At 38.9% G+C, this 72,089-nt stretch overlaps 4 protein-coding genes across 5 annotated transcripts in view; 1 reads left to right on the forward strand and 3 right to left on the reverse strand.

The window, feature by feature from the left end:
* Nucleotides 1-11,278, reverse strand: part of LOC147853928 (E3 SUMO-protein ligase SIZ2-like) — a 13,130-nt gene extending 1,852 nt beyond the window's left edge. Inside the window, exons 1-16 of one of the 2 annotated variants that reach the window (XM_087332664.1) lie at nt 10,840-11,278; nt 9,353-9,433; nt 9,202-9,265; nt 9,013-9,097; nt 7,966-8,128; nt 7,649-7,776; nt 7,447-7,521; nt 5,171-5,252; nt 4,986-5,061; nt 4,828-4,901; nt 4,581-4,688; nt 4,332-4,490; nt 4,104-4,208; nt 3,905-3,985; nt 2,603-3,818; nt 2,439-2,521 (exon numbers count right to left, since the gene is read on the reverse strand). In XM_087332664.1, the coding sequence (XP_087188790.1) occupies nt 2,439-2,521; nt 2,603-3,818; nt 3,905-3,985; nt 4,104-4,208; nt 4,332-4,490; nt 4,581-4,688; nt 4,828-4,901; nt 4,986-5,061; nt 5,171-5,252; nt 7,447-7,521; nt 7,649-7,776; nt 7,966-8,128; nt 9,013-9,097; nt 9,202-9,265; nt 9,353-9,433; nt 10,840-10,866 (2,607 nt within the window). In that variant the 5' untranslated portion in view covers nt 10,867-11,278. Of the gene's footprint in view, nt 1-2,438; nt 2,522-2,596; nt 3,819-3,904; nt 3,986-4,103; nt 4,209-4,331; nt 4,491-4,580; nt 4,689-4,827; nt 4,902-4,985; nt 5,062-5,170; nt 5,253-7,446; nt 7,522-7,648; nt 7,777-7,965; nt 8,129-9,012; nt 9,098-9,201; nt 9,266-9,352; nt 9,434-10,839 lie in introns of both variants that reach the window. The other variant, XM_087332663.1, reaches the window with a different exon arrangement.
* Nucleotides 11,279-29,129: 17,851 nt separating this feature from the next.
* On the reverse strand, nt 29,130-37,833 carry LOC147853929 (Mitochondrial inner membrane translocase complex, subunit Tim44-related protein). Its single transcript, XM_087332689.1, has 11 exons — nt 37,727-37,833; nt 36,282-36,472; nt 35,240-35,320; nt 35,060-35,142; nt 34,436-34,487; nt 31,979-32,071; nt 30,916-30,984; nt 30,680-30,778; nt 30,479-30,547; nt 30,293-30,349; nt 29,130-29,585 (listed from the first exon to the last, which is right to left on the reverse strand). Exons 1-11 carry the CDS (start codon nt 37,773-37,775, stop codon nt 29,499-29,501), a joined length of 930 nt encoding a protein of 309 aa, XP_087188815.1. The 5' UTR covers nt 37,776-37,833; the 3' UTR covers nt 29,130-29,498.
* Nucleotides 37,834-42,848: 5,015 nt separating this feature from the next.
* Nucleotides 42,849-54,253, reverse strand: LOC147853930 (uncharacterized). Its single transcript, XM_087332215.1, has 20 exons — nt 53,822-54,253; nt 48,456-48,512; nt 47,832-47,859; nt 47,608-47,730; nt 47,417-47,528; nt 47,215-47,252; nt 47,025-47,078; nt 46,627-46,695; nt 46,028-46,144; nt 45,876-45,944; nt 45,419-45,498; nt 45,230-45,316; nt 44,860-45,139; nt 44,688-44,780; nt 44,434-44,607; nt 44,229-44,341; nt 43,998-44,142; nt 43,587-43,720; nt 43,307-43,492; nt 42,849-43,226 (listed from the first exon to the last, which is right to left on the reverse strand). Exons 1-20 carry the CDS (start codon nt 53,953-53,955, stop codon nt 43,184-43,186), a joined length of 2,136 nt encoding a protein of 711 aa, XP_087188341.1. The 5' UTR covers nt 53,956-54,253; the 3' UTR covers nt 42,849-43,183.
* Nucleotides 54,254-63,622: 9,369 nt separating this feature from the next.
* Nucleotides 63,623-67,251, forward strand: ABA4 (abscisic acid (aba)-deficient 4). Its single transcript, XM_087332543.1, has 7 exons — nt 63,623-63,744; nt 65,052-65,262; nt 65,705-65,817; nt 66,007-66,135; nt 66,228-66,316; nt 66,468-66,573; nt 66,704-67,251. The coding sequence occupies exons 1-7, from the start codon at nt 63,715-63,717 to the stop codon at nt 66,770-66,772; spliced, it is 747 nt and encodes a 248-aa protein (XP_087188669.1). The 5' UTR covers nt 63,623-63,714; the 3' UTR covers nt 66,773-67,251.
* Nucleotides 67,252-72,089: the final 4,838 nt, after the last annotated feature.

The following is a 72,089-nucleotide window of genomic DNA, read 5'->3' on the forward strand; positions in this document are numbered from 1 at the left end:
TCCCTAATCATTACATCAAATAAGAACTGATTTATCCATGTTAATCTTCAAATCTGAAGACACAGTAAAGAGTTCCCACATGTTTATTGCTTTAGAAATGTTGGTACGTGATATGCCCAAAAACAGAAATGTGCCATATGGTAATGCCTGCACAAAGTATGGATCTGGATCTCTTGATGGTAATGAGATTCATATCACTCTCCTCCCATCACCATATCATGTAACATTCTTAAACACAGGATATACTACAATGGCAAACAGAAGGGGATTCATCGGGCAACCGTATCCTAATGATTTATGAATTGAGATGGTTCAGTAGCTCCTCCATTGATCATGACATGTGAGATTGATACTTTTCCACAAAGTATATGTTAATCTTGACATCCGCTCACGAAAACACATTTGAGTTATTAAGTCATTTACAAACAGCCACTTCCTTTTTTGGGTTCAAGTTCTATCATGACTGCCTCTCTCTTCTTTGTGATAAGCCCATATTGGGCTTTATTTCTGCAATCACTTTGCCATTATCTTTGCAAAAAGGTTAAAAAATTCCCCCATCAATAAAACAGGACGCCATTCAGAAAACGAGGTAGGAGATGGAGTTTTAGGTAAGCGCTTTATTAAACCAACTTTCCATGTGTGAAGCATATGACCCAAACTCCAAATTTGCTGAAATAAACATGTGAGAGGTGTCTTCTACTCTTAAAGAACTCATTTATTAAGCCATCCCACCCAAGGCTTTTATGATTAGAGAGGTGTAATATGGCTGCCTCCCCATCATTCTCTATAATATCCACAGCGAGCATTTCTGCAATTTCCATGGACACATGCTTTCTCACTCTGACTGTAAAGGAACTTCGCTCTTGACCCACACTGTTGTCACCAATAGGCTCAAAAATAAAATAGATTCATAAACTAGACACAATGATATGAGGTTCCATATACATGACTCCATCTACTTCTCCTTGCACCATATTATAGCTTGCATGTGCTTGATGGAGAGCATGGAACAAGAACTTTGTTCATTTTATATTCATAGCCTGGCTTGTAATTCATGGATTGAAATTCCTGTAGGGAAGGCGATAAAATAGCTTGAGCTTCCAGTAGAGCATGGAAAAAGAATATTCTTCATTTTATATTCACAAGCTTGCTGGTAATTCCTCAATTGAAATTTGTGTAGGTAAGTGAATAAAATGGCCTGAGCTTCTGGTTGAGCATGGAAAGGGAAGTAGATAAAATGGGTTGAGCTTCCAAGAAGCATTGCATTACATATTTTCCTAATATGAGTCAAGGTGCCTAATTTGTCGGGAAGCATCCCTTGGCCACAAAGCCAGCATTGCTATATCTTTCCATAATATGAATCAAGTTACCTAATTTCTGTCTTCTATGAGAGGCATTTTGGATTCATCAACATTTCTAAAAGGATATGTATCACCTATATCTTTATAAGGCCATCATTTGTATCCTTTACCCTAGAACCCAAAGATAACAGAGTGAGAGTATTTAGCTGTTTCAAAAGTAAAGCTGGAGTACTTTTGCAATGTCTCCAGAAGATTCATCCACGTTTCTACAAGGATACATATCCCATATACATTTACAAGGCCAACATGTGTATCTTTATTCTAGAGCCATAAGATACTAGTAGCATGAAGAGACTTTCATTTCTGTTGAAGAGCCTTGCACTGACTTCTTTAACTTTTTTTCTTATAAAGATGAGGTAGTTTCATGCCTTTGTTTAAGGGGTCAATCAGAAAATCAAAAATCATTTAATAGACCTCGAACAAGACCATTTCAGTCATCAATAAATGTTCGTAGACAATTTCGTAATTAGTGGACATGCACAATAGGCCATGATCAGCCAGTCAAGGTTGGCTTCATAACATAAATGTTGTAGCACAGACTCGTGTTCATGCTGGGGGTTCATGAAATTCAAGATTTAGTCCCTTATTTCCTAATATACATGATAAAAAGAAGAATATAAGCAACCATTAAGGTCAGAGATTATCGCCGACAATGGAAATGCCTAGATTTACTTAAATACAAAGAGGCTACCCTTTCCATTTTAAATTCTTACAGCCTCTTTATATCAGATTTTGGGGGTTCATGAAATCAAGATTTAGTCCTTTTATGTCCTAATATACATGATAAAAAGCAGAATATAAGCAACCATCAAGGTCAGAGATTATTGCTGTTCACTGGCAATGCCTAGATTTACTTAAGAACAACAAAGCTATCCATTCCATTTTAAATTCCTACAGCCCCTTTATATCAGATTTTACACTTGCATCAATTAAACTGTGTACCTAACACCACCAAACAGTCCCATTTGTAAAAAGATTGCCAAACATAGTGGACGAGTTTCAGAATTACTTATTAAATTAATCAGAATCCATATTAGCTGAAAAATAGTTCGTTGAGTAGTTAGCAAGTTGACTCACTGTAGTTTGGTTAATTGTACTTTGTATGCAGATATCTCCATCAGTCCTAGTCACATGATTTCCAAAGTCCAATAGCACTGGATCTGCATAAAAACCCAAATTTGATTCATGAACCGTACATCTAAGAAAATTTTATTGATTTAAGAATTTTATCTCACCTGAACCAATGACAGGATCTAAAGGCACTCTTTGATGAGATAATTTATGTGGAGGTGCCACATCACAAAGTGATCCATTTCCACCTAAACTCAAAGAGAACCATTCTTGTAAGCTATCATCAGGAACCACCAGGGGCTCACGTGTGGCTGGCTTGTCTGCATATCTCGCTGGTTGTTGAGGTAGAAATATTCGTAAAGATGAATCACTTGAAGCTGGTCCCCCTGTATCCTCTCCGTATTGAGTTTGGCAATCAACACCCATAAAATTCTGAGTTTCCAAATTACACTCATCATATGGCATACCATTGTGTACCCCTGTCTGTTCGTTAGAGGCAACATATAGGGATTCATGCGATTGAGCAGATCCTAGATGTGGCATGTGGTAATTTTGTCTTGTGATAGGGACAGCAGGCAAAGGACTAAATAACTCAAAGGAAACATTGTGTGTTTCTATAGGCCAGAAAGCTCCTGAATCTGGGGGATGATAAGAATTCCCTTTGCTTGTGCTGAAGAAGTCTAAAGGCATACTTGTGTTTCCCAAGAAATTACTAAATTCAGTTGAAGGAATTGCTCCTGAAGCAGGTTGAAGACCAAATCCTCCCTCAAAAGCACTGCTTCCATTTACATTCACATCTGGCATGAAACCTGTTCTAGATTCCATATTGTACTCATTTAGATTATCCTCCTCTGTATCACTCAGGATAATTATATCTAGAAATTTTGGCTGGTCTGGATCACTGGAAACCAGCGCATTAGACCAACCAGTTTCTGACAATTCTGCAGGCATTGAACTAACTTCTACTTCATTTCTTCTCAACTCAATGGGAGGTTCAGCAGGTTCCTGATTCACACTAGAATCCTCATTGCTACCTGTGGCTGTACTGTTCTGAGACACTGCACAATTCTGTATAATTTCTTGTCTATAAATGATATTATTATCAATTATTTCATTGCCAGCATCCATTGCAACCCCACTGACATTCCAAGTCTCATCACGACTCCTCTTCAACCCCATCTTGAATGACGCCATTTCATTAGACAAACCTTCTTCTACTTTCACTGCAGATAAAATTTCTGGACAGCCTGTGAGCTTGTTCGTTGAGGTTATTACACCATCAGGTGAACGCCAAAACTCAGGATTCAAATCTCCTTCTAGTTTAGGACGCCAATACCCATCAGGCTTCATTTCAATTTCTGTTACATCCTCTCCATAGCCTTTCAACTGTATAAATTTACCTCATTCAGACATAGATGACAAAACAGAGGATTCTGAAGGACAAAATAAAATTGACCTTATGTTTTACTTACAGCTTGGGCAATACGGTTGAAAACAGGATCAATAATAAGATCATTCAAAGTGTAATTCTTCAAGCAAATAGGACACTGCCACTGAAACAGAATTTTAATTGAATTTATGAGAATCGACATTTCAATGATGAAAATCTGGCATATTGCTGATAATCACTATTGAGGTTTAAGAGGCAACAAGTGAAGCATAAAGCATTACCTTGCGGGCTCTCTGGTTAAGCTCCACAAAAGTACGCAGATCAAAACAACCCATATGCATGCAAGGCTTGAATCTCCCTGCCATCTTCATTCTGGAACCACTCATCTACATTTGGAAGTAAATGAGTTTTACTGTTGGTGTATATACAAAAATAATTTAACAGCATTTTATATTCATTCTTATGGAAATTCTGAACTAAAATTTGGTAGATACTAGAGTAAAACTTACAGGACATCGAAGATTCACAATGACACTCTCTGATACAATTTCGATATCACTATCACTATCATCATCAGTAGCAGGACATCCAACCACACAACGGCGCACACGTGAAAGGGCTAGATCAAAAGATTCTCCTTGTTCTTCACTTGGAATGGAGCTAAAAACCTGTAGATCGTTTCATAGTTGAAATTTGTCCAAAATAAAGTTAGCATACATTCAAAAATATCCCAATAAAGTATTTATGTCAGATCTCACCTGGTCAACTGTCAACCGCTGAATAACTCTAACTCCTAAGCAAAAACTCCGTGCATCATAGGCAGAGAAAGAGATTCTATTTATACCTTCTCGTATGTAATCAGTTATCTGCAACACCATGTTTTAACTCTTCAGTCGAGTCTGGATTATGTCAGAGCTTAGAACCTAACAACTATAATAGAGGGAGAGAACTCTTTATACATACTCTTATAATCTACCAAAACTCAGAAAAGTAGCCAAACCTTACCACAGGTCCATCATCACGCCCATTCAAGCCTAGTTTTTGCTGACCTGGCCTATTAGTTACTCGAACAGAATCACCTATAACATACACCTACGGATTCAGAACCATATAAAATTCCTTCACTGTTCTTGTACTGTAATTGACATCAATACAATAATCACCATTTACTCGCAAATCAGCCTTAAGAGGCCAGTGCATTCGGAATGCAACTTCATCACCAAGAAGCACACACCAAACCTGCAGTAAATAGCAAGTATATGAGGACACAAAAAGCTTAATTGTGGCCTTTACAAGGAGAGATCATATAGAAAAAAATCTAAATCGCCATTTTAAGTGCACATATCACCTGGAGATCACAGCCTGGATTCTTCAAACGTTCTCGTTCAAAACGATTAAGCATGAATGTTGCTTCCAAATTCTGCATTATACTGCTCAAGAGCCAAAACAATATTTCATATAAAACAAACGATCTCTCATGACACATCATCAGCAAAAAACCATCACAACTTTGCCATGCTACAATTCAATAAAGGGTTACAAGTAGGGTCTCAACCACAACAATCAAAAAGGGTCATGAAATTTTGGTCAAAAGAAGTTTGTTGTGCACATCAGCCACATCCATCTGAACCATGGGGCCATCACCCTTTTATCAATAAATCGGAGCCATTATCACCAAAGATTGATTGTGCTATCCTCTCTTTGGAGACCTCTTGGATAGGCCCATGTTGGAGAAATTTGGAAGACAGAAATTTCAGTGCCTCTGAGCTCACTGCATTAAGCGCTAAGCTAGCAGGAATATCTGATACCTTATCTTGTTATATTTATTTTGATTTGCTATTCTCTAAGATGAGACAAAATTTTAACATGCAATCAATTGTTTGCCACTGCTGTTTTTTAAGTGGAAGATACCACTGTTTCAACCAAGGGTTTGGTCCACTCCACAAGGTAATAGAATACAAAGAAGACCAATGATGCTTGGAAATGTTCTTGCTAGAAATCAAGAGACATAGAAAGAAGTTATTGAAGGAAAAAATAACCATGAAACCTCATCGACAAAGAGCCATTCAACTTTCTTTATATCCATCACTCTCGTACTAAGTCAATCAAGAACTAAACGAGTAAAGTCTAGACCAAAACATTCAGTAGATGCAGCCCATGTTGAAAATCTTTTGAAGGCAGAAGTTTCAATCCATCTACGTTCAGAATCTTACATGCTTAGAAAGCAAGAATAACCAGTACTATCAGCAGTTTTACTAATTTAATTATAATTATTTCAGCCTCTTTTTCTCAAAGCTGTGAAGTTTCAGAGATCATTTGAAGGCAGAAGTTTCTTTTTCTCAAAGATATGAAGTTTCAGTGTCGTCCACATTGATGTTTTTCAAAGGCAGAAGTTTCAGACCATCTAAGCTCAGAATGTTAAGTTCTTAGGTAGTGACAAAATCTGGTACCATAGGCAGTTTTACAAATTTAATTATATCTATGTTGGTTTGTTTTTCTCAAAGATATGACAACATTTTAAGATGTGGTCTCCCACTCAGTCTCATTGGCTATTTTGACCTCTTAAAAGGCATTAATGTAACTATTTTTCGTGCCTTCTTTCTTTTAGTAGCTCTATTCTATTCCATGTACAGATGAGGAATCATAAGAAATCATAGTAAGGTTTTTGGGGTCTCGCAGGTCACTGTAGCACCTTCAGAAACATTAATACATTCTTTTCTTCTTCACAAAAATGATTCAAACTCTTGACTGATCTTAGTAAATGCAATATTAAAAATTGCTTTTATGAACGCAAAGCGTACTTCACATAGTGATAGATGGCCATGTGGAGGTCAAAACATGAATTTTGTGCCTAAACCACTTAATCCTTGTGTTTGAGCATAATATTCCATTGTGTGCAAAAATTGTTTTCATAAGTTTTGTTGAGTTTTTCACGTTCAACTGTAATTGGTTAATGTTGTGGTATAAGAATGGTACCAACATCAAAACTGCAAATTATACTCCCTAGGATCAACCATTTAAGAGTGGACACTACTTTAACTAGATTTAAAAATGGAAGATTTGGTGTACGGAACGTAGCTTGCTCTTCTTTCTGCTCACAAAAAGTGCCTCTTAGCTGAATAGTCAAAGAAATTATTGCATTAGCATAATCTCAAATGAATGTTCTATCAAGACTCGGTATGTGAAGGATTGCTGCCGCTCCTCAACATTTCTTGGTCTCCCCTCTATGATATGGAATCCAATCAGAGTGATAGGTCAAATGGGAATTGTTCCATAGGATATTTAAATACATGTATGAAGAGTATACACTGGGAGGTTGATTCTTGGAGCTGGGGGATTGCTAGTGAATCAAAACACCCATTATCTTAGCTATCTGATTAGTACATCCATTAACTTCAAGTTAGAGTTTCAGCTCCTAAGGAGGAAGACAGCACAATAGATCAATTAGTGACATTAACATATCAAGCCCCTTACATATTATAAACCTCTTCCCTCTTGTTTGAGCCACCAACTTATTCCTTTCCCTTCACATAAACACCCCTCTCAGATAATTACCCGAAGTAAGAACAGTGTTGACTGCAAGTGGGAAAATTTTCGACTCTAAGACGGAATCATACAACTTACCCCCCTTCTGCAGCATAAAGGAAAGAGGCTGTAGTCTTGGTTGGCAATAGTGGATGAGAAACTGAGAGACAAAACCTGCAGAAAAGATGCCGTAAGTTTCCATACTAAACAAAAAGATAAAGATAAATGAGTGAATTTGCCATCAAAATTATAAAATTACAGCCAGCATAATCAATGGATTATATTTGATCTGAACGCTTACGGATCTCCGTTCTTCACACGGCATATTTCACAGAAAAAATGGGTCGGGATTTGAGGCTTCATCCCCTCCTTCTCTGGAACGATTACACAATAAACATGTTGCCACACCAAACAGCTGGGATCTTCGCACTGCAACAAAAAATAGAACACAGTATAAATCGTCAACCAAGAAATTAAGAAGCCTAATCATGTTCCTATACAAAAACATGGTGTTAACGCCCCATTTGGCAGATCCTCATATTGCATTAAAATTTCAATCCCTAGAGTAAAACATAAATCAAAGATTGCAAACAAGCAAGGTGAAAAGAGAGAGTGCACCTGTATCATATTATTTGAGCCAACTGAATTGCCACATGGGCAACGAGTAGATTCAAGATGTTTTTTCACATCCTCCAGTTCACATAATTGAGGCTGATTACAAGAACCATGTCTTGCACTTCCAATGTTTGTAGCCAAATCTGGGGCACCAAATTGACGCACCCTGAAAGTTAAACAGCATGACATAACATTTACGGCCCCCATGAGAAAGAGAAACAACGGGGAATATAAAGTAGCAAAAAAGCAGACAACTCGTTACTTTCATTTAGAAACCAGATATGATTTCTTATTCTGAAATTCCTTAAATTGTAAATCACAAAACAGATGATAATGGTTCAGGATCAAATCTCCATTTCTACCATCTTCTATCATACGTCAAGGATCTTCACATATAGTCTTGCACACCTCATGCAATAATTCAGTATATGCAGCAACTTGGACAAATATTTATAATGGTAAAGAAAATGTTCTCCTATGGAGCAACTTGAACAAATGTCTTTCAGATTTCTCCTAAGTTCCAGTCTAATGGGTCTGTGGAAAAGATGAAAGCAAGTCTAATCGCTGAAGAAATGGGCAGCGGAAGGGAGAGGGTTTTGAGGTAACATTTTCTTTGACTGCAAGACTCAAGCCATCCTAACAATATCTGCATACCAGATGGATGCAATATATATGTGAAAAGTTATATATGTATATAATGTGTATATACATATATAGGTATATAGGTATATGTATATATACATAGGTGTATGTGTATATACATATATAGGTATATATGTATATGCATATATATACATAGATGTATGTGTATATACTTATATATGTGTATATGTGTATATGTGTATATGTGTATATGTGTATATGTGTATATGTGTATATGTGTATATGTGTAAATAGGTATCTGTGTATATATTGATTACAACCATAGAGAGGGAATCTTTCCTCATGATCTCCGAGTCTCTAAACTTCTCTTAGAATTCTGAGATCCAGCACTTTCAAGCCACCAAGAGCATCCAAAATCAACGAATAATAGATAATGGAGTAACAAACCTGTATATCTCATCTATAACCTTAGCAACCTTCTCACGATTCAAAGTGTGTCTTGAAGACCAGTTTTCAAGCTTCAAACCTGCCACTACATTACATTCAACATGCAAAAGAGAATAAGTAGAAGATATTGGAAACTACAGAAATGGAATACCAAAAACACACAGAACTAAAGCAATGAAGAAAGAGTACCCATGGGATTGAGTTGCTGGCTCTCTTGGAGAAGGATTACTGCCATTATTTTGTCTATTAGTGCCTGCTTGTGCAAATAATTGTTATCACCGATTAAATTATCAATTGGAAACTCAAATATCTTCCACATAATTAAATCAAATTCATGCACCTGCTTTTTTCCCTGCTTTGCTGCACCAATGCGTGAAAGCACATCTTTCAACTCCTTTATACGAAATGTTTCCAATTTTTTCTGCCAAGAATAAATTACATGTACAAAGAACAAAATCATGATATGTCTTCTTTGTAGAGACGACTACGCAGGTTCAAAGAAATAACACTTCATTGTGAGATTCCATTAAGGTAGATTGACAGATGAGCTAACATGCCAAGCATATTGTAAACTTTGTACATTTAGCCTGCGCTGTGCAGTTAGAAAATAAATGATGTTTCACATTCTGAGCATGATAATATGGGAGTGCCTACCAAAGTGATAAATCAATACATACTGCATTTTTTTCAATATTGCAAATCTACGCATAGCCAGAATGTAAAGCTAACATGCACGTTCAGTAGCTAAATGATGCTTAGAGGCCATGTGTCAACACATACGGAATCCTTATCTAAGTAATGAATCAAGAGTCACTATTTTTCCTTTTTGCAGGTTTAGGCATATAGCTGGCATGAAAGCCTAACAGAATTTTTCTATACTGCAAATCTAAGCAAAGCCAAATATAAACCTATCTTGCACATCCTGTAGATCCATGATGCAAAATCTACCTGAGAATTGAAAATCTACTTTGAAAAATTAAGCACAGTCAGCATGCAAATTTACCTTGGACTGTATATCCAGTAGATCCATGATCCTTAAGGACAGATTTCCATACATCACAGATGTCTACTTACGTAATGAATCAATAGTCAAAATGAAGTTTTTGTCTATTTTTGGAAACCTACCTGAATTCATTGTTAGAGAAAAAACTTTTCTTGCCTATTTTGAACATTTAAGTAATACTAGCATGGTACTCTACCTTGCAATGTGCATCAAGGAGATCCTGCTTGACAGACCACTTCGACGTAGGACTATTGAAGAAATTAAGTCATAGTCACATTATAGTTTTTTTTCTATTTTGCAAATTTAAGCATATCTAGCACAGAAATCTCACATTTCTTCTATTTTGAAGATTTATGCATAGATGACATGGAAACATACCTGGACTTGCAAATTTAAGAATACCTAGCATGGAATCCTACCATGCATTGTCAATGAAATGAATTTATAGTCACATCCTAGGTCTTTTTCTATACTGAAAATATAAGGATAGCTTGCATGTAAACCTCAACATTTCTCCTATTTTGCATACTAAGCATAGCTGGCATGGAAACCTACTTGTACTGGTCATTTTTCTCCTATTCCGCAAATTTTAGCATCGCTTGCATAGAAGTCTCATTTGTTCTTCTATATTGCAGATTTAAGGCATGAAAACCTACCTGAATTCAGCATTTTCAATCTATTTCACAAATTTAAGAATAGCCATCATGGAACCGCAATGTTTCTCTGTTTCCTAGATTTAAGGATATTTGGCATGGAAAACTACCTGAATCCATCATTTACTCATATACTTTGCAAAGTTAACCATAGTTGGCATGGAAACCTACCTTGCACTGCGCAGCCAGAACGTCCATGATGTTGGGAGGACACGTTTCAATACAGAAAAAGTGTACTTCGAAGTGAAGAACTCATAGTCACAGTTGAATTGTGGTTCTTCTTTGGATTTCCTCTTTAAACCAAAACTGGGAGATGGACGCTGTTGACACAGAGAAGGGAATGCGATTTGAATACAGAAAAAGAACCTAAACGATTGAATCGTGCTCCTTCTACGAAATTCTTCCTCGAAATTCTTCCTCGAAACAAGTAAAAAAAAAGGAGGGACGGGGTCTTCAATCGATGCTGTGCAGACAGGCAGAGGAAAGGGAGTGGTGGAGATGGATCGGTGCAGACGGCGCAGATGAAACGGCCATGCGGGAGACGGGGAGCAGAAGAAAGCTTCTTGCGAAGAATCAGTGGCGACAGAGAGAGGGCGGAGGAGGAGCACAGGACCGGATGACTAGTTGGACTGAAGGCTTTCTAGAGAGAGGATGTGAATGGGAATTTGATGGGCTAAGAAGAGAGAGGATGTGAATGGTACTTACTTTGAGGATGGGGGGGTAAATATGCTACAAAATCAGAAATAGGCATATGGCAAAGGGAATCACGGCCATGGACGGTGCAAGGCGTGTTTCCCACGGCACGTGCAATCTACACCGTTAGATCTACACCTTTAAAGAAATGCTCGTTTGGTAGCCTAGCTTATTTCCGCAGCTCGACTCTCTCACTATAGTAGTAGCCCGACTCAAATCCGTAGCCCAACCAACTTAGGGCAATAACCCAACCGACTCAAGACAGTAGCCTGACCATCTCAAAGCAATAAACCAACCATCTCAAAGTAGTAGCCGACTATCACAAAGTAGCAACCCAACTCAAATTGAATCATATTTGTGTTGAGTTTCAAAAAATTGTCCAAAAAACAAATTTGACATCAAAATCCTTGAGTTTTAGAGTTATAAAATTTTCACCAATAAAATTAAAACACACGCAAATCATCTTCCCAATGTACTCCAAAAACCTAAAAATGAAAATTGAATCCATACAAAAGTAGAGATCATCTGAACTCTTGTGTTGAGGTTGGCCAATTGTGGTAATGTTGGTCGAGCTACTCATTAATGAGTCATGCTACTGCCTATGATAGGGCTACTCATTAATGAGTAGGGTTATTGCCTAGAGTTGGGCCACTCATTAATGAGTATGGCTATTGCTTAGAGTCAAGCTACTCATTTTCATGTCATTATTTCAAAATACCTTTTGACACCGTTGGCACCATATATACAATTAGACGCCATATAACCAAAAATATTTATACTTCCATTAGTTAAGAAAAAATACATAGGATAATATACAACTCATATGTTACAAGCCACTTTGCATGGCTACAAGAAAACAACATGTATAAATGAAGCAACAAAGCCTTAGCACCGAATTACTCGACAGGATCCCCACAACATGAGCCTCACATAACCCACATTCAGCAAAGACACCCTCCAATCTCTTCACAATTCAGCACCCGTCTCTATGTTTGGTAACCTTGGAGGAAACAGCCACCGAAGTGGCTGATAAATCCACTTTGCATTGGCATCCACCACTTGTAGCATCAAAGAACCTCTCCATTTAAGAAGGAAGCGGTATCTAGTTTATTCACTCACATTAGAGGGCCCCTAAAGGCTCTCAAACTTTCCTTGTAGCATAGAAATCAGATTAAACCAAATCATCATTAAACTCTTAACTGATGGGGTTCACTTCCTGGTAAACGACTCCTTGCACCTAGATACCCACACTTGCCAAACAATAAGGCCAGCCACTAAAAACCAAATATCTACATATCATTCATGTATGTAGAATGAACCTCCTTGAGCTGCAGGTTGTACAGTTCCATTCACCACCTTTAAGAGAAGGAATATTTCCATTCCACCCATGAAACCATGAAGTCGATTCAATAGCTAACCAAGCAACTGTTGCACTTGATCTTAAGCTCCTCGTCCAGACTTCTTGGGCTCACGGGCAACTCCGCAAACAATGTGTGATGTCCTCCAAACTCGTTCCACATGCCTTGCAATTACTCATGCCACCCCTTTTCCCCAACCACTCTCCGGTTGGAACAGCCTGATGGGTGATTAACCAAAAAAACACCTTGACTGTTAGAACCAAGAGAAAAGATAGAGTGACAGAATAAAGATATAAAGAGATCACAAGAAGAGAGGAATGAATGTATTAAAGTAGAATGAGAATGGATACAAGATAGGCGATGACAGTTTAAGACTTTTGTCCGTCGGAATAGTAACCGACGGACAGGAGCGCAAAAATATAGAATATAGTAAAAACGCAATGCATGTAAAACGGTTCACGCAGGAAGCGTGAACGGCTAAAAGACCTTGTCTGTGTATATAAAGGGCAGAAATCCTCTGATAGAGGTAGCGTGTAAATTTTGGTGCATAGAGCGGATCTTAATAGAGTTTTATCTTCTCTGATATCTTGTGCATAGCAATGGTTAATCTATTGTGTGTCTGTGATTCTTGGTGGCGTATTGCAATCATTGTAATCGTAAGAAGCGTAGGCGTAAGTGCGAGTGTTGTGACTAGTGCACTAACTAGGGAGTTCGATTGTAGCCGTCTCTCTTATACACTACTAGGATACGGAGAGTTATCCCATTACGTATTACGGTACGATGGTACCATTCGTGGCCACGCAGTCACCTTGAGGTCTAGGTCGAAGGATTGACTGAAGATTGTGTTCCTAATCGGTAACACTTTTGGCACGCTTGGTGATTTGTGTCTTCTCACAGACGAACAACGACGAATGGATGTTTAGCCGCAGACGTCCCAAAGAACCAACACGACAAGACTGACCAATCACAAGGTCCATCACACGCTAGGCAGAGGAACGCGCATGGCAAAAACCTCGCCTCAGTGACCTCAGTGACCTCAGTGATACCTGTCGGGACCACAAAGACGACTTTCCGCTGACCAAATACCTCGGCGACACAAGCACCGTGGTCCTTCCCTACCCTCCGTAGTGTCCAGCATGGTCTTCTAGTATCCTCGCTTCAACGGCGAAACCGACGCCGCAACCCACATTCGCCTGTTCCTAAATGTCTGGAATGCAAATCACATGGCGCAGAGCCTTCCCGAGGAAGTTGCGCACTAGTCCAAAATGACAGAGTTCGAATTAACTCTGGATGGGAGAGCGGCGTTTTGGCATTCGCAGATGGATTTGCTAGCAATCAAGACATTCGACCAGCTGCAGTCAACCTTTTGCGTTTCTTTCATCGGAAGGTGTGGCAACGCGAAATCCTCGGGCAGTTTTATACAATTAAAAAAATTGTTGGCCGAGACTGTAGCGGATTTCAGTTTAGGCTTCCAAAATCTACGACGGAAATTAGAACGGGGCCCGACGAAGGACGAGGCTCAAGAGACATTCCTGGCAGCTCTACGACGACCGATACGGAGGACGCTCAACAACAGTAGCGTGAAAGGAGAAACGACTGACATGGTCATAGAACGAGCGCTACAACTCGAGTTGGACGACGAGGAAGAAAGGTTTTCCATGTCCTCCTTATGGCAAGCGTTACCTCAGGACGAGGAATGCCACTTCCGCCAGGCAATCCAGTGCACGATTTGCTTGAATTCTGGGCATTTCGTAATCGAATGCAACATGCGAATCCACTGCCCAATCTGTCACTCGAAAGCACACACGGTTGAGCAGTGTGAATACAATATGTTGAACAAAGCCATGCCCACAATACGAAGCGTGGAAACACAGCGCCCCCCTCGTCATAATGAGCTAAGGCGGCAAGACTAGCGACCTCGGTATATGGATCGGAACCCACGTGATGACCGGCACTACTGGAATCGCCGAAATAACAACAATTCCGAGGAAGACGAGCCAGAGGATGAAGACGACTGTGGCAACCACAAAAACACTAAAGGGGGCCGACGCTACGAGAATTACTGTCCGACGAACAAACGGGGCGGCTTCAATGGGCCTCGAGGAAAACATCGTCAGTATCGGGACCAATGGCGGTACGACGAAAGTTCGGACGATGACTAGCACTAGGAACCGCATCGGGACCAACAACAACCACCGCGTACGCTCCGAAGAATGAACCAGGACCGGGAGGAGCAAGTCACACCTGGGGATCGCCACACACCAGTAGTTGCCGAGAAAGGCGAATCTAGCATCCATTGTTTTGTTTGCCAACAACGCGGACATTATGCCACGCAATGCCGATTACGCAAGGGCAAGGGGCCCGCCGTCAATACGATTACGGCGGAAGTGCAGCAAGTCACGACACGACAACAAACAAAAAATGTTCATTGGGCCGCGCAAGCTGAGATACGTCAGACGGCCCAAGCATGGGTTGAAAAAGCAAACGCGGCAAATACGGAACGCATGCGGAAGGAGTCCGCAAACACGATGGAGCTGTCAGAGGAAGATGTAATATCTCCGGATTGCATATGGCAAGCATTGACAGGCTGTGAGATAATGTTAACCATGGAGAAGCTACTTCAACTAGTCCCACGGTTCCGCCAGGCCGTGAAGGATCGTATAACAGGCAGGCCTGGGATAAGCGTCTCCGCAAATTTTACGAACATCAGCGTCAAACCAACAGTGGTGGATCACCACAATCCGACTATTAAGTTGATACTACACGGTCAGGAAATCCCAAGATGCGTAATTGACGGCGACTCTGGCATCAATGTAATTAGCGCGAAGACATGATCACAGAGCTCAAGTTCGCCATAGCCAGCAGTCCTCACCCATCAGCCACGAGCCTCACCATCCGACTATGCCGATACCTATTTCTGTCGCCTTGCGTCGATGGCTCATGGAGAAACGCTTGGATGGATACATTAGAGTCGTCGAGGCACCTCCCCACCCTTACGCACTGGACATCGGTCGGAAGCTCAATATCGACACGGTCACCAACACATCCATCTGGAAAAAGCTTGACCTGTCATCACTAGGAGAAAGGCCTTTCGAAATCCCTCCTGCGGAAACTTTGCAGAGGTATTTCGGGCCATACTCGGCGTCCGCCAAGGCATGCAGAACGAAGGAAATCCCCGACCCCTTTTTCCGCGAAATAGCCAAGTTTCTGTTGGAGGTCGGATGCGTACATGTAAACGTGTATGGGATGCCCAAGCAGAAGGCAGGTATCATCATTCATACCTTTGAAGGGCACACGGTCAATTGGGGGCTCATTACGGGACGAGCGTTGTAGGAAGGCTTGCATGCATATCAAGGAGGCAAAAAGCTAAGGCCTATCATACAACAGTATCTGACGATATTATTCCCACCCCGAGGACTGTCGGCACCGTAGCCCAGCAGACCCACACCGCCGCCACGATCCGCGAAGAGAAGGTTAACGGAGTTGGCCACCACAGAGTGGGAAGATGAGCCCCAATTAGCTTAGACAAACACACAAACAACGTAGGAAGAATGGGCGGAGCGGAGCGAGGAAGCTACGTAGAAGCCAGAAGCCGAGCCAAGTCAAGGAAGCTCGAGGCTGAAACGACGGAGGTTGGGCATGAAAGATGGGCGCGGGTTAGTTAAAGACACACTCGCAACCACAGAGACGACGACCGTGGTCGACAGCTCCATAGTTACGGAGCCCAACACGACCTTCGAAGTAATCCGGGAACCACGACCGATCATTATGGCCCAGTCACAGCGGGGGAAAGGCGTATTTACAGCGAAAAGTGAGGTCCTGACATATCCGGATATTCCGAACACGGCCCATGAGTTCGACGCACTATTATAGTTCGGAACCACCTTTGAACTCATGGAATTTTTGGCAACACAACAAATAAAAGTCTCACAACGTATGGTCGAGGAGCACGCGGAGCGCCAAATGATCGAGCGTGCGCTAACACAAAAGACGGAAAGAGATGATGAGGACCAGTTAGCCCGAGTCGGCAAACAACAGAACGCCATTATATGCCGAATGGGGATGGAACTACCCCCATTAAACACGGCCCTTGTCGAAGTTCATAGGGAACTAGCGAAGGTTAGTATGGGCGCCAAGGATATGGCGATTAAAAATAAAAATGTTTGGAAGACTGTTAAACTGACCCAAGCCGAGCTACAAAAGGCCAATGCACACATCGTGGAGTTGAAACGTAACGCAACTATGGTGCAGCAGACAACGCAACCAACAACCAACGCCGCCAAGGCCCTGAGAGAAGAAATTGAAGCCCAGACCGCCATTACCTCGAAAGCAAAACGGATCGTGCAACTAGCGGAATCGGAGATTGACCATCTCCGCTCCGAACTTCGCCAGTCCTCAGACAGAGAAAAGGACATCTGGGCCAACGGCTGAAAGGCAGTGAAGACCCTGGAAGAGAAACTCGTAGCAGAGGCAGCATAGCACAACCGCACGAAAGAAGAAAACGCCAAACTACGGGAGGAAGCGAAAAAATCGGAAGCAACGATTACGGGACTTCGGGTGTTATTAGACAAGAAGAAAGCATGGTTCGACGAGCAGCTGGTAGGCGAACAGGAGAGGAGGCATCAACTCGAAATCCGCTTGAACAATGAAATGGGAAAGCTAGAAGAATTACATTCGAAGGAATCTCAACTATGGGTAGTCATGTGGAGCACTTATGATGAAGCGGTGGCGGTTAGTAAATAAGAAATCGACAACCTCAAGAAAACCGTAGAAGAAGCCCGCAACCGTTGCCAAACAATAACCGACAACGTGCGCATACTTCTTCAAACAAATCGGGAGAGGTTTACAACGCAATTAAAAGCGGCGCTAGACAAAGGTTGGATGGCGTGGGCCGCACAAGCGGCGGAATTGCATACATACCGGGCGAACTGGGAGAACCGAAGGAAAGACGGCTGAGGGTTCTACAAGGTCAATGAGGAAAGCATTGCGGTAGTATGCGAGGACCTAGTACAGGACTATCGCACGCTAGCGGACCAACACTCCTAGGAACTCGCGCAACTACTAGAAGATTTTGGCGAAAGTCAGGAGGACCTGTTTCACCAGATCATGCAAGCCGGCAGCATGCGAACAAACGAGGAACCCATTGCTATACCAACTCCAGATACTACCGAACAAGAGGAACCTCAACCCATGTCACCAGAAATAATCGCCACGGTGGACAGCACGGAACGACAATCAAAGCCCCCTGCGATACCAGAAAGTGAAACCGTCAACCAAGAGGAACCCCAGCCTCATTCACTAGAGCGTACGACTACGGTCGACACCACGGAGGAGGTTACGGACGAGACGGAACCTCGACCTACCGCAAGCCTGCCGGTGGCCGAACCAACCACAATAGCACAAGATGAGCCAGCAGAGCCCGGACCGCCCACACAAGAAGCCAACGACACCATGGGAAGCCCTACCGAGCAAGTAGTGGTGGAACCACACAACAACGAGCCTACGGACACCACGCCATCCCCGGACCCAAACACCGAAGCATAACCAAACATCAGGGCCATTTTGGAGGAAGATTAAAGGGGTGGGTCCGACGTGCCAGGGCACTGTCCCACAAGCGTGCCAGGTGTTGTCCGTCGGAATGGTAACTGACGGACAAGAGCGCAGAAATATAGAATATAGTAAAAACGTAACGCATGTAAAACGGTTCACGCGGGAAGCGTGAACAGCTAAAAGACCTTGTCCTATGTATATAAAGGGAATAAATCCTTTGATAGAGGTAGCGTGTAAATTTTGGTGCATAGAGCGTACCTTAGTAGAGTTTTATCTTCTCTGATATCCTGTGCATAATTGTGGTCAATCTACTATGTGTGATTCTTGGTGGTGTATTGTAATCGTTGTAATCATAAGAAGCGTAGGCGTAAGTGCGAGTGTTGTGACTAGGGAGTTCGGTTGTAGCCGTCTCTCTTATACGCTACTAGGATACAGAGAGTTATCCCATTACGTATTACGGTACGACGATACCATTCATGGCCACGCAGTCACCTTGAGGTCTAGGTCGAAGGATTGATTGAAGACCGTGTTCCTAATCGGTAACAAAGACTGGTGTTGATTCGAATTGATTTGAGAATACATGTATGCCCCTATTTACAGGTTCCTATAGAATAGCCTAGAGATTTCTATAATGTTCTAGACCTAGAATATTCTAAGATGTTCTAGGATATTCTAGAATGTTCTAGAATATTCCAAAGTATTTACAATAATCAATGTATTAACATGATCATAGTCTATCTTAATGGTTGGGTTCTTGATTATGTATTACGAGGTCTTGGGTTCAAGCCCAAATGAAGCCATGATGTTTATGTATTCATGACACAACACTGGGTCATTTAGAACAGGTAATATGTTGTATTCCTTTATTGAAAAATACATGAGATGTCAAGATTTACAATTTTTTAACAAACTTTCAAGAATGTATCACTCATGCGCACATGACTTTTAAAAACATCAATAAAAACACAAGTAATATTATGGTGTGCATGTATGCCTTTGTGCCACTCTTTTAGCACACCCTTTTTAGGATGCATGTACCTAAGCCGACCCACCCTTTTAGCATACCCTTTTAAGCTAAGCCAACCCAAATGGGTACCTTTGTATAAACTATAAATTGAGTAAGAAGTAAGAAGCTAATTAGACTGGTTTTGATCTCTTATGTGCATTTCACATATTGGTGGAGATGCGGGGTACCAGTCCCCCACGTCCAAGCATCCACCTCTTCCCCCTCACCTTAGGTTGCCCACTAACTTCTTGTCCCATGAGTTTCTCCGATCCCCCTCCTACACGATAGCCCTCTTGCCCCCCACCTCAGCCAAGTCTAGGTTGTGCTCAGTCCACAGGAGAGATTGATCTTCGCTGCCATATGATCTTTCCTCGATTCCCCTCCGACACAATAGCCCTCATGTCCCCCACCTCAACAAAGTCCAGGTGGCCCTCAGTCCACATGAGTGATTGATCTCTATTCGCCGATTGCTAGCTCGTTTTCCGTCACTAGCCCCGTCCAACTATCAAGGCCAACAGTTCCACGGGAATGTCCTCAACCTCATTGCAACTCAACTATGTGTCCGTAGATGTTTACATCCCCACGCCATCTTCACCGAACGCCTCAACAAGACCCTCAAACACGAGATGGTTGCATAAATCAACCCTTTTTGAGCATTCTATGGGCGTAACCCTCGCCTCGCACTAGAATCATCCATGGATTTCCATTTGAAACTTGCCATCAGTTGCTCCCCCTCCTTCGACAAGCCACTGTTCTTGTTCTTGTTCATGTACCTTTCCTATTCTTGTTCATGCTCCTCAATCTCATGTTTCTCGCAGGGGGGAAATGTGGTGTGCATGTATGCCTTTGTGCCACTCTTTTAGCACACCCTTTTTAGGATGCATGTACCTAAGCCGACCCACCCTTTTAGCATACCCTTTTAAGCTAAGCCAACCCAAATGGGTACCTTTGTATAAACTATAAATTGAGTAAGAAGTAAGAAGCTAACTAGACTGGTTTTGATCTCTTATGTGCATTTCACAATATTATTAAGATTTCAAAGTTAACCTATATTTTCTAAAATCATACACATATTTATCCAAACATTCACTTTGATTACGAGAATGCTTTCAACTATCATTAAAATATGCTTCACTTTACACAATGTCGAATTTGAATCCAATTCAACAATTTTAGAAACACAATTTTAATGCTATATTTCTCTATAACTCCTATAAAGTTTGTTATGATAAATGAACGAATTGCATTTTTCGGTGTAATTAGAAACATATCCACACGTGAATATCACTTTATATACCTCTCATGCTCAAAAACTTCTACAAACATTATATCTCACTATGATATGAACAACCTACATGTAAGTTCACCAAATGTATGATAAACACTCAAAGTTATCAAACCAATGAGATAGTGCAAAGAAATGGTACGCAAACAAAATAATCTTATATTCCAAAAGAAGTCTAGTGTTACAATTTTATATAGTAAAAAATACAAACTAATATACAATCACTCCATTAGGAGGTTCGGAACAGGTTGCTCTCCAAGATCAACTGAGAGTGGTGCTACATCAACATGTTCTATATCCTCAGCTGAATCTTGTATGTGTTCGGAACCCGATGCATCTTCAAGGTCAACCAGGTCGGCTCCGTCCTCATCTATAGGTTCCATCGATTCTCTGGAGGCCATTTGAAACATCTCTGTTTCGTTGATGTGCTTTGCCCCAACCTCTTGGTCCTGGTCGGGACAGTCCCAGATGCCTTGGATCCTCATCTTAATAAAGTTGAGTTGGTCGGGGTCCTTCTCCAATGTGACGCAGTTCCTAAACAATTTGAGAGCACATGTAGTCGTCGTTCCTAAACAAACAATCACACATTGCATAAGTAAGAAAAAAAGACAATAAATGGTATTTCATTTTTAAAAAACTAGATGAAACTGTTGTGATTACCTGTTCTAGAAAACAAGTCGAGAACCCAATCATCAGGGTTTGAGAACCACTTGACCAATCGATTTATTAAGCGCTATGGCTTTTGATAAGGGTTTACTAAACTCTTATCGCCAGGTACGTGTCACAATTTTTTTGTTACAGTTGGGCACATGATATAATTGACAACATTGCGTTCATTAACATGTGCCCGAGCCTTCTTCTTAGAAATTGTGTCGTAGTAGCCCATGCACATGTGCTCCACAACGCTCACCATTCGATCACCTGGAGCGAGTTATGTTCGTTTTAATCCTATTTCACAATTGTTTCAAAACAAGTTAATAAATATGTCGTAAGCAACATAGATTCCACAGATTAAATATATAGTAGCAGAATGTTTACCAATGCATATGTTCGGTGGTGGCATGGCATCTCGACTTCAATGCAATCGTGACCGATAACGCTTGAACCATACTGTGAAATATAACAATACGCCATAATGGTGCTAGGGTCAGCTCCGTGAAGTCCTTAACCATCTTCTCTATTTGCGGATATTTGTATGACACATCGTTGTATGTTGAGCCTGATATTCTGAAACCATGCGGTATATCCGCGATGAGCAATGTATAATGTCTCTTAGGTAATATGTCAAACATATTACCCACATCACCATTATATACACTATAATACAATTGTTGGAAAGGATCACTCTTGTGCAAAAAGCTTTTGACGGTGTTGTGAAGATTTCCGGCTATAGTGTGAAACCGGGGTGGAATAGGGCAAGTGGGTGGTGTGTAACATGTGCACATATATAGTAGGAAACGGTGTATAGAATAAAAGGGGAGTATTTATCCCACATTGTAACGCCCTCCCGTCCTTGGTCTATAAAACGAGGGAGGGGGTCCCTTGTTGAGGGGTTGCCCATTTTGAGTTAGGAGGGTATACCGTTAGAGTTAGGGTTAGGCAATTTCTCTTATTCTTGCTTCGTTCTAGGGTTTCATCTTGGTAGTTTCCTTTCTTTCTTCTTCTTCTTCTTCTTCGTCGTGTGGGTTGTAAGGTCATGTCTGTTTAGGGTTTGCTTCTACTTGGTCCCCTATGCAAGACCCCGCTCGGCGCGACGAGCCCGAGAGCTCCCCGATCGACGGCTTGGCAGCAGGCTATTGTTGTAACCTAACCTACCTTGGTTCGGCTCGAAGCCAGGGCGGTATCTTTTCCCTTGTAATATATATATACTCATATCTGTTTGTGCATATTGATGTATTTAGCAGTGTTTATTTGGCGGTGTTGGGAGCATAGCCCTTTTGTTTCCTGTGCATAAGAGTCGGTGTCGCGCGCATGCTCTTTCTCTCATTTCTCTCTCTCTCTCTCTCTCTCTCTCTCTCTCTCTCTCTCTCTCGTGTTCGGTTGCCTCCGGGACGTGTCCAGAGTCGGTTTCTCAGCATCCCTTCCTCCCTCGTCCGAGACCCCCGTGGTCCCGCCCTTTTGACACACACACGCATAATAATGTGACAACGGTATCTGAGTCCTCAGCCACTTCGAGCTCTGTTCCTTTTGTTATACGTTTCTCGTATTTAGCTCATTCTAAATGGGCGATGAAGGCGCTAGGTATGCCTTCATTGTTGTCACTATTCCTCTTTGAACGAGGTGGTTTCTGTAATTATAAACTTTGTAAGAAGAAACCCATTATCCAAAAATCAATTAATATTTGCATAACATTCATACCCATTCTCTAAAAACAATAAAGAATTCTTCAAGAGCCTTATAAGATGATGTTTTTGGGCAAGTTTGCTCCAGTTCTTCCCACGTAGGCAGGGACAATTTTTTCATCATCAACTCTTGAATCTTCATATACACCTTATGGCTAAAAAACAAATGAAACTAAAATTAGAAAAAAGGACAAATCAACAAAGCAATCAAATCACTTTTGTAACTCACTTTTGTAACTCTGCAACCATTTCGTCAAGGCTAAACTCCTTGGTGGCCACTCTTGATAATACATATATCAATAATCTATCATCCTTAATTCCTTGCAGTGACCACTAAGGAAGTAGCTTCATATCTTCGACTAACTCTTCAATTACTAAGTCACTTTTGCGTTGTTGTGGTGTACTTTGTACACTACGTAAAATATGTGTAGAGTATCCGATGGACTAAGTATAAAGAAATAGGAGAAATATACATGCATAGGGCAGGATTTGAACCTTGTACCTCCATGTGAACGATTTTAAGCCTTATCATTGTACTAGCATATTATGAATTTTAAAGTTATAATAAACTTTATCCCATGTAAATATTCTAGATAAGCATGATAGAAAAAGTTATTCATGCATACACACTCGAGTTAAAAGAAAAGATGTGATAGAAAGCTAATCATGCACATGTAGTGTGCATGAAAACAAAAGTTAGAAAAAGCATGATGCTTGCATGTGATAAACTTAGACTCTTCTCTCACTATATAAGGAAGAGAGAAAGATATATAGGGGTTGTTGATATTTTATAAGGGCTGATTAATAAAAAATATTCGTGGGATTCACGATTTTGCCATCTATTCCTCTCTTACAATCTAAGTATCAATTAATACACTATACTCGTGGGATTCACAAGTTTCATATCTTCATTTTGAAATCTATTCATAAATAACCTTATCTCATATTCTTCTTTCTCCTAGTCCAAAACCACAACGGTTCCCACCCGACTCACGCAAACGATCCGGAGCGAAAGGCCCGACACAAGTGGTGAACCCGACGTGAAACCCGGGTGGCAAGGAGATGGAAAATCAACTGGAAACTAACAACATGATGGTGATGTTCGAGCGGATGCTACAAGAACAACGCGCGATGTCGGAGATTGCGGTGGTAGTAGAGTGGCTCGTGCAATGTAACATGCAATTCAACGGGAAGGATGTGTCATGATATTTGCGAGATTACAAGGCGGAAATGCTACGGTGCGGAATATCAGAAGGATTGCAGGTGACATCCTTCAATCGGGTGGCTACGGACGGGCTTCAAGGGAGTACCCACGGGATACAACAACAAAATCCGACGTGGGAAGCATTTGAAGAAGCGCTAAAGACCATGTTCGCCATCGAGGACTCCTCCAAGGCAACGCGGAGGGGATTCGAAGATTGGGTGGAAACGCTAGACAAGGGGTTGAAGGTCCTCGATGTGTTTTCGGCATTCGAAAGTCGGTTCAGGAGGTTGTCCACGAGAGATCAAGCTATCCTCGCACTGGACAAAGTGATCATGTTCTTATGAGTCGTGGATGTCCGGGACCGGAAAGATCTTGGAATGCTTCTAGAGGACACCACTATTGAGAGTGACCTCACCAATACATGGGAAAACGTGCGGGACATCGTTGCGCAATACACAAAGAGGGGGCAATGGCTTGGTAGTGAAGAAAAGAGGGTTTCGGAACCAATTCCGAAACCAAGATCCGGATTGGAAGACCATCAACCTTGGGCTCGGAAGACTACGACCAAGAAGGGAATCGATGCAACCACGGTGGAGCAGTTGCTGAAGGAGATGGAGAATCTGAAAATCGCGATGGTGAAGAAGTCGGATGATCGTTCCACAAGTTCCAAGTATATGGACCGTCGATGCATATGGTGCGACAACACCGAACATGATTGGAGGGATTGCGATGAGCACAAGGAGGCGCTACGACAGAATCTTATCTACTATGAGGGAAATCAGATTCATTCGATGGACTCTCAGAAGCCACTCCGACCGAACTTCCGAAAAGGCGGCATGAAGAAGGTCCTAGAAGAGGAAATAGCAACGAAAAGCAATTATGCGACAACCGCGGGGATATGTGTGGGTGAGTCCTCTGGAGCAAAGGCGTCTTTTTGGCCAGAAGTACTAGAAAACCCCAAGAAAACTAACTCTAATGAGATCCGAAGCACCGCGGAAGGCATCCGAGAAGCTACAAGATGGCAGTGCCCAATCGATAAGAATAGCGTGTACACCCAATGCCAAACTCATGAGGTGTATGTAGATGAGAAACGACGATGCATGGATGATGCGGCCGGACCATCAAAGACGCCGGAGAGTTGGGACTCTGAAGGGAAGGGGAAAGGAAAAACAATTCCAGCATTCAAACTCGCTTTGGACATCGAGCAACGAACGGACTTAAAAAATGTGTTCGAGGAGAGAATCCTCGATAACCGAGTAGATTTTTTGCTTCGGGAATTACTCAGAATAGCGAAGAAGGAGTTCCACGATCTTCTTGTGGATCTCGCGAAGAGAAAAATACAAAATGCGGAGGAAAATGCTCCAAGGGTGAATGCAAATACCGTTCTAATGAATGACACTGAATTGGAGGATGAAATTCCGAACTCCCACTACACAAGGCCACATTGGGCACGCGCAACTACGGAGACTCCGGTCCGAATCGGAAACATTAAAGAGCCCGTACTAGCATTGATTGATCACGGATCGAAGATCAATTTGATGTCCACGGAGTTCTACCGGAAGGGGAAGTGGCCTATTAACACTAATCATGGATGGAAGATCCGAGCAACCACTAAAGCAACAAAAGATTTATTTGCGGCTTGTCCGGATGTGACGGTGAAGATTGGAGATGTGGAGATTGGCCAAAATTTCTTCGTGCAAGTTGAGGTCTCACACTCTGTGATCCTCGGGCAACCCTTTATCACGGATTCACGGATGGAGACAAAGGTGCTCAATAGCGGAGCGGCTTTTGCACGAATTCGGAGCCAAAGCGGGGGAAAATCGTCTAATTCCTAACCGTGCCATCAAATTACGAAAGGAACAAGAGAGAGCTCTTGTCCCAAACAAAAATGGATTTTTAAAGCGGACCGTTGCGGAGTGGGGAAGTAATAGTCTGAGAAGCCTTGATACCCCACATAGGAAGAAAACTCTCGTAGCAAAAAAAGTACGAATTGGTACGAATGGGGCATCTTCATACACGGTCATAACTGGAGTAATGAAGAAAGAATTCCGAAAGGTGCAAGTTGAGTTACGGTCTGCATCAATAATAAAAGAAGACGAAGAAATCGTGGGAGTGGTCGAAGAAGTGTTCTATGGGAGCACGCTACAACGGCTTGACGATCTTGCAGAAGAGAATAGCTAGGGAGACCGGGTAGTTCCGGTGGAATCGGTCGAGATGTACGAGATCATTGCGAAAATGGGGTCGGATGCGCTCCGCAAAGAAGAAGCAATGGTATGTACGAAATATAAGACCATGGAGAAGAAGGTGAAACCGGTCGTGGGACCGCTACTCGCCGATAGCAAACAAAAGAGGAAAGAACTTTCGGGAGATCCGACACTTCGGAAGTCCGTGGATATCGAACATGCCTTCACAAATGAGACCCGGAAAAAACTTCAGATTGGTGGAGGTGGTTTCCTCTCACAAAATGAAGAAGAACAGTTTCGTGAGATGTTGGAGCAACATGGAAGAGCATTTGCATTCACATTGAGAGAGATATGGTGTGCTGATCCGAAGATAGTGGAGCCGATGGTGATCTTCACGATTGATCATGTGTCATGGAACCTGAAGCCGATTCCGGTGCCATGGGCGCATATTCCGAAAATCATTTACTTGCTCAAGAAGAAGGTGGCGACGGGGATTCTAGAGCTATCAAATGCTCCGTACTCAAATCGATGGTTTACGGTTCCGAAGAAGAATGGGTCAGTCCAGTTTATTCAAGATTTGTAACTGGTGAACAAGGTCACGATCCCGAACTCCAGAGTCGGTCCGATAGTGGACGAATTTGTGGAAGCGTTTGTCGGTCGCGCGATATACTCCATCGGAGACCTATACTCCGAGTATGACCAATTCCAACTAGCCATAGAGAGCCGAGATATCAATACCATGCAGACACCGATAGGATTAGTCCGGATGTGCACGCTACACAAGGCGCGATGAACTCGATCGCACATATGATGAATGCTATGAACAAGGTGCTCCGGGACTGCATTCCAGAGATAACGATGCCCTTCCTAGATGACATTCCGATAAAAGGATGTGCGGTGGAAGATAAAGATGAGACTATGGATGATCGGGGATGCCGAAAGTTCATAATCGACCATATTCGCGATTGGGAGAATGTGTTACGAAAGTTAGAAGATGTGCACCTAACACTCTCCGGAGAGAAATCAACATTTGGGCAATAAGAGATATTGGTAGTCGGACATCTATGTGGGCCCTACGACGAAGACTGTCACCAACCAAGATTGATGTGATTCAAGCTATGAAAGAAATATGTGAGTCACAATCTGAAGTCCGTAGGTTGAATGGGGTTGAATGGGTTCTGCAAAAAGTGAGACAAAAGCTAAGCTATTGGAAGATTGCAACATGGCCACTTCATGTCAGATTGAGGATAGTGCAATAAATATTCATGGCTTATATGCAGTATTACTTAATTATGATTGATTGGCCGAAACACATGATACAAAAGATTAACTCAGAAATCATAAGCAACTTTTGGTGCTCTAAGCAGTTGCATAGAGGTAGACAACTTTTATCACTAGAGAAGATATGCACTCCACGATTGAGTAGATGGCTCAATTTTCTTAATTTGCATTTGCATATGTTGGCTAGAAAAGCTACTTTGTTGCCGAAATTTGCTAAAAAAACATTGCCTTGGGTAAGAATGCTATCTGATATGTTTGATCATTTGAAAACTAAGTCATTTGGCTCATGGGAAACTAATCATTGGGATGTAGTGTTTGGAATGCTTGGTGGGCACATCAAAGGTTGTCTGTTTAGCTCAAAGCTTCTAAAGCACTAGAAGGACGTATTGCACCACATAAAATGGAGAGGTAGGAATTCACAATCAGGGAACTCTTTACGCCTCGAAAGCTTACACTAGAGTGCTATATTCCCACAGTCATTAGCTGAACAAGAGCCTAGGAAAGCTTATTTTTTTAGCAAAGAAGGGGTTGAAATCAATTGCAAATGTGGTAAATGACCAAGGTCACTTATTGCACTTCAATGACGTGACATGTCATTATAATCTTGGGCCACATCATCGCGTTATATGGAATCAAGTCACTGAGTAGGTGCTTTCCTTAATACCTGTGCCACCTCTTAATGGAGATCACAGGATTCAAGATTGGATGATACAAAAAGGGATCATTCTTATTCCAATGCATAACATTACAACACATTCAGTGTATATGTTGTTGCAACTTGTCCCATGGTTTCACGAACATGCAAATGCATTATGGAACCTACACAAAATGCAGTCCTGGTGGAATAACAGGCTTGCAAACTTATGGAGCTCTAGTCTTCCACTTAAGCAACGAGTATTCATGTGGAGATACTTATTAGGTGTGCTCTCAACTAGGTCGAATCTTCAAAAGCGATCGATAGCCTCGTCACATTGTGCAAGCTGTGGTGGACAATTGGAAATAGTCCCACACTTATTATGGACTTGTTCATTCACTACAACATTTGTACAAAGACTAAGTGCATCTCTTTATCACAAATTTCCGAGTCGAAGGTTTGGTAAACACTTTTAGATATTTGGACAAATTACATGCACCCTATCCAATAATGCCTATTTTTTCCAATGGACATGATTTTGGGCACTTTGGACCATTTGGACAACCCACAATAATAAGGTCTTTGATCGAAACCAACTCCATGAAGTTAGCTTCTTTAAGCAATCTCTATTTGATTGTCTGCAACTTAGAGACATCACACTCCAAATTTACCACTTGTCTAATTGGCACTTTGTATATTTTCTTTATTCTTTGTGGGTTTTCACCTCACTTTGAGATTTCCCACTAGTAATAAAAGTGTTATTAAAAAAAGAAGGAGAGAGACGATAGTTAACCACTCTCATCACTTGTGCCCCAATGCCTCATTTCACATTGCAATACATGTGGACTAAGTCACATAGAAGCAATCGTCCAAATGGCAAAGAATGAGAGAGAGAGAGAGAGAGAGAGAGCAAATTTTAGAATTATTGTCTCAATGTGTTGATCTCATGAATGTTTTCATCAAATGATAAATAAAATGGCAATTGTTCTTTCATGAGATACAAAATTCGTCATACTAAGTACATAGTGCTTAAACTACTAGAGCAAAGACTTCATTGATCCAATTAGACATGTGGCAACATTTATTGGATGCCCTATCAACTACTTCTGTGAATCGGGGAGTTAATGGGGGAATAAGGGCAGACAAATACTTGTATGCCAAAAGCATTAATCTTCTGAGTTTTGGATGCATGCTTCTCAACATTTTCAAGAATTCCTTCAACTCGCAAAAGAACTTCAAAAGAAATTACTTAAGGCCTTCATTTAAAGATTATCATTCTTTTTGGCCTGAATTTTCAAAGAGTAATCCGAGCACATAAGTGCCACTTGGTTTCAGGAAGACCAAGTTTTGTTTCAAACACCCATATGTCTTCTACTACAATCTGATTATCACAAAAAAGGAGTTGAAGTTAGCCAAAAACCATGCATATAAGTCCCTAACTAAAACAATACAAAATCCCATTCTCTTCCAACAGAAAAGACTTGCAATGTCACCATGCACAAAATCTGAAATAAGACATGTTTCGTGTATAATTTTGCAGCAATGTTTGAATTTACGTTTAAATTTTGGAATTTAAAATAAAAACACCTTGATGTTTTGAGACATCAACTAAATAATCTTAGAATATTGAGACATCTCAAGAAATAAATTGTAAACAATTTTTATGCAGTTTTATTTACTTTTGGTAACTTTACTTTATATCAAAATGATTCAAAGAATATTCTAAATCATGACAGTATATCGAAAAGTTTTATGCTGTCAGCCTGCACAATCAAATATATAAAAATGAGAGGAATAATTTCCTCCATAGCTCTTTTTAGTCCAGAGAAATAAATGTGTGTGAGTGAATGAATAAAATACATGAAAGCAACCGATATTAAAGAGAAATTAAATGAGTTTAAAGGCCATAATCATTTCATCAAGTTGGCTTTGTACTGTTCCTTGCTCATTCAATTTACTTTCAGCTGAAATTTTGCTAGATTGTAGCAAATGACTAACAATCACGAAATATTTCAATCATACAAAACATGATCAACCATTAAATTATGTTCTGAAATATATTAATTTTAGACATTTCAATATTAATACCTCTTTATCAGGATCACCTGCTAATATATCCCCAGTTTTAGCAAAGGCTCCAAATTTCTATATAACCACAAGATAAAACACCATGAATGGTTATCCAGGTGAAAAGAAGAAAAGGCAGGAAATGTATCTCAATATTCGAATGTTTTCAAAAGAAAATTGATTACGGCTTTCCCTTAATAATATTACTTGGTTTGATCGTATCTTTAGTGTCAGCTGTATATATGCTTTGTCGATATTTTTAGCATCACTGGAAGCCTACAGATGGTTAAAAAGCCACATTAAAAGGTGAATAAAATTTACAAAACCCTTTTCCCATATGGCATGAATCCTCCCTTGTTCTTATAATTAATTTAGGTTTAATACATTATATGAATAAAAAATGCCAACCATTCGTGCTTGCAGTGTTTGTATCTTGATTGGACCTACTACCTCCCAATGGATACGAGACCATACAGCTTCTCGTTGTTTCAGTTCATTTTTTATTATCTGCAAGAAAACGCTAAGAAAATTATAGATTTGTCATAATATTTGAAATACACACAGATATCTAAAACTTTATGTTGACAGTCAGACTTCAATTGAGAAACTGATATTGAATGGAAAATTCATTGAGGCAGGCTCACAGAAAACATATTATCAGTAACAAACTGCTTAAGCGTGTTGCGGTCTCCCTGAGCAATGGCAGAATTTATCTGCAAATTCCAAGTGAGGCAATTGTTCAGGTACTAGAAATCGCTTAGAAAACAGATGACGAAAATATCACGTTAAACAAACATCAGAAAACGAATGTCAATTGGATAATAAAGTATTAAAAAAACAGCAAGAAAATTTCTTAAGAGGGCCTATAATAAGCTTCCAGTCTCTAATAGAAATTGTAAATTTCATAAGAAAGTCTATTAAGGAATGTGCTGCTCTTAAAACAATCGCATTTCGAGAAAACAGTCAATCTTTTTGCAAAAGCCATTACTTTGCTTAACCAATAACCAGATTCACAATCCTACCTATCCCGCAAATTAATATCAAAGAAAAGTCATCCCACAACTCAACTGCAGATCTAGGCGACATATCTGTACACCATAATGCAATTGACCAATATTGTATACTTGCCTCAGTCATAAGGGCAGATTCAGTTCGTTTCATATCAGATGCACCTCTTGTAAACTTCACCTTTCTTTGCTTGCACGTCTCTGTGACAATGTCCAGCCAATATGAGGATGGACCTTGATCAATTCTAATTTCTCAAAATGCTGGCATAGGCGAGTGTAATTCAACCCACCCCACATAAAAACCCATCTGAACAATCATAGAATTTATCAACTTCATGCACGGGTAGGACAAGATGTTACAATGCATGCCACACGTCATTGTGCACAAGAGTAGCTGAAAATTCATATAACAGCAGTTATATTATGCACCATTATGGTTCTATCACTTCTCCAGAGAGCTGTAACTGATTCAGCATGAAATGTCGAGCACTAGTGTGTTAAAAAAACAAAATACGATGACCTATATATACAATTATGACATATACATACATACAGTTATATAACACCTATCTACCCTTTAAGAGAGGTGCGAAAGCAGCCTAGTGAAGTCACCCTATTGTTCGTCTACTTGTAAATTAGAGCAACAAAGAAACTGGTCAGATAAATAAAAAACAATTGACAAGAACTCAATTAAATTTACCTGTTTGTAAAGAGTACATGCCTCAGAATAAAACTTTTTTCTCGTATACCCTGCCTTTTGACGAAGCTTTGCTATGGCATACGCACTCTTCAACTGTGATTAAGAAGAGAGACAGTTGAATGATAAGAATGTTTTCAATTTTGATTCCTGAATTCAGATCCAGCCACTAGCATAATCAGTATTTTCAAAGACTACCATAATGCATGTGTCTCATTATGAAACAAGTTACAACAGAATGAGAGAATGCCATAAAGGACACAATCAGAAGACCAATGAGGGAACGGTGAAGCAAAGCAAATGAGACTTATCAAGGAGAAAGACAAGCCCTGGTTTCCATAGTTACAACGTTATTGTAATATTCTCCATTACCTAGAAGAGTCACAACAAAAAAAACATTTCATACCTAGAAAGAATGCTAGATCTACCAGTTATTGATTGGGAGAAAACAACCAAGACTCTTCGCATTCATGAAATTAGTATACTAAGTTACGTCAGGACATCCTAGGAAACAATTAAGGTAGCACAATTATATTTAAAGGGATTTTATATATTGATAGATAGATAAAACAACACCTTCAGATTCCTCCTTCAATGGAAGGTATCCTTAAGATACTACCCCCTTGCAAGCTCCATTATTCTTGGCTCTTGAATGATGTTTGATATTCATAAGAGAAAGCACTCACAAATCTTACTACAGATGTGTCAGCCTACCCATTGTTTATCAAGAACCAGGAGAAGAAAGAAAGAACGATATATTAACATCCTTTAAGAGGCCAAAAGACCAAACAAGAGTTACATCTTAAGTGTTCTCTAATCTCTGAGAACAAATCAAAATAAAATAAATGTTACTAAGTAAACATAAAAGTTAATAAGACAAAAAGAGACTAAATTGTTATCGGCACATGTAAGTTTCGTAAGTCCGATATATTGTAACTTGTCTTCGAAAGATCTATAGCATAGGTCAATCCAGAAAGGAGAGGTCTCCGAAGAGAGAGAAGCACCTACAATAGTGGGAGATAATGGCCTTTATCTATCGATAACAAGGGTGGTGAGATCGTGCATGGGGTTGGGGCCTATGAGTCTTTCTATGATGTAACAATCGATAAAAGAGAAATCAATACAACCCAGTAAAATACTTTTCACAAAAAGGAATCCCAAATCCCACAAATATTAGATTCACAACTTTGTGTACAGGAAGAAATAATGATAAACATGGATTCAATTGGATCACACAATGACTCTGAAATTGTCAAAAGTGACTATGGCATGTGCTATGAGAGATGCCATTCTTTCCAACCCTCTTCATGATTTACAAAGGAAAAATCAAACACCAGAGGAAATTTCACCAAATTGAACCTCAAATCTGAAAACACTAATCAGAGTTCCGCTGACAATCTAAGATCTTCCAATTGCCGAAAATTCAGAGTCTTATTAAAAGGAAAGAAGGGCTGAGCTGCTGCATTGACAAAATTATCATCAAACCATTACCAATAATCATATTCTTCACACTCAAAACACCCCTGACTTCAGCAAGTGCTTCAGCAAATTCTAAGTTCTTACAGCAGAAAATGCTTCAGTCAATATTGGCACGTTTTCAATGAAATGAAATCCTAACTCTTTGAGATGAACTTGATTATCCTCTGACACCTGATACTCTGCAGCATCTTTTCTATCAATAGATAAACTTGAATATAAAGTTAACCGCTTCCTATAGATGGTTCAATTTGAAACGCAAAAAAAGAATACTGGTCATGTGATTTCCCATGCATTTCCATGCAGTTTGAAATTTGAATGTGCTTCATTTAATAAAAATCATGCGAAGGTATAAAACTGTAGCATGAATAATCCTTATAAATTAGTTCAACAAACAAATCGGCAGTTCAAAAAACTTTCAATACATGTTTACACTATGCTTACACCTCATCCATATTCATAGTACATCTGTTCTACTACAAAATCTGGGCATCAATCATTTCCTCATAATTGAATCACTTACAAAACAACAATATTGATGCCCCTTAGCTTCCAAGGACACTTAGAGTGTTCCATAACAGTATAGTTGCAACTATGCTCTCATATTTCATCATAAAGTATTAAGAATTGCAAACTGGATACAATCTCAGTAGAATCATCCAGTTTACATTGCCACTGAATATCAAGCTAAGAAACATCCATGTTTCATTTTTCAATTGGTACTTACATTCACAACACAAAAACTGCAATCCAAGATATGCACTTTACAATAGCATATGCAGTTACTCAAAGGAAGAAAACGAAACCGAAAGAATGGAAATGAAGAATACAATTATGTAAAAGCAGCATGTTGCAGTAACAAAGAAAAAGGAAAGACATCTCTTATCAATATATTAAACATTTTCAGGAACAACATTAAAAATGAATCATTCGAATTGCAACGTTTTTTTATTACACCTAAATACTTCAAGACAGTTTCTTCACCTCATGGAGCAGATACTCTCTTATTTGTTGCCAGCCTTCTCTTGTAAACCATCTATTCATGCAGTAGAGGAAGTAAGATTATTGAATTACCTAAATTAGAGAATGTATGCATACATTTATTTACACAAATAGGTGGATGTAATGATAAAACTTCATTAAATAGCATAAACAAACAGATACAGATCCTGATACACAAAAATTCCATGTTGAAGCAATGGAATGTTGGGGTAAAGGCCCTAAATGACCCCCTTATAGTGTGTACATGTGTATAGGCCTATTTATAAAGGCCAATCGTCACTAACCACTTTTTCGTTATTTTTGGGCCAAGTTCAGTGTGAACTTGGCCAACCCTAAATGGGTCAAATAAAACATAAGTTAAAAACTTTTGGATCTCACTTCAAAGGTGAGCTCCTCCAACTACTGCTCTCTATCTATCTTTTCTACCATAGTTCCACTATTGCATCTAAAGGGCCTATACTAGGGTGAATCCTGAGTATTCCTTAGCCCGATTGACATCATTCCTAACCCTTACAATGGAATTGAGGCAAACTCTAGATTTCCTATAAATTGAACATTAAAACCACTGGGATGTTTGTGCAACCATTTGACATAAGAAAAATATACCTCTGGAAAAATGGAAGACGAGATCGGGCACGATAAGGATCAATCACTATTCCTGGACTCCCTTGATATAGTTTCATGCCCATCTGGAATCAAGTAGTAGTCCACACCTTCATTGCAATATCCAAAGGAGCTAATGCAATAGGACTCTAAATAGCACACATTGAAGAACGAGAATATTACTTGCCGTTGAAGATGTGGTGGTGGTGATGCAATCCGTGCAAAACCTCGGTCTTTCATCAAGAAAGGTGTCATCCTATACAGCTGCAAATCCATGGAGAAAACCAAAACTAAAAACCGAAGAATTCATTGGATAGCATATAAATTTTAGTTTTTCATATATTACAGATTTCAAAATGTGATCACAATCTAGAAAATGAACTTGCAGAAAAAGCACATCACGGTTTTTCTATGTAACAAATGAACAAAAAATAAACAACTTTTATAGGGATCCTCAGAAAAAAAGCACGTACAGAAACTATTTGTTGTCACAGGCGAAGAAGTCATTTATGGCTTGAAGTAAATACCAAGCAAAGGGAAATAAATGCTACCAGACCCAATATCAAATCTAAAGTGTTATATAACACCTCTCAATATTATTTCATGATTAATGTGATGATGTAATGTGGATGATCTTTTCTTTATAGGTTCCAAAATGTGGGGTGGGCGCAGTTCATTTTGCAATCAACAGAAATCATTTGAAATTATTTGATTTTCGTAGGGCTTTGTGTGTTACCCACTTCTGTTTGAGATTCAGCCAATACCAGGAAACTCTATTCTTGAGACACTAAAGCAGAAGAGACTATCTATAGAATATTTCAGATACCTGTATTGTCACCATTACTTTCATAATGCGTAAGACAAAATACAATCAAATATACGTGTCAAAGCTATGTGTCTTTATGTGCAATGAACATTTGCATCCATGCATATATCAGATGTACGCGTAGCATTGTTTTTATCATGTGTACAGGAACCAATAAAATATATGCAACATGTATAAGATAGATCCAAATATAGTTTATATACACACATATATATATACAAACATACACTTTAATATATTACGTAATGATTTATATCCATTTTTATCAATCTAGTATAGGGTTAGAAGATGAGTGAAACTTTCTTTCTTAGAAATTTTGACTGTTCATTGCTTTCACATTGAATACCATTATACATGTTATGGCAGATTGAAGGACCTTCCATTGTCAAATGTACTCACCAGAACTTCGTTTGGTTGTGCAGTGCTGGAGAAGAGACCACTCATACATCTAGCAGATTTAAGGATACCCATATTACCTCCAGTCGAGGAATAATTTCTAACTAACCACCTTGTCGATTCATTGATACCTGATTGGGTTTCATAAGGCATTGTGTTATTTCTAATGATAGATCTTCTTGACAGAAGGATATCTGTAAAAGAGAATGATATAAATATCAGGAAAGCTAAGTAGGTTAGATTACCAGAATGATCACAAAATATATCAAAGTTAGGTTTAGACTACATGACAATACATAATTTCAGATACAATATTTATGCTGCGACCAAATATGACATTTCTCTACAATCCTATGTATCTCATAAAGAAAATTTGAAAATAACATTTTATTCCATGATATGTGAGAGATCTTACAACCCTAAATGTAACAAAAAACCTGTCAAATTTAGGTAGAGAAAAGAGATGGAAACAGATGTGATGTGTCTCTCTCTCCCTCTTCCACTTCCACTTTTTTATTTTGTTAGGGCTTATACCCTTGACACTGCAAGCATCTCCTTGTATCACGACATTCCTCATCATACCAACTATTTTGTATCACTCTACCAAGTTTGGGGGGATTGGTTGTTGTGTGCGGAAAGGCATTTGTGGCTGCTTTATGCAATGATTTTGACAATCCTAGGGTAACTTCATCAAGGATCCAAATCTAGCATGCCATTGTATACTCCACAACTATACATATCAATTGTCTCGCAAGTAAATCGACACCTTGCCTGCCCACTACTATGAAAAAAAAAGAATTATTTTCTCACAACGAGACTATGCATTCAACTACATTCGTGGTATCATCTGAGGAAATTGTGTGCTAAAAACATGGCTAGCCACTAGGATATATAGCCCTGATAGGAAACAAGTAAAAAAGAAAAGAAATTGAAAATTAAATGAGAAAATATGCGTCATTATCACTTCTTCAAAAAGACTAAAGAGACCATAAATTACCTTCATTCTAACAAGAAGCAAAAATATACAAACCATAAGCTACAAAGTTATGTTAGAGAAGGAGAAGAACAACGAGGATATGAGCAAATACAATCAAAATTGATAGAAAATAAAAATAAAAAATAAAACTAACAAGAAATTGCTAAGATCTCTATCTTGGTGGGAGGGGCAATCACTCTCTGAAGTAATAATTGGGTTGAAATTTTCGTCAAATTTCCATTTTATTTTATTCTGAATCGAAATATTTATTGATGGTAAACGCCTGAATTTCTGGTAATGCCTATTTCTTTTTTCTTTTTATTTTCTTTTATTTTTAAAGGGGGATGGGGAGGGTTGGGGGGGCTTCAGAATTTCATGGTTTTTCATCACAGAGTTCTACGAAGAAGTTACATGAATTGGAGAATTTAAACAGTTTAATACAAGCATGGAAGTAGAGAAATCAGGTACGTACCAGGCTTCTGGGAGAGGACGAGCTTTCGGGCGAGTGAAGAAAGAGCCATGGATCCTTCTTTCCGTCTGTCTGGCCTTGTCTCGTCTCTGTATTCTTCTTCTTCATAAACCCCGAAACAAATCAAAAACCCAAACATTCCCAAATTTACAAACATATACCCAAACATTCCAAAAATTTACAAACATAAACCCCAAACATTCCAAAATTTACAAACATAAACCCCAAACATTACAAAATTTACAAATATATCCCCATTCCCTCCTTCCTTCCTTCATTCAATTCTTGTGTTGGACAATCTCTCACAATTATCTTCTTTTTGAGCTTTCCACATCATTCTCCATTTGCACATCCCTAAACCCTAAACAATTTGGTTTCAAGCTATCTAAGTTTAACATTCTCGAACCAAACCAAACCGTTGCCAATGGTTAAACGAAACCAACCCCAATTTATTCTAGAATATTTCATGAAATTTCGCTACCTTTACTCAAACCAATGTATTGAACTAAGCCACCGTGTTTAGCCAAGTTTCAACTTTAGTGACCGTTTCATACTCATAGTCCTTTAGAAATCTTGTGATGTCTTCACCTAAAATTAGTAAATCTTTAGAATAACAAATCACATAACAAGTGTCAACTCGCTTTCCAATCGATTAGCCGCACTTTACATTTGTATCATTCAACTCATCGTGGCCATCATGAAATTGACCATGTCTACATTGAATCCGCTCTCAATAATTTCTACTATGGAAGACCCCCCCCCTTGTTGACACTTCACGTTGGGTTCACCAAAATTTGTCCCGTAGGTCATGGTCGTTGTGCTAAATCCCTAGGATTTAATTAACGGGTGATTGTAGAAGTAAACTATATGGTTGGGGGAAAGATAATGGGATTATGCAAAATTGATGCCAAAGAGGATGAAGCCTGAAGGGAAAACTAAATGCTTTTATTACTTGAATATATGTATCAATTTACACCACTTAAATGATAACAGTTTAATCATCTCAAGAATTTAAGGTGGCTGAACTTACACCTCTCATATACATATGTGTAAGGAGGGAGATTTGAACTCTTGCTTATCACTTCACAAGTGAAAGCTCTTGCAACAAGCTCTCTCTATTGTTTCGTGCACCTCACATTCACACTCTTGTTTCCTATTGTTATTGCTTTCTTCTTCACTTCCCTACTAAGCCTATTTGTCGGTCCCAAAATTCAACCAATTTCATCTCATAAAGTGTGAGCTTCAAGACAACAGTGTTTGAGAACAAGGTAATTGAGGTTAGAGACTAAAGAGCGATTGACAATAACTCTTGCCGGACTTATCATCCATAGGGTATTATATGGTGGTTCGTACCCCTTGGCTTACAATATTGGCATCTATTAGTACAAATGTGGGCTCGATGAGAACACCTTGAGCCAACATGAACATCCCTTCAAGAATGATTGGATACAAGTTAAATTTGAACAATGCAATAAATACACTAATCAAAATCTTCCAACATTAAGAATCATTCACCTAATCCATATATGATCAAACCTTCTTCTTATTGCTTTCTTATATGATTATTTGAACTTAATTTGATACAAGCCACATCAAACATTCATGAAATCTTGATCAACTTTCATCATTGCAATGTATTGTGAAATGGCAAGGTTTCAAGAAAACCATTATCCAAACTCAACACTAGAGCTTGTCCAAGCAAAAAAGGATGTAAAGAAGTCCAAATCCCAGAAGAAGCCAATCAAGAAATACTTTGAACAATTTTTTTGATAAACAAGTATGCAAGACATATGGAGAGTGGGAGAGAATGAAATGGAAAACACATTAATGTAGACTAGAGTCCAAATTCCTCATATGAGAAAACTCTTGATTATAAATATGAGTGAATTCATGTTACCATTGTAGAACAGAAAATAAAAACTTTAGGTTTCCTAATGAGCCATCATAATGATTTTAATGTGCGTTGTGGAATGATTCAACAATGGTTTACAAAGATGATTTATGTATGGGATGAGTAGCAATGTGGGGGTACAAGGTATCCAAACTAGTTAGTTGGTGTGGTGGAGGACGTCTATAACAAGGTTTACCCAATGCATCTAGGTGACGGTATGGGCCATGTGCTTTGTATCCTAGTATTCATGGTCAAATGTTGCTTGACTTGCTTTGTGGTGACATATCAACACATTGTTAATGTAGATAAGGGCCTATGGAAGAAGTTAGTGATGGTATGGGCCATGTGCCTTGTATCCTAGTATTCATGGTCAAATGTTCATCGACTCGGTCTACTATGACATATCAACACATTGTCAATGTCAACGTGGATCTCCATGATGTGGTGATGGTATGGTTTCTATGCCTTGTATCCTTGTATTCATGGTCAAATGTTCCTCGACTCGTGTAATGATGACATATCAACACATTTTCAATGTCGACATGGATCTCCATGATGTGGTAATAGTATGGCCCATGTGTCTTGTATCCTAGTCATTATGGTCAAATGTTCCTTGTCTCGCTCTACGGTAACATATCAACACATTGTCAATGTCAACGTGGATCTCATAACATATCAACACATTGTCAATGGCAACGTGGATCTCATAACATATCAACACATTGTCAATGTCAATGTGGATATCCATGATATGGTGACGGTATAGCCCATGTGCATTGTATCCTAGTATTTATGGTTGAATGTTCCTCATCACACTCTATAGTAACATATCAACACATTGTCAATGTAGATGTGGGCCTATGGTACAATTGTACAATTGTTTGTGGCATAGTATAAGTGTTGATCCCCTATTCTTTTGAATTTAAGCTAGCTTTAGCTTAAGTGTTTTAGTTCAACCTTCTCATTATCTACCAAATGGTAGTGAAGTCTACATAGAGGGTGGCATTCTTCTCTTCAATGTGCTTGTAAGCTGGCATCTTCACACCAATTGTTTCTCACTCTTGACATTTCTTTCGCATAATTTGCAAAATCTTTGAGCTTGAGATGTGTGAAATGTTTATCTTTCTTTGGCTTCTAGATGGCAAGAGAAAACTTTTAAGTCAAACCATTACTTTGCAACCACTATGGGGCATTTAGATGTTCATGTATGTTAGTCTTTATATAAATCTATCTTGTGAGATGTCATGAAATGATATATGTAGCAACACATCTTTCTGGGAAGAGGCTACCTTAGTGTGATCCAAGTCTTTTGGATATATAGTTTCCATAAGGTTTACAAGTTTTACTTACATACAACTTGTTCCATACATAATTTTGGAAGAGTGTATAAACTTGGAAGATTGACGAGTTCTCTATGATGAGTTCATTGTTGTTGAATCACTTCATCTTCTATGGGTATCACATTCCTTCTCCATGTTCTAATGTGGATATTTCCACTTTCTAGAATAATGCACAAACCATTCTAGGAAGTATGGGCCAACTAACTCAAATGATCTCATGTGGATTGGAAGCTTTGCATAATTTTGAATGCACTATTTTCATCCACTCGTGGATGGGGAGTCCTAGAGCCCAAATGGTTGCAATATACATGACAATAAGGTTGGACATGGTCTCAAATAACCATACTTTGGTGTGTACCTCCTACAAGTATTCACCATACCAATGTCACTCTAGCAATAGAGAGATAATAGCCATAGTCAATCAATTCATGATAGGTTGGATCACAGAGCATTGCTTAAGCATGCTTGTAAATGTGACTCCTACATTAACATAGGAATTCACTACCTTAACTTGTCCTCTTGGTAGGATGAGATAACAAGTAGGTTATTCAAAATGAATCCATAGAAGATTCTAGCCTTAAGTTTTTCTCATGTTAGGTTTATTGACATCTTGTTTTAACAAACAATCTAAGGAATTGAGATGGTGTTGGAAAACTATATCTAATTAAGGGATTGACATCATGTCATTATTGTAGAGAAGCATATGGATGGGTGTACCAAATATGTCAATTCCTTTGACATCTCCATGTGCAATCTCCTATCTCATCAATATAGAGGCCAATGAAGATAACATATTGATAGTCCTCATAAACACCTAACTCATCCAAACTTGTGCCCATACACTTGGAAGACTCTATGGGGTCATGAGGTTGTCAAAAACACACAAGATGTTGTGGACAAAGAAGACTATTCCACCATCAAGAAAGGATGACAATTCAACAAACATGGGTCTAAACCGTTCAAAGATAATTGGCATGTCATCAAATTCATTAATCACATAAATGAAGGGTTAATCACACAAAAAAAGCTCCCATGGGTCTTTGAAAGAGGAAGCTCGAGGTCTCAAAATTGTATGGTACAAACCTTGCCCTCTTTGGGGCATGAACATTCTCATTTACTTCCAAATTGTTTATTGTGTAATTTAACCAAGACTTTTGTATGATGTTAATACATCTTTCACATTCCACGCTATATTATTGAATTTGGGGCACATTCCTATGAATGTGGCATCTCAAGAGACATGCTGAAACTTTCTGCTAGTTCACGGATGAAATGAATGATTGTCTGTGTATGGGATCAAGGTTGGTGAAGTATGTGTGAAGTGAATGATTGTGCATGGGGACTGTGTTGGCTGCATGCAAATGTACGTACATGTGGAGGTGTAGGAGATATTAATTGTGAAGAGTGATATTTTATTGATTGTAGCAAAGGCCACAGTTGAGAGATCATGCTGCTGCAAAATTCAATATTGATGACCAGAGAGTTAGAACACTAAATTCATGTGCTCAATAGATAGTGGCACAAATCCGCTAGAACAAAGCTGACTGTATAGAAAAACAAATATTTCGTTTCAATGGCCAATTGAACAGAACAGAATATTATGCACAGCTTGGGAGATAGTCTGATGGCAGTGAGGAAGTACAGAATTAAGGCACTGTCATACAAGGTTGACTTATCACAATGGATCCTCGGGGGACATTTGATATGCCTAACAAACAAGAATGTTCTAATAGAGCCCTTTTATATGCTTTGCACAGGGAGCAGCATAAAGGTTGTGCAATCCCCTCATGAGCAGTCATAGTTTGGTTTTACTGTAGCTGTATATAATAACAGTTGTAACCATGACAAAGATGTTACAATATATAAACAAAATAACCACATCAATGTCAGCATAAGTAGCTGCTGAAAAACCGAATCTATTGACCAGGGCGTTATGTTAGTGTCCAAAGAATAGCTTCATGAATATAAAATTCCTATGGAATAGTCTTCAAAGGGTTATAATATATTGCCGAGGTTGTTGAAATGGCCATTCTTGAAATTTTGAGGTAATTTACTTAAACAACACTACAGAAGAGCATACGAGCACAAGAACTAGAGCACTTACAAAACATTCATAGAAAACCTGGTCAATTTGCTAAAGCATGTGTCCACGCATGACTTCATTAAATCTATTATACACATTGGTGGGTGCCTGTCCCACATCAATATTTCTTCATCCTAAAAGTAATGCTATCGTTGAGTATTCATGTCTCGGCTCACGTTTGCCTGCCACCTACAACGGAAACAAGATTATTATCAGGGAAAATGGATTCATTACAGTATTTTAAATAATATACGCAATATATTGTGTACCGTGTGAGGAGAAACCCAGCGAGGGGACTGAGACCAGACTTTTCAACTAGATCACTCCCAGGATGACCTTTTGTTTGCTTAGATGTATGATTAACACCAGCCTCCTCTTTAGTTTGAGAAGAATGTTTTTGAGAAAGTACTTTTTCTGCAGTATCCTGGAGTGCTTTTACAGCCGGCTCTTTGGAACTAATACAACAGTCAAATCATATGACATCATAAGCACATAGTTTGAAATTTGAATGAGTGTAACAGTCGAAGAGTAAAGATCGAGGGAAAATACCTTCCTAATCGGTGAAGCAGTTTGCTTACAAGAACTTCACAAGCTCCAGGTGCCAATCGTTCCAAGTCCATCAATGAATCTGCAGCATCTGCAGCAGCCCTAAGGGCAGGGCCCTCAGATTGTTCTGCAGCTGTCTGCGAATTTTAACATCTCAACCTTTTAATAAATGATTGGACGTGTTGATAATATGGTTTAGAAGTTATGTATTAATATTATACAATGAGATATTGAGTCATTCAATGGTTGCATTCAAAATGTCCCTACTTTTTAATCATATAGAATAATATATAGTTATACGTGATTTATGATATCTAGTGAAAGTAAAATTATATGAATGTTAATAATCTTCTCTAATTAGAAAATAGAAGCTAATATAAGTGTTAATATTTTAATATGGGCTCTCATTCATACCTCTTTTAATGCAGGTATCAAAAGCAATGCCAAAGTAGGTGATGATCCAGCTGCAGCTGTTCTAGCTGCATCTTCATCTTCACTTCCACGTCGAACAGCCAATCTGGAGGCTACCTTCGGAGGTGTACGTGCATCTTGAATGTCTCTGAGCATTATAGAAGGAAACACATAATTCCCTAGTTGTTAAAGAGTTTAATAGTTTCATAGATCCAATACAAATATGAAAATCACCTCGGAATCTCAGAGTTACTTGATTGTTCTACAGTTTTGAAAGTTCCTTCAACACGCAACTTTGAGGGTGGATGGCGACGACTCCGTGATCCAGCCTCTAGGGCTGCTTTTGCCTAAACTTGCATGAAAAAAATGTTAGACATAATGATCATAAAGGCGTGTTGAATTTTCATATTGCTATCAAGATTGAGTAGATTTGTGTTACATCAGCAAGATTTGTTGCACTATCTTCACGAAACATTGTTTGTAAAGGTTTTTCCGGCAATGTATCTTGAGATCGTGGTGTCTCTGGACCAGATGACATGCCATCGTGGGTATTTCTAAGAAACATGGTCCCCAAGATTTCTTCCGTAGAAGCTATTAACCCTGTTTCTTGCCCCTTGGAAAACAGAAAATGTTTATTCAGAGGATCAAATAAACACTCAATGACCAGAATCTTGGATCAGTTCATGAACTTACAGGAGAATCAGCTGACGTTAAAGGAGAAGAATGACCACTTGATGAGTGTAAGCTTGAGGAATAGGCATTTGAAATGGATTTGGAAACGTGAACCTGCATCACATGAGACTCAAAATTTACTGTCAAAACATTCAAGGATACATATATTATACTGGGATGTCTGTTAACTCACATCTTGAACCATTTTAAGGCCATCCACCCGTTCATCTAGAATATATTCATTAATGTTTCCATTTCCATTAGGAATTCTTAAAGGACTAAGGGAGCTCGATGGTAATTGCCATTCCTGTTTAGTATCAGTTAATACTCTTGTTAACTGTGGAGAGGCAGATTCTGAATCTGATTCAGGCATAGCAGGTTTCATGCTCCGTACAGACCCTGTGCTCTGGAAAGTTCCAGTTCCAGTTCCAGTTCCAAAATCCCATGTTGAGCTAATGGGAGGCTTTCGAGGACTAGATTGCAACACCAGGAGGAAGAAACTATTAAGAAATACAACACAAGTATTCATGCCTAATTGACATGGGGACGTATCAGAGACCTACATTACTTTAATAGTAGCCTCCTCAAATGGTGTCCGCTCTGAAGTTGAAAGATCTTCGCTACTCTCAAATTGTCGATCTGGTCGTTCCCTGCCAAAAATTTGAATACTTAACTAAGGTTGACAGAACAAAATATCATGATTTCCACACTTATATATCCCAAAAGATTGTATAAACTCAATCTATAAACACCTGATCCTCTCAAGCAACCTTGAACTTTTTCGAACATTTTTTACAAACCGGTGCTTCAATAGCTCTTTCGCACTTGGCCTCTGGATTGATTAAGCAACTTTTCAAAAAAAATGCCCTAACTCACAAGTAGACGTATAGCAGAGACCATTTTTAACATGTAAGCAAAAATTGACAAAACAAAGCAGCACGATTTTAAGCATCTCCTTCACGATGTTTCAGATTTCCAGTTTCATAAGTTAAATCTTGAGTTTGCTTTGAATTCTGTATTCTCCAACAATTGTGGCATGGCTCAATTTGTTAGAATCATCGATAGTTCTAGATCTTTCTCTACCCTTATGTTGGAGATGCACAAGAGAAAATCATGTTCTGGATTTGGTTCTTTCCTCATTTGGTCATGATTGACACATATGTGACCACAGAATTTGAACTGCAAGAAGCAAACACAATTTATGCCTACCTCTGCAGGGTTTTTCTTCAGACACAGTGAAACGAACTCTTTCATTGGTTTAGAAAAGTGATCATCAAGCTGCATGTGAAAAAGCAGAACAATCAACTATTGAAAGAATTATAGAGCAAGTATAGTGTTTGCCTTGAGGAGAATTCCCTAACCTGTGGTGGGTTGTTTTTGGGGATCAAGAACAAAACCCTCATAGGATAAAGATCTGCATATGGTGGCTCACCCTTGGCCATTTCTATGGCAGTAATCCCTAAGGACCAAATATCTGCCTGCAAAGTTTAGGACCAAATGCTGATAAATATTAAATAATTGAGCACTATGTACTTTTCAAGTAAAGTATTGAAAACATATACACCCTTCTTTCTATGATCAAAACATCCTTGGCTTTAAAATTTGCACATGCATGCCCATGTATGTATATGGAAAAGTGAAGGAGATAGAGAAAGGGAGCTATACTAATATCAGCAAGGGTTCCTCACTTAGTGTCAATGTCATTTGGAATCCGTAAGTAAGGATAAAAAGCACATAAACAAAATACAAGACTGACTATCTGGAAGAGATATAGATGGTTGTATTGATGCTTTATGAAATGAATAATCATGATGAGAAAATGTACTAGCTACGTTTACCCACTGCTGCACGTGGAGTCCATGTTGACATTCATCTATAGGGATGGTGGGAGATAGAGAGAAGAAGAATATAATCATTTAAAAATAAATAAATAGCCATATTTTAAGAACTTCAAAAGTACCTTCTCATTATAACCATCAGAACTCTGAATAACCTCAGGAGCCATCCAAAATGGAGTGCCAACAAATGTCTGCATGAAAGAACATCTAATCAAGAGACCAATGGAGATTTGTATACAGATATATAAACATTGTTTCATATAAATAAATATTGATTTTGAAAACGTATTTTGTAGTAGGATAGTTCATATTCAACTTGACATGAGCAAGATCTGTCATTAGTTTGTTTGACAACATGTTTTATGAATTTCTTCTTCCCCAAACACACTCAAAAATATTTATAGAATCGCAACCCTGCCATATATCTTATTTTCTGTTCAACCCTTCAATAAAGGACTGTTTAGAATGACCACACTATCAATTAGCTTGTAGCTAGTATATTCAGCAATGATTAGTTTACCTTGCGCTTTGACATTGTTCTTGTCAATTGGGCAGATACACCAAAGTCAGCGACCTGCACAGTACAAGCAATGCCATATATCTATGAGAACAATATATAAATGATTATTCAAATATCATAATGTATCAACCACCTTATCTAATATAGGTAACCTAATCTGGATCATAATCAATGAAGCATAGTCATCTACCTTAACATCTCCATTCAATGTTAGGAGAATATTGGCAGCTGCAGGGAGAAAAAAAAGCTAAATTTAGGATATTCCATCCATGCATTGAATGAGCAATGCACATATAATACTAAAAGCAATGCTATTTGCTAGTGACTATCCTTAAACATTTATGTCTCAATTATGTTCAGATAATATTTCATAAATTTGCTTGGCAATTTACCTTTTATATCACGGTGTATCTTGCCTTCACTGTGCAAGTAATCCAATGCATGCAGAAGATCTCTTAATATGCATGCTATTGAACTTTCATCCAGAGGTGGTCCTGTATGCAGCTGTTCAGATCTAGATCAGGTCTTCAAATCACAGAAAGGAAGGAACTGGAAAATACAATATTCCAGACTCATATTCTACCAAATCAGCTACTGAGCCTCCAGCCATAAATTCCATGATTATCCACAGCTTGGTTTGATGTAGGTAGGATCCATAGTATTCGGTAATATATGGTGAGCGGCACTGCGAAAGAACAGATATTTCCTGCCAAAGGATACCACCATATACTCTATATGATTCATTTTCTGTTGATTAAAAGGCAATCAGTATTAGAAAAAGAATTAGAAGAAGCTACGCAGGCTCACTTTTTGGATTTCTTCAACTTCATCCTCACTGTCAACAAAGGCAAAGAATAATAAGTATATGAATGCTATTGTATGTTCAAAACCTTCAAACCAAATAAGCTTAAGAATTTCTGCAATGGAGAAAAACGTGAAACATCCAATATTCGAAAATCAAATTTGTTTTTGATAGAGAAAAATGAACACCTTCTGGGGTATTTCAATTCAGTATTTGTACATTCCACTTTCTGGGGCACATTCTGGGGTATTTCAATTTAGTGTTTGGACATTTTTCTGGTGAGTGTAGTGTAATGAAAAGCACATACACAATGAAGACCTTATGGCTAGCCTTGTTTTTTAATATACATAGGTATTAAATTTAAATTTGCAAATATGCAATTATGTATATGCACACAGATATATAGAAACATACACAACACACACACATATACATAGCTGCACAGGGAAACAAACATAGATGTATCTTTATGTATACAAAGTTTTTGCATATGTTTATGTAAAATAGAATATTATGTATGTGTATAGATCTCAAGAAACCACCAATTTTGAGAACTACATCTACACTGACAGATTCCTAGCTCATTATGAGAATTTAAAAACTTCTTTTTTCAAAACATAAGGGCATACGCTTCTTCAAGGTCGATAACTTTGATTGCAACATCCCTGCCTAGCTCTTTGTCAAACCTGTAGAAACATCATTTGTCACAAAATGAAATAAAAAAACAGCAAGAGGTGGGATCATCACAACAGAAATATAAATTTATTAAAAGAATATTCCACTGGCTTTCAAATAACAATATATTTTACGATTCTACTTAATGTTCTTCCACTGATTCCCTTTACAGTGAGAAAGTAGAATAGGAACTAACTTGGTATACATTTCCTTGTTTATAGATTTGGATACTGGAGATTAAAACCTTTGGCAATGAGAATTTTCTGAAGGATTCGTAGGTTTCTCACCTTATAACTCAAATACATTCACTTTCTTAATTCAAACTTGTCGAGAATTTAAACCTTAAAAAAAATCAAATATTCTCTCTTTATCGTTTTCTATTTTCCTTATATTTTTATCTCATCTTTCTAAATAACCAACCAACAAGAATGGAGGCATGTTCCATCAAATCCCTAAACTGGCAGAATTGGTGAGTTTTTCTTGGAGTTGTTTATTCCACAATCTAATGTGAATGGACCCTTTCCCTTTCTGAGAAACCAAGCAAATATGCATCTTCTTTCGATTCAATGGATAGAAATGTTACCTCTCTACAATAAAGGGATTGTTAGAAATGCAAGACTCAACCTCCACCACAAATTTACATCTTTTGTAAAAAAGAAGCATAGAGTAATGAATTAATTGTATTTTATGTTTTGAATCCTTGTCCTTAACAATCATAATCTTATTCCCTTTGTAAAACGCACAAATATCCATCAAAATGCTTATTGTAGACTGTTTTAATGAGGAGAACCATAATGTGCTATGGTGCCTCCACCCAAAATTAATGGATTCATGCTACTGGGGATATATTTTTGGCTACAAGAAGTTCTTGGATATTTCCATAGAATGAACCATACGTAACATACATGCATTCGCATTTGAGAATGATTCAATCAAATGTGTATGGTAAATCATCTCAAAGTTGCATTGGATATATAAGTTGGAAAAAAAAATAAAGATTGGAATTTCAAAAAATGACTATGGTCTATATTATATATTGATTGAATCAAATGTCAACACAATTGAAAGTTCAAAACTTAGGAATTACTTAACTACTAAACATTAGAAAGCCTGAACATAAAAATAAAATAATTCAAAGACATAATTGTATTGATGATGAGCTCATCTTACAATTATCGATGTTTTCATCTCGCAACTAGTGAAGGTATCAATTTCTTCACTTCAGAACTTTACAAAAAATGAGTATGAACTATAGAGATTGAATCAAAATATGTCATTATAAATTATAATCAAACGTTCAAAAACTCATAAAACGTATATTCGAGAATATGAAGAAACCATCACACTAACATAATATTTTATTATGACATGACACTAAAGAAAGAAAGAAAGATATATTAACGTCTTTTAAGAGGCCAAAATGGCCTATAAGACCAAATAAGAGATTACATCTTAAGTGTTGTCTCGTCTTTGAGAACAAATTAAAATAAAATAAATATTACACAGTAAATATAAAAGTAAATAACATGAAAAGAAAATTAATGAGGGAATCTGGTTTTTGGCACATGTGAGATCCTCAAGTTAGGTATATTGTAGCTTTTGTCTTCGAATGATCTCTAGCATAGGTCGATCCAGAATGGAAATGTCTCCAAAGCAAGGGAGCACCTACGATGGCGAGAGATAATGGCTTTTATCTGTCGATGACAAGGGTGTCGAGGTCGTGGTCCATGGGGCCGAGGCCTACGTGCACGGCAAATTGCCATTGCCCGATCAATTGTAACCCCTTTGTTATGTCCTAGTCTAAAGCCCATTTGTGTATCCCGGGGTTGACTTCTAGCATTAGGAGTGATGGGGCTAAAGAAGGCTGTGATTGTTCTTTGTGGGCTTGTGTGGCTGTATTCTTCAACAACTTTTCCCGATGTCTCTTGAGCTCTAGCAAGAAAAGTCCTAGGCATCGTTGGTCATATTCCATTACCTTGCGTAGTGGGCCAAAGCCTTGTTTAAAGAGGCAATGGTATCTCCCTCTGATTTCATAAAAGACACTACAATGACAAACATAGTGTTCTTCAGATTCCACTCCTTGATGACACAATTGGCAAATTCCTCTTCTAGAGGTAGTCGTGTATATCTGCCTACCTCAATTTGTAGCTGATGTGATGAAGTTCGCAGCTGTCCTATCACACTACGCAACGCATGGGATAGATGTATGTCCATATAAGGTGGCCTGATGACAAATCCATCCTCCGATGTATGTAAGAAGTGTGTCTTATAGTGGGCCATCTTTGTACCAAGTGGTATTTTGGGGCTGATCCATGTTATCTTGTTTTCCAAGTTAATAATATCAGTTCGGATCACTCTATTCTTTTCCACTTTGGTCATATTTAGATGGGGACAGTCCAAGCTATATTGGAACGGGGGTAGTGCATTTATACTCATGCCATGTGACACAAACCATTGCTGCATTTCAGCATACCAACAATGAGTGTCTCCATTTTCAGCCAGAAGAGAGAGAGGGAGAGGTGAGAAATTTGGGATTTGAACCCGAGACATAGGCAATAGTAGCACAACTTACCACTAGGGTGAGCTAATTTCTAATAATAAAAAAGGGAAAACAAAAAAAATAGGAACATGTATTTTTCCCTTTTCAAACGTATTCGTTTCCAAACGTTTGTATGCTTGCACAAACGCGTTTATTACATTCTATGGATATGTCTTCCATACACTGTATATTTCTGGCTGTATGGAATTTTGTTTACAAGAAGTTCTTGGATATACGTGCCACAGTTGAAGCATGACACCACTATCCTGTCCTCAACAAGATTTAGAATCAATCAGACACATTGCATCTGCCATGGCCAGTGCTTGAACCCATTTCATATCTGATGAAGGGCTAGCAAAGGATCGTGCTCCTGTTATCTTTACCAATCTCCAAGATAATGGCTGGTTCTCAGGCATCTATCATTGTGCATAATCTACCCATATTAAACCAGCGTTCCTTTTTCCAAAAAATCAGCTCTGAGAGTGTAGTTTTCAAGAAGTAGAATCTAGATAATGCCACTGAAATTTGTAGAGAACTTATTCTCCCTATGCTACAAAGACAGGTGCGAATCATTACAAAGAAATCCAATCCAAACCTTTATAATTTCATAGAATCACTAGTAAAACGTTCCTAATAAATGTCCGATGCGCTGCATCTCCAGATTTCGTGGAATTTTCCTCCTCTCTGCTTGTGTTGGGATTCAGTTTCAACGACAAAGAACATTGGGCTCTTTAAGTAGCATTTACAAATCTCCAGGGAAACGGCTGTTTCTTGGGCATTTATCATTGTGCATACTATAGCCCTATTAAATTCTGCATTCCTTTATCAAAAGCACCAGTCTTGGTGAGAGTAGATTTCAAGGAGTAAATCTTGAGAGAGCCACTGAGATCTGTAGAGACTTTTTTCTCACTATGCTACAAAGACTGATGAGGGTCATTATGGCACAATACCTCCAGCATCATGATGATGGTCTTGTACAAGTACCACGAGAGTCTAATAGTCTTGTATCACTATGATACTTTGATATTCTTGTAAAGTACTAAAGTAGCATTTTCATTTTGGTAGTAAACTATATTATATTCTCATTTCAGGTACAGGAAAATCTTTTATATACGGATGAAATCTTTTTTGGGGCATGAAGATTGTAATTTTGTTGATTCTCATTTGCATGGCCCCCTCAAAGACATTTTTTACTATCCACCACATTTGCATTTGATACTGAAAAGAACTCATTGAAATTCTGCAGAGGACTGTGATATATTGCAGTTTCAACATGTGTGAAAGATGAAAGAGGAGAGTGAATACACAAAGTAAATTCAATAAATAACTTAGATTAAGGAGGAGGAAAAACAATGAACAGCCATTACATGTTGAGCACAGTCAACGTACAAAATTTTCTGTGTCGGCATATTCTGAGAGAGGATCCTAAGCGCATCTTTCTAACCCGCCCGAAATGGGTAAGGAAAGAAAAGGTGGGGGTTCCTAGAACAAATCCAGTGGGGACAGGGCCTGTAGCTCAGAGGATTAGAGCACGTGCCTACGAACCACGGTGTTGGGGGTTCAAATCCCTCCTCGCCCACAATAATAATAATAGGGAGAACGAGAAGTCACCTTTCGCTTCGTGACGATTCTATCGAGAAGGACCGAAGCCTTGCTCTCGAGGAAATTATTTCAAAGACTTCGAGCGAGTGTTAAGCTGCTTGCTATTTCACCATCACATTTCTTAGAAGCTCCAAGCATAAGTGTACCGACGGCATTCAACATGGCCTCTATTTGTTTGATTCCTTGAACCTCTACTTGACTTCACACATATGGAGATGTGACTGGTCATTATATGTTAATATATTGATTTTATCAAATGCTTGGGTTTTTCTCTTTGATATATTCTCTATTCTAATGGTATGAATGCATGCTTTGGCTAGTAATAACAAACCGATGACATTCCCACACTTAATTAAGAATGGTCATTAAGTAAATAATTGAAAAATATATCACAATCCTTAATTGTTGCTAAAGAATTTTGTTCATACGCTTAGTATCGTTCCTGCTCAGCCACGCACATTAGGACGATACATTCTCAAAATACACATAATATTAATTGATGTTCTTGGCTAGTATTGGGTGATCCAAAATGCAAACCGTCCTATTAAGGTGAAAGGAGAAAGTCTCTATTTCTCTTCTTTACACAAATCTAATTCTGTGTATGCCACTTCTGCTCCTGTTCCTGCCTCCTACCATGTAATGGGTGTTAAGATCCTCCAACTCATATATCATATTTCTCCAGATTTTCCTGTTCTTTTCATATATCCAACAAAAACTAGAACACTGATATGCTGTTGAATTTCAATGTCTACAAAGGCTACAAAAAGGATCAGACAAATTTAGCATTTCGAAATTTCTGTTTCTACAAAACCTAAGAGAAATGGATCAATGAAATCGGATAGCATTTCATTGTCGCTGGTCATCACTCCTCTTATCAATTTCTCGATTTAGCATAGAATTTCAATTTATGTTTTACCAAAAGGTGAGATTGGGAACACATACCCAACGAAAACTAGAACACCAAATATACCATTGACTTTTAATATCTACAATGGCTAAGAAATAGATCAGAGAAATATGACATTCCAGAAATCAGTTTCTACAAAATTTAAGGCAGCTGCATCAACTAAATATGATGCTATTCCACCAAAAATGCGAACTTCCATTTTATTGAGAGATTCAAAATCTTTTAACTTTAAACGCTTTAAAAGAATTAGAGGAGAAGAAGAAAACACTTACCCTTTTTTGACATCTCCGAAGGAACCTTTACCAATAGTCTTCAGAGATTCGAAGCGAGCTTCAATATCAGCTAAAGGAGCATCTGCAGAGGCAGGAACAGGAGCAGAAGTGGCATCCAAAGCACCAGTAGTCATAGCTTATTTAGAAACAAGAAGAAGAAAAGGAGCCGCTAGAAGATGATCTGAGAGGAAATAAACGGGAAAGAAAGGTGGCCGCTTCCGGCGTTTCTGAAACGGGGACGTTTCCCAGTGAAACGGGGAGAGGGGAGACGGAGTTTCAGAAGAGAATAGAAGCAAACCGAAGATGTGCGATGATGATCAGAATGATGATGAGTCGACGAGGTGGAAGAAGAAGAAGAAGAAACAGAAAAAGAGCTTGATCTGAGGTCTTCTGCAGCTTCCATGGAAAGCTTGGAAAGGAGGAAAAGGGGGAGAAAAGGGCAAAGCATTTATTTATTTTTAACTGAAAAATCAAGTTTAAAACATTTGTTTATTTATCTGCTTTTTTCTTCAATTATTTATTTTTTTCTTTGCTGGTTTTTATGTGATTCGTTTATTTATTTACTAAAATACCTCAATTTCCTGACCACAATATTTGAGGTTGGTTCTACACTTTGGCAGTAAGAGAGTCTTGTCAGCTTGTCACTGAGACATATAGATAGACAGGCAGACAAACAAATATGTATGTATACGAATGGATGGACGGACGGAGACTGAATCAGGGAGACGTAGTTGGCATTCTAATTTGCCATCTCTAGCGAAAGGGTCTTCATTCGGAAAGTATTGATTGGGGATGTTTGTCTTTAGGGTTAACTCTAATTAGATGTAGACTAGCATACATGCTCTTTTGCACTTTGCTCAAATTGGAAGATAGTATTCATTGTTTCATATTGTGTCTGATTGCTCATCGGATTTGGAGTTACATGCCTCATATTTGCCGAGTTTTGTCATGCCGTTATTTGACACCGAGACAATGGGTGTTCCCACAATTCACATAGGTTGATCCCAAATTAAAGATGGAAACCATTTCCAAACTCTGTGATATTGGGGATTGCTTCATAATTGGGATATGCACAATGCTTTTGCATTTGATGGTAGGCATGGAGTTAGGGTATACTCTAGAAGTTGGGTATATCTCTAGAAGTTGAAGGGAGTATTAATGTGCAATTTTGTTTATCGGAACAAATCAAAATTATCTCCTCGGTGGGGTAATTCAACATGTCAAACTATTCGTGTCTTGGTGAGAGAGAGAGGGAGAGAGAGAGAGAGCCCAACAAGAGACACATCATATTGGATTGTAGACATCCACAATGAGATCAATTCGAAGACAACTAACTTAAAAAAAACACCATAAAGTCAACAACTTGTGGTTGCCCAAAGACATTATGTTTTCATTACTTGCCCAAGTATTCAAATAATCTAAGGCAATATAAAATAAGTAATGGCATTGCCTCGTGCATATTAGGAGATAGTCCAAACAACCAAAAGGATTCCGTGAACAATGTGTTTGGAAACTCGAGCTTAAATATTGCATTAGCAACGGTTTAGTTTGAGATTGAACCAAGTTGGAAAAAAATGTAATTTCACAATTTATCTAGTTTGGTTTGGTTTTGTTCATGTTTAGAAATTTACAAACTGTTCAGTTTGGGTTCGATTTGACTTAGGGATTCAATAGTTTGATTTGGGCCTTTGTTGGCTTAACTAGTTGCAATTTAAGTCATTGCTGCTTATTTTGGGTTTACGACATTTCTGAATTCCGAATTAACTTTAGAAGTTAAGTGACTTATTGATATAATAAACTATGACATTTGAGATCCAATATTTTCTTCTTTCCCTAGTTTATAAGTGGTAGACTTTTTGGTTTGAAAACTCTTTGTTAAAGAATTGTGCAAAAGGTAACACAAATAATTTGTTCGCACCAAAATCTCACCATGAAACCCCGGCCTAAGGGTTTGTAAATCTCTTGAACCATGTGGCTTGAGCTTTGAAATCCCTCAATTGGTTTGGTTTGAATGATTCGGTTCAACGGTTTCATAGCTCGGTTCATGTTTGGTTTAAGTTTTAAAATTTTTAAATGGTTTGAGTTTGAGATTCTCAAACTAAACCAAACCATTGCCAATTGTTACACACATATTAAATGTTCTAGTTTATGGGCAAGTCCATAACGATTGGATCATTGTTTTTGCCCATTTATATGATATCTCAAACAAAGACAATGACTACTTCTCCTTTTCTCAAGTGGGGATCTTATTGGAAGTATGTGAAATAAACATCACCACAAGAACACACTTTGTTTAAGCAACTTCCTTGATTTTAGAAGTTTAAAATGTCTTTTCTTCAACCATCCCTCAAATTTAGTAATTTGCCAAATACCATTATTGCGTGTGTCGTTTTGTTTTTGAAATTAATTAATTGTTGTATAGATATATTTGTTTTGTTTAACTATATACTTAGTAGTTTTCTATTATGAATATCATCATCATCATCATTATAGTAAGTCCTATTCTCCTTTCTCATGCAAAGCAAATCACTCCCCAATTCCCTCACAAGTTTACTTATGCGAAGGAAAGGTCATCTTAATAAGCTATCAAAAGCCACTAATTAGTTGGTCGATTTAGTAACAACAAATGTCACACATACTTGACATCGTATATAGTGAATGGAAGGTCTATTAACATGCCATTTGAGAGTTGGATGAAACCATTGGCCGTTTGGAGTTTTACTTGTGTATGAACCATCTTAGTGCTATCCCACTTTTGCCAACATTTGTCATTTATAATACAAACTCTTGTTCCAGTATCAAGTACCGCTAGAGTGATGTCACCATTTACCTTATCGGGAGTGTGCAATTGGTATCATCAAATTCGTCTTTGTGAGCACCACCAAGCTATCCAAGATTGACAAATTATTTGTGTCATGGACAATAGGGATCCCAACTCCTCTATTGATAATGATACTTTTAGTTTTAGAATTTGTTATAGCAAAGTCACATTAACTTCTAGGGTTTTAGGTATTTGTTCACCATAAGGGGTAGAGTCCATTTTTGTTTAGGGTTTAGGGTTTATCTTCATAAGAATCACTTGCACCCATAATAAGAGGTATAATCCTTCCTTATTTAGGTTAACTTCTTGTCGTCATTCTCATAACCATGAGAGAGAGCATGCCTCCTCTAACGATTCTTTAATATCAAAAACATTTGGATAGATTGGAGAGCGGCAGTTAATCTTGATAAGGCATGTCAATTTCGATGGAAGTATATTCGCTCCTAGTTACAACACAAGTATGTTGGATCCTTCCTCATTCAAGAAAATAAGTACCGCATTCCACTAAAACTCCAATATCTCTTTAGAACAAAGGACCGAAACTTTGAAAATTTGCACACAATTAGACTTCCCAAGATTTCCAACAAACTATAACATACTAAAATTGGTGAACCTTATGTGTGTCATCTTCCTCGCACAAAACATATTGAAAAAATGTACAAACATGCAGCTTGCATGCATATCTTGTGTTTCTAACACATACACTTATGAATATACAAAAACTAGATCAGCGGGCTTTTGAGCTTAGTATACTCAAGAATAATGAACACATTTAAACTCTGATTATACTCAAAAGAAGGTTTACAAGAGTAGAAACAAGATGAGTTGCTCTATTAAGCTAATTTTGTGTGTTAAAACCTAGATTATGCACTCCCAATGGGAGCCTAAAAAATACCCAATAACTGAGAATGATATACCACTCTCTAATGTTTTTGCTTATATAGTGCTTCACCAAAAGTTTGTGTGGAATTTAAGCTCAAAAGTTACTTCTAACAAGTGGTCGTATACTCTAGCAATTAACAATGTGGTGTTAGAGATTATTTCTAATGTAAGCATAAATCAAGGAAATAGATGATAGATAGATAAGAGAAAGAAAGGTGCTGATCCACCCGAAGCGAAGGGATCGAGATGAACCCGAGCTTTGAACGGCATCCCATACCACTGCCATGGCATTGAGTCGTACCTGGTACTGGCGCTCACTTGCCACAAGAGTTTGTTCACCGCAATATCATAGCCTCAAGGTACTCGAATAATGTGAGGATAACTAGGCCTCATATTCATAGCTAGACCTAAGGCCTCCAAGCAAGTTCACACATTGTCCTTATGGGTTGTATCTATCCCTAGGATCAAAAGTAATCCTCCCTTCTTTACACTCTCGATTAACCCTCACACTTTTATCCTCGTGTGCAGAATACGACGATACAAACTACCATGGGATAAATTATGATCATGCTTGTAACATGTGGCATTTCACTTTAGGTTCTAACAAATTTTTGGGGCCAATATCTCCATGATTTGCATGTTGTGGTGGAATCCTAATGGTTTGGAATTCCATGTTGGTGGTTCCTCATGACCAATGGAGTTGATAGCCAAGTTGAAGTTAGGGATGGTTGTGGGATTTGTGAATGTGGATGCATGTGTTTGAGCTTTGGTTTTCACACACTTTCACATGTTGGTGTTCAACATTTATAAGTGTATCAACAAGCTGTCATGAAATCCCATGCACTCTATTACGATAGGTTAGACTTCAACTAGCATCTTACCAAGGGCCTTTACGTTTAGGCTGTTGTTCTAAAGCGGAGGTATATCCCTTTATCTAAGGACTTGAGTTCAAGGATTGCATTGTCCTTAATATGCACAAGGTTCGAAACTCTTCTCCGACCAACTCCTCATACGGCCGAAGGGGAGTGGGATGTACTAGTTGATCTTTTGTCTTTCAACCCATGATTCTCGTTTACATCAATATTTTTAAACCAACCACCAAGCATGTTTACATTAGTCCTTTTTATGGATGGGCTGTAGAGGGGGTGCACAATTTTGTATTTTTCGAAGGTTATCGAGAGTTACCATGGAAACCAAATCATTCCATGGACCTATTAGCAAACATGTTTGCCTTAATGTGCATGTGAGAATTGAACACAATGGAACTCGTTTGATTTGAGTGAATATGTATGTATGTGTGTGTATATATAAAGTAAAATGTAAAGGTTATGATTTGGGTGGTTCTTCCACACCTCCTTAGCCTATACATAGCCATGGGAGCTTATGAAAGCTCACCACTACTTTGAGTGATCTATATATAGGGATGTACCACCGTCTACCTTTTCATACAAGAGAGACCGTGTGTCAATCACTCTCAAGCTACTTGTGCATATGCACTCTAATTTCTGTCTACGACCAAATCACTTACGCAAGGTTAAAATGAAACACTTAACTCACGTAAGACTTTACTACAATATGAGAACTATTATGGGATAGAGAAGAGTGAGAAACCACAACCCTTAGCTTCCACTTAAGTCACGTGTAGCACAAATTACAAGTTTATGATAAAATGATTACAAAGATTATGCGTATAATGAAGGAAATGATAGAAGTGATGGAGAGAGAGAGAGAGGGAAAGAGAGGGAGAGAGAGGGAGAGAGAGGGAGAAATTACAAGATATACCATTGTTGCAAGGATCTTTGCCATTGAAAACAAATGTTGCACCTTGGGTGGATTGGAAATTACAAGATGATACACGCTTGTTATAGGTCACTACAAATATATTGTATCATCATGCAATGATATCATTACCTTGGCTATCTCCTATAGCAACAAAGTTGTGGAATGTATGTAAGTCAAATGCAAGGTGGTGGAAAATATTACAATGTGGTTGGCATTCCCATCTACCATTTCGTGCAAAGGTATCCATATGGAGAGTCATGATTGGTGGGCTCCCATTAGGTTCGGCCTTAAAGAGACCAGGACTAAGGTTAGGCACTTGTTTCTTTTGCACCGTTCCATTGGAGGATAGTACACATAGGTTCATTAAATGCCATATAGCGTGTACCATTTGGAAGTACTTATCAGACATTTGGCAAGTTTTAACCTGTTGTTGTTTGATACCTCAACAATGGGTTTTTTCTCAATATGTTCAAAATGGTTCAAATGATGAGATGGAAATATTGCTCCAATTTTTATGTTATCGGGGACTACAACGCAATTGGAATATGCGTAATGCTTTCATGTTTGATAATAGACATGGGGTGAAAGCCTATATAAAGAAGCTGAAAGGTATTCTTCTGTGGAATTTTTGGATGTTAGAGCATGTGGGGATCATTTCCTCAAATGCATATTCAGGTTTTTAATGGCATTACAGGACGTCCATCTCCCTACATAGGCATATGATAGGTAGAGGAGGCTAAGAAGTGAGTTATAACTAAGTGGATTTTACATACAATTAATATAATTGTGTGCTTTTACCAGAGAGAGAGAGAGAGAGAGAGAGAGAGAGAGAGAGATAATTGAGTATGAAAGAAAGCACGATATATTAACGTCTTCTAAGGCCAAAATTGGCCCATGAGACAATTGGTTTACAACAAAATGGGATATTTACCCATTCATTGAAAGTAAAAATAAAATAAAATAAAAATACAACTTAAGCTAAATAGTTCTAGTAAAATGACAAACCCAATGTAATGGATTTATACTAGGCCTAGTTTCATCTCCATCCAATTCTCTCGAAAAGAAGCAGGAGGTCAAAGGGTTTCGATGTGGATGTGTTTGGTTGTTCTTTGCATTTCTGCTTCCTCTAGAGAGAGGCCGAGTGGCGTAAGTGTATCCACATTCATCGTCTCCCCTTGTTCCTGAAAAATTACACTACTTACATGTTGATGAATATTAAAAGGGTTATCGTTAACACTTTGTAGCTTATTCTCCCTATGTTGTTTTAGCTCTAAGATATACCTACCTAGTCTCTTTATATCTAGGGTATCTAATAGTTTGGAGAGGGTGGGAGAGGGTCCTAATATGCCTTGGTATTCCGCCCTTATCTTGGCATAGGTTGGACACTTGCATGTAAAGTGATACTCATCCTCTATCTCTATGTGACATAATCGACATAGCCTTTCCTCTCTAGGGACTCTATTAGCCCGACCATTCTCAATCTCAAGTTGGTGAGATGAGATGATATCCTAAGTTGTCCAATGGCCACCCTTAGTGCATTTGATTAGAATGTATCTAGATATCTTGGTCGTGTAATAAAACCAAACTTAGAGAAGTGCAAGCAGTGTTCCTTATAATAACAACATTTTAGATGGGAGTGGCTCTCGTGGGGTGATACATGTATATCGGGTGTAAAATTGCCATATTTCTTGGTGTATTACTTTATTACGGTCTTCATGAGATATTAAAGTTTGATTAGTCCCATGGTTGTACTTAAGGGGAGGTAGGTTATTAATGTCTATGCCATTTGCAAGTAACCAACTCACTACAGTGCTATACCAAGAGCTAGTGTCTCCATATGCATATAGGGATTGGGATGCCTCAAAGGATCGACGGGAGATCCTATCTTGTGGTTGGCTATGTATCCGATGAATAAAAACTACCACTTGGAAAAGTGCTTCTACTAACATCGGGGGCAAACTGAACTCTACTCTAATAATGTCATGTGGTACTATCGATTTGCTTCAGAGTTGACGTGATAACATCATCACCAAAGGTCTCTCTAATTGCGTCCACATGAAAGATGGTAGACCTGGAGCCCATACTATTGATGCATAGAATCATGAGGGAAGGGGTCACTAATGAGTCGAAGAACCATCCCGTAGTCTGTGGCTCTTGAAAGTATGCTTGGTGGCATTGTCTCTCTAAAAGTGAGAGGGATGCATACCCTCTCGTTAGCCTATCTTTGGCTACCTGGGTCATCAAGAATTTACCTAAACGAGCACTAAAAGTGAGTCCCAAGTATATATATGATCCGACTACCTCAACTGGTTTATGAGAGAGGAGTAGGTGACATTTACTCCTAACTCGTGACGATGTATGAAAGATACAGACTTTAGTTTTTGCGAGATTCACTACCAATCATCGTTGTGTGCAAACGTCATCTAGGGCATTAAGATGCTTTTGTAGGTCATGTTCAAACTCCGAGAGCAAGATGATGTCATCTGTGTAGAGTAAGAGACTAATTTGTGTACCCCCAATAGCTACTCCATTGCCTCCCTTACGGGCAATAAAATCAGTGATCTCATCAATATAGATCCCAAAAAGAGTCGGTGATAAGGGGCAACCCTGTTTTACACCAATGGTACTGGTGAAGCAATCAGATGGGCCATATGGGATATTTGTTGTGGAAGAAGAGGGATAAGATGAGAATCATTTGGGTTGTGTGGAATCATCTAGCAACCCCTAAACGCTTGGGGGGGAGCAAGAATATTGAACTTATCTATGCATATGATGGCTCATAGATTTTCATTATTACAAGACATGTGTTCAAACTCACAACCATGGATATCTATTGTTCAATATTTCATTGCGAACAAGGGTTTAACACATGGGAGGACAACGATTAAGGCTTCATGGTGGCAATTACTGAATGGATGTATTTCACTTAGGATTCCGGGCTCTTCATGTGTTCAACACTTGGTTACCTCATGGCAAGAAGCATTGTTGTTATGTGTATGGAAACCATAATCTAGTAGAGAGCATTGTAATTCTTTGCAAAAAGAGTTACTTGTGTCTTCTTGGCTATTTTTATGCTCTCAATTTAATCGTTTGTTTCGTTTGGGGGTCAAAGAGGTGGGAGATATAGTTGAGGCTCCATCTCAAAGAATTTTGGAGTTTGTTGAAGCGTGACAATTATTACGCATCACACCTAATTATGGGTTTATTTGGCAACAACTACAAAATATTGCATTGACGTGGGGTCCCTTACCTCTAAAAACATGAGACCAACCGTGGATTGATTGGTGTTTATGGGTCAAACGCCGTTGTTACAAGTGACTACTAATCTTTTGTATCATTGCTCTGTTGAGTCTCTTAGATGGTTATCATCCAAGGCTGAAGAAGAATGGAAAATACACAAATCTGATCATGGGTGGTGGCATATCTTACAACGTAGTTGACATTCTAAATTGCCACTTGTAGCAAAGGTCTTCATTTGGAGAGTTTTGATTGGAGGATTGCCTTTGGAATTAGCTCTAAAGCGTCGTGGACAAGCAATGGGCAATTGTTTTTTTTGCACTGTTCAAATGGAAGATAATACTCATCGATTTATACAATGTCTGATTGCTTGTCAGATTTGGAGTTACATTTCTCAAATTTGGTAAGTTTGATCACGGTGTTATTTGATACCTAGACAGTGGGTGTTTGCAGAAATTACACAGGTTGACCCAAAATCAGAGATGGAGATCGTTTTTCTATTTCTAAGATGTTGGGGATTGCGTCATAATTGGAACATGCGCAACGCTTTTGTATTCGATGGTAAACATGGAGTGAAAGCCTATATAAATCTACGAAAGTTAAAGGGAGTACTAATGTGACAATTTTCTTTACTAGAGCAAGTGAAAATTCTTTCCTCAGTGGAGTGTTTGTCTTGCCTATTGGCAATTCAACATGCTCCACTACCCATGTAGTAAGACTATACTCTATTCTCACACCCATTGTAAGTAGTGTTTTTTCTACACACATTTATTAATATACATAATTGTGTGTTTTCAACAAAGAAAGAGAGAGAGAGAGAGAGAGAGAGAGAGAAAGAAAGACGGAAGGGCTTTGAAGAAGAAGACGGAGCCTGAGAGAGAAGCTGCCACGTCAGGACTGCCACGTCATTGGGTGGGGAGCGCGCCAAGAAAAGAAGATGAGATGAGATTGCGGGAGCCGGCCGAGCAGCCAGCGGACGCCACGTCAGCTAGTGCCACGTGTGAGCAGGGAAATGCGAAAGCGAAAGGTGCAGCAGCAGAAACAGAGAGAAAGCAGAAGAGAAGAGAAGAGAAGAGAAGAGAAGAGAAGCGAAGCGAAGCGAAGCCAAGACAGTCAGTCTACACGTCTCCTGCTCCATCTCCATCTTCATCTCCATCTCCATCGCTCGCCTATGGCCATGCTGCGCCTCTTCTCTCCTCAGGTTTTCTGTTTTCTCTTCCTCCTCTTCCTCCTCCGTCTCTTTCTCCTTATATCTTGTCGCCAAGTTCTCTTAGTACCTTCAAATCCTCTGAACATTACAGCGCCTGTTTCTTGAAGTGAAAAATTGTCAACAGTGTAATTTATGTATGGGTGAGAGAGCGGATTGCTTACTGCTTTTTTTGACGTATACATGGTTTGCTTTTATGAAGGTTAATCTGATTTCGATTACTTACTGCTTTTTTTGACGCATACATGGTTTGCTTTTATGAAGGTTAATCTGATTTCATGAAATCACGCTTTCAAAAAGTAAAGAAAGAGGACCAAATAAATGAAGGAAATCGCACGTTATGTCTTAGAGAGACAAAACTTAACTGTTCTCTTTTTTCACAGAAATTGATTAAAAATAATGCAGCATGCTTGTTATGATGGAAATTTGTTTATGTTTATGGAACTTTGTTTAGCTAAGAAACACACCTAGGACTTGATTTCAGAAAGTGAGAATATGTTTTTTTGGTGTGATAACATTGAGTTGAACATGTATCCACAACTTTATCCAAGAAAACACCAAAAAGAAAAACGATTATTGCATGTTTTGATTTTTTTTTTTGCCTTTCCAAACGAAGCTTAATTTAAGGAAGAAATAAACTGGCACTTAAATTACAAAAACTGTGGAAAATTCAAGTTTGTTTTGGTGTAGAATTTATTTACAACTAAGGAAAGCATACATGAAACTAAACTTGATTTCAAGAAGTGAAGATGAAATCAATCTGGGTCTGATGTGGTACCTTGGTTATCCGACTGGTTTTCAAGAAATGGAAGGATTTTTTGCGTGTGTTTAGGAACAACTCAAGCTTGTCTTAATCTAGTATATGTTTCCTTCATCGGGCTTCATCTGACTAAGACAAAAGGCTTGGACTTGATTGCAAGGAATGAAAATAAAAGAAGCCAAATCTTTCTTTTTGAGGAACAGAGGAGGGCATTCATTCCTATAATGTGAAGATTAACTAATTTCAACTTACTGAAAAAGAATCTGTTTTCTATGCCAAATTTGAAAATGAAATTCTAGTTGGAATAACTTTTGCAAGAATTGCATGAACTGAAAGAACCGTGGATTTTAACAAGGTGACGGAGCAGAGATATTCATGCATAAGACAATGTCTGGCAAGCAAGGATCTGAATGAAAATTTATAAAACATTAGTTAATAAAGGTTTTGATCTCCAAAATTCTGTAGGCAGCTAGAAAATACTTTAAAGAGAGAAAGAATTGTGGCTGAGATCGCTCATGACCTGCTTGTTCGTATTTGGTAGGTTGGGGAGTCCACAAGGATTCAACCACAGATGTGTTGGATGTCAATAACACATGAATATCCTTTATCGTCAGGTCACACCTACCTGGGAATATCCAAGTCATGGCGTGTCAACGGGTCGAAATCTGGTATTGGAGAAAGGTATAATCTTGTCTTCAATCCCCAGAGAGGAATTCTGAAAAGATCAACGACATCAACCGTTTTTGCTTCATGTAAGTATGCAATTCTGTGTACAGTATTAATCATTCGAGATAAAAACCCTTAATCCTTTCTATGAGTCTTGCTCTTAGCAAATATGCAAATACTTCAAAGAAATTTTCTTTATTTCGACAAATGCCCCAAGGTTTCCTTCATTTCTCCAAATGCCATTGGTCATGGAAAGAGAAAACAAGGAGACGAATCAACCATATAGTTGTTCGAATAGCTCATGTATTTGCCAGAGAATGGATTTGACTATTAGACAACCTAGAGAAGGCTTGCCAACTTTTAAACCATAGAGAATATTGATATGATTATATGCCATGAGATAATAGCTAGAAGATTATGACTTAATAAATTGACATATATATAGGTCTTCTCAATTTTTATAAAGGTGAATAAATTGGTTTAGACTTGGGTTATTTTAACTCTTTTTTAAGGTTGTTTATTGTGCAGTACCATCAATAGCACCACCCCCAGTAGAATTGGCAAGCAATCTCTTTACATTTGGTACAGCATTTGTAGTGCCCTTTTATACAGTGATGATACTTGCCCCACAGGCTAAATGGGTGAGTGTTGTCTGTGTTCACATAAATTTTTGGGAAAGAGTTCTGAAATACTTTTTTATTTCCTTAAATGTCCCTGAGTTCTTCATTATTTCCCCAAGAGCTCTTTGTCAAACCTTGAAATATGAAGAATTTCTGTAAGTTTTTCTCCTTGATGGTAATTTTATTTAAGTTTTATATGATGATGAGCAGACCAAGAAGATTGTAGAAAGTAGCTTACCATATGTTATTCTGGGGATTCTATATGCATATTTGCTTTCTCTTTCTTGGTCTCCAGAGACATTACAACTGATGTTTGCGAGCAAATACTGGTTACCCGAGGTATGAAAACCGACAGAATAGAGTAATGATATAATGATTTGAGATCCTTTGTATGGTTAAATCTAAACCTACTAATTTTCACTTTCCTTCAGCTTCCTGGAATTGCAAAAATGTTCTCTAGCACAATGACTGTGGCATCTGCATGGATTCATTTATTGGCAGTAGATCTCTTTGCAGGGAGGTATATCCACTCCATTAATGCAAAAATAATTACCATATTAACCGTATGAAGAAAAGACAGACAAGAATAACAAAAACTGTATTTTAACTACAGTTTTGATGCTCCGAAATGTTCAAATAATAATAATGATGATGATGATGATGATGAACAGGCAGATTTACCTCGATGGCCTTCAACATTCATTGGAGACGCGGCACTCATTGGTGCTATGTCTTCTTTTCTGCCCAGTAGGGATATTATCTCACCATATTACCAAGGTAAATTCAATGTATAACTGGCATTAAGAACAAAAAGTTTAGCTGCTTGTGAACTATATTGTTTAAGTTTTTAATATATAATTGACATCAAGAAATAAAGGTTGACCTGGTTTCAAACCATGTTGTTTAGGCTCTGGTTCAAGTGAGGCGAAGAATCGGCAGTGATGAGACTGCTGAGGTTGCCCGTGTGTACTCTTGAGGAAATGGGCTTTTGTAATCAATTATATGAAATATCACAACTTGCATTACACAGGGTATATATTGTTGATGGATTCATATAGCAATTGGCACAATTATCTCTACAGGCTAAGCTAAAGAAAACACATCAGCTATATTTGGAGAAACTCCATTAGCATATGGATTTTTGTTATATAAGCCTTACCGATTTGGATTACAAAGAATTGCAAATCCATCATGTCTATAGGACATTATTCTTATGTTTCCCAAGAATGTCACATGCAATAATAATGCATGTAACATTTCTCCAATTACCCATTCCAAGTTCCAACAATCTACATGTCTCGCTTAATAGTTTTTTTGAATGGCTCGCATCTATTAACTATGTGGCCAAGTCGCAATCGTGGTTTTTAAGTTTCTCAATCTTCCCAAATTTGATGGGCAAAGCATGTGCCTGCCTATTTGATGGATTTTATGAAATAATATATTTATTTGGACACACTCACAGATTATATGATGTAATCATTTGATGAAGTTTCGAGTGTGATGTTGGTGTGATTTATTCAAGGTGTCTTAATGGAACTTGTGATCATGGGTGTTTTGATTTGCAGTACGTAGTTTGGTCTATTAGGTAACAAAAGTGAAGCAACGTTGGGGATTGGTTGGTTTTACGACACATTCAAAAATCACAATTTGTGGTTCATTGTGTGATATTGTTTGTACAATTGTGGTTGATAGTGTGTTTGTACCATTGGGGATCAATAGCGGTTAGTTGGGTTGTTGACGCAGACAAGCAAATCATTCTTGCATAAGCAATACTTCGATAAATTGGAATGGGTCTCATGTGTGATTCGTGCAACTAGTTGGAACATTCTTGCAACTTGTCATCAAAGAGTACGAGAAATGAGTTTAATCATGTTGTCCATTGGTGTATCTTTCTTGGTGTTGGTGCCTCCTATTGTTGAAGGTTGTTAATGTTTGTGCAAATGAGGGGTTGACCAGTAGATTCTTTATTAGTGTTATCATCAAGATTATTGTTTCTGATTTTCTTGGCCAAGTATGAACATTCCTCTCATATTATAAGTCTTGTCAATTTGCTTGGATTTTTGTATCATATTGTGGTGTGCATGTGTTCTTATGTGCATTTCACAATATTGTCAAGAACTAAGTAATATATAGTTCCAAGTAGGAATTGACAATGGTGTTTCGACTTACCGATTTGGCCTAGTCCAAATCAAAGCGGTTAATCATAAACCAGTTTGGGAATTGGTTTAGCCCAAAACGGTTTGGTTTGGCTTGAGCGATCCCAAACCAAGCTCAAACCACTTAAGGAAGCTCAACCTTGAACCGAGCCGAGCTAGACCACAAAACTTTTTTAAAACAGTTTTAACGACTTGGTTTACGCTTGAGCCAAGCTGGTGTCGACCCTTGGTTCTAAGCAACTTAATAGATTAAGGAATATGCATGCATGTGTGTGTGTTAGAGTAGAGAGAAAGGTGGCAACCCACAAGCCTCATCGAGATAATGCATTTGACAAAATAGGGGATTATTATACAATGAAGCTACAAATAATACAAAGATGAAAGGAACTATACATAAAAAATAGAGTAGAGAGAAAGGTGGCAACCCACAAGCCTCATGGAGATAATGCATTTGACAAAATAGGGGATTATTATACAATGAAGCTACAAATAATACAAAGATGAAAGCAATTATACATAAAAAATAACCAACACTTTGCAAAAAGAGAGGAGACTTGGTTTATAGAGAAATCCAATGCTAAGTTAAGAACAATCGAGTAATGATGGGAGAGTTAGTTGGATATTTAATTTATTCACTTCATCTTGCAAAGAGTGAATAAATTAAATATATCCCATTCATTAAGTGAATGGTGAACTTTAACACACATTCCCCAAAGAGTGTGTTCACACACAAGCTTTGTGTGTTTGAGGTTGTTATCTCAACATGACTCTCAAGTTGAATTGTGTTGTATTGTCGTTTGATGATTGGCTTCATTTTTTTGCACTACCCCTCATGCTCGATGGATGTAGATGTAGGCCAAGTACTGTTGAAAATTGTCTAAGATTTCCCACTCCAAGCTCTTTGTAAATATACCCCTCGTTTATTGCCCGATCTAGATACTTTGGAAATTGATGTCTCCAACTACTATTGTGCTGTCAGATGTATTGGTAATGCACTTGAATGTGCATTGGGTTCCATATCACTTGCATGTTGCTACAGTTATTGTAATAGAGGGATATGGAGCCATCAATTAGATTGTTGAAATTTTTAAGGATTCTCTTGAACCACATAGCTTCACAAGAGGCATCTACCACAATCCTATAGGGCCAAGTGATGGTGAGATAGATAAGGCTTCCGACTAGTTGGCGGTAGAAAGTCGGCTCACACTCTTTTGTGTTGGAATCAACATCTAGCCTTAGATTTCGATCGAGAGTGGTAGCAACGAGCTTACACTCTGTCATCCCAAACTTGTAAAGAAGATTGGGGATATAGTGTCATTGGGAGATCATGACACTATTCGGAGTCCAAATTACTTCTATACCTAGAAAGTAATGTAGCTCCTTCATATCTATCATTTCAAATCGGTCGGAGAGTAGCTTCTTGGTATGTTCGATATCCCCGATGTGCTCTCCTCCAATGACCAAGTTGTCCACATAAATTATGATGAATAGTTGTCCTCTAGAGTCGTTCTGGATGAATAGAGAATTGTCAGACTTGGACATTTTGAAGCCGATTTAGTGAAGATATTGGGTTATCTTCGAATGTTATGCTCTCGGTACTTGCTTGAGACCGTAGAGAGGCTTTTTGAGTAAGCAAACAACAATAAGATGTGTACTCAACTTGAATCCGGGTGGTTGTACCATGTACACCTCCTCTTCTAACTCGCCTTGGAGAAAGGCGTTCTTCACATCCATTTGGTGGAGGTGCCACCCTTTGGCTGCTGCAAGCGCGATCACGGTTCAGATGGTTGCCATCTTTGCCACCGGGGCAAAGGTTTTTTCATAATTGATCCTGTGTGTCTGCGCATACCCTTTTGCCACAAGCCGGGCCTTATACCAATTGATGGTGTTGTCAACATTGTGCTTCACCTTGAACATCCATTGACAACCGATTTCCTTTTGATGGGGTGAAGAGGGAACGAGATCCCATGTCTCGTTTTTGGAGAGTGCTTGCATCTCCTCATTCATCGCTTCGACCCATCATGGGTCCTTTGCAGATTCGGAAAATGTTTCCGGATCTCAGACTATCACCACCTTCATCATGAATGCATAATGATATGCCATGTAGTCATTGTAGCGGAATCGGCTAACTACATTCTTTTCTCGGGTGGAGTGATGTGGTGCCATTGGTGTCCGCATGCTAGGCACATCCAATCCACCATACTCACTGTTGGGTGAGTGATCCGATTCGTTTCCATCTGAGTCTTCGTACTCAAGCATTTTGGTCTTTCCTTTGTCTTGTTTTGGACTTGGCTGCGACGTGCTTTGGTCGCTCGGTGGCTCTTGTGCTCCACTCAATCTGGTTGAGATCGAACTTCCCTTTGATGTGAGCCTTAGTTGATCATCCTCCTCTGAGTCGATTATTTTGAAATCAGTTTCGATTGGATCAGATGGAGTTGAGTCGAATGTGTACTAGGATACTGACTCATCAAATACGACATCCCTACTCACCCGCACCTTCTTGGTAGAGGGGTTCGCGCACTTATACCCCTTTTGTTTGAGCTTGTATCCCACGAGGATACATTTATCCATCTTACAATTGAGCTTCTGCTACATCTCACCAGGAATATGTACTAAGGTAATAGAACCGAATATTCTGATGTGGGATAAGTTCGGCTTCTTTCCATAGAAATTCTCATGGGGGGTAATATCGTGCAACGATTCATTAGATAGACAGCCGTGTTCGTTGCTTCAACCCAATATGATTTTGGTAGATGTTTCTTGTTCATCATTGCCCTTGCCACCTCAAGTATATGCCGGTACTTTCGTTCGGCTACTCCATTTTGATGAGGTGTGTGTTGGCACTTGGCAGGTGAACTCCCGCCAAATTCCTTCTTGTCGAAGGTATGTTGTGAAGGCATTGGAGAAATACTCCTTGCCGCCTTCCGATCGAAGGCATCAAACATGCTGACTGGTTGCCTTTTCGACTTTGTTTTTGAATTTTTGGAAGTGTGCAGACACTTCCCTCTTCCGCCAGACCATGGAAGAACAGGTGACGGGCATACCCGGGGCGAGTGTCGCCACAAACTTGACAGACGTCAGCGATGGACCTCCGGTGGTGGATCAACACAACCTGGCTATTACAGTAATATTGCACGGACAGGAAGTTCCTGGATGCGTAATCGACGGCGGCTCAAGCGTCAATGCAATTAGCGCGAAAACTTGCGAGCAGTTAGGCATTTCCGAATGGGAGGCATGTCCATTCTGGCTCCGCATGGTAAATACCCGCTCAGTGCAACCGTTGGGGTTAATTCACAAAATAGGCATCATTGTGGGCGGACACCGCTTCGACATCTCGGCGGTCGTCCTCGCTTTGGACGCCCCAGGGGCGTACCCAGTGCTTCTGGGCAGACCATGGCTTCGGACAACAAATATCAAGCAGAGCTGACAACACGAGTGTATCAGTTTCCGGCATGGACGCACCAAGGTTCGCATACCTACGGAAGGCAGCACGCCACAACCTAAGGGTATAACACCGTTATACGCGGAGGATATAAATATGCTGGCTGGGGTGGAGGATGCAGAATTGGAGGCATACCTTGACGAACACCCTCGGATTATTCCGCTGTTTGAAATAGATGTCATTGCAACCGCGGTAGAATATGCCACGACCACTGTTCCCCCCGACGAGCCTTACGAACCAAACCTAGAGTCCATATTGGAACTCAGCAGAGCACGAGCGGCATTCGAAAGGGAAATGGAGATTTCACGACGAGTCACCGCTTCCGCTCTCGAAGAAGTAAATGTGGGTACGGAATCGGAGCCCCGGTTCCTCTCCATCACAAAGGAATTAAGGCCGAACCAGAGAATCACGATGATCGCACTACTCACGGAATATAAAGATGTGTTCGCTTGGGCTCATGAGGACATGAAGGGGTTAGATCCCAAGTTCTATCAGCACAAGATCAATTTAGCAATTGACACGAAACTCGTCCAGCAGTGCCGCTACCGCATGAACCCCAACTACACGACCCGCGTGAGAGAAGAAATTGACAAGCTCCTGAAGGCGGGGTTCATACAACTAGTTAAACAAGCGACATGGCTAAGCCTAATAGTGGTCGTCCCAAAGAAAAACGGCAAAATACGGGTATGTGTAGA

The sequence above is a fragment of the Azolla caroliniana genome, unplaced genomic scaffold (genome assembly GCF_043228905.1).
Source record: "Azolla caroliniana isolate FFs.n. ecotype wild unplaced genomic scaffold, voAzoCaro1.0.p SCAF_16, whole genome shotgun sequence".
Taxonomy (NCBI): domain Eukaryota; kingdom Viridiplantae; phylum Streptophyta; class Polypodiopsida; order Salviniales; family Salviniaceae; genus Azolla; species Azolla caroliniana.

Excerpts from the sequence above, each read along its gene's own strand:
- LOC147853929 (XM_087332689.1), bottom strand. The coding sequence starts at position 37,775 with ATGGCTCTTTCTTCACTCGCCCGAAAGCTCGTCCTCTCCCAGAAGCCT. Across the intron at positions 30,779-30,915 it reads TTACTGATAATATGTTTTCT|ATAATAAAAAATGAACTGAA; the intron begins GTGAGCCTGCCT and ends GTTTTCTTGCAG. Across the intron at positions 30,548-30,679 it reads AAACACTGCAAGCACGAATG|GCTTCCAGTGATGCTAAAAA; the intron begins GTTGGCATTTTT and ends AACCATCTGTAG.
- LOC147853930 (XM_087332215.1), bottom strand. The coding sequence starts at position 53,955 with ATGACTACTGGTGCTTTGGATGCCACTTCTGCTCCTGTTCCTGCCTCT. Across the intron at positions 46,696-47,024 it reads GAACAATGTCAAAGCGCAAG|ACATTTGTTGGCACTCCATT; the intron begins GTAAACTAATCA and ends TCTTTCATGCAG. Across the intron at positions 44,608-44,687 it reads TAACGTCAGCTGATTCTCCT|GGGCAAGAAACAGGGTTAAT; the intron begins GTAAGTTCATGA and ends CTGTTTTCCAAG.
- ABA4 (XM_087332543.1), top strand. The coding sequence starts at position 63,715 with ATGGCCATGCTGCGCCTCTTCTCTCCTCAG. Across the intron at positions 63,745-65,051 it reads TGCGCCTCTTCTCTCCTCAG|GTTGGGGAGTCCACAAGGAT; the intron begins GTTTTCTGTTTT and ends CGTATTTGGTAG. Across the intron at positions 66,317-66,467 it reads GTAGATCTCTTTGCAGGGAG|GCAGATTTACCTCGATGGCC; the intron begins GTATATCCACTC and ends GATGATGAACAG.